The sequence below is a fragment of the Nelumbo lutea genome, chromosome 5 (assembly GCF_056320005.1).
Source record: "Nelumbo lutea isolate HS-2025 chromosome 5, American lotus-T2T, whole genome shotgun sequence".
NCBI lineage: Eukaryota > Viridiplantae > Streptophyta > Magnoliopsida > Proteales > Nelumbonaceae > Nelumbo > Nelumbo lutea.
Window position 1 is genome coordinate 24623434 of NC_142688.1, and position 72089 is coordinate 24695522.

General features: G+C 41.5%; 1 protein-coding gene, 2 long non-coding RNA genes and 1 pseudogene across 3 annotated transcripts; 2 read left to right on the plus strand and 2 right to left on the minus strand.

Moving 5' to 3' along the window:
* The first annotated feature begins 2296 nt into the window (after positions 1-2296).
* LOC148851071 (uncharacterized) lies at positions 2297-7741 on the plus strand. Its single transcript, XR_016099609.1, has 2 exons — positions 2297-2976; positions 7447-7741. It is a non-coding gene; the product is annotated as an uncharacterized LOC148851071 (long non-coding RNA).
* A 16069-nt stretch (positions 7742-23810) lies between these two features.
* Positions 23811-25195, plus strand: LOC148851072 (dof zinc finger protein DOF3.4 pseudogene; annotated as a pseudogene).
* A 5664-nt stretch (positions 25196-30859) lies between these two features.
* Positions 30860-31931, minus strand: LOC148851073 (uncharacterized). Its single transcript, XR_016098618.1, has 2 exons — positions 31670-31931; positions 30860-31525 (listed from the first exon to the last, which is right to left on the minus strand). It is a non-coding gene; the product is annotated as an uncharacterized LOC148851073 (long non-coding RNA).
* A 1818-nt stretch (positions 31932-33749) lies between these two features.
* Positions 33750-54205, minus strand: LOC148851074 (lysine histidine transporter-like 8). Its single transcript, XM_088942407.1, has 5 exons — positions 52993-54205; positions 37291-37424; positions 35250-35677; positions 35008-35139; positions 33750-34420 (listed from the first exon to the last, which is right to left on the minus strand). The coding sequence occupies exons 1-5, from the start codon at positions 53373-53375 to the stop codon at positions 33935-33937; spliced, it is 1563 nt and encodes a 520-aa protein (XP_088798533.1). The 5' UTR covers positions 53376-54205; the 3' UTR covers positions 33750-33934.
* Between the last annotated feature and the right edge of the window lie 17884 nt (positions 54206-72089).

Here is a 72089-nt window from a genome sequence, read left to right on the forward strand (position 1 = left end):
TTTTTTTTTTTTTTTTATTGTTCTACATATTTGCTAGTCAGCAGAATCCAGCCACTTACTGATATTCAATGCTTGCCTTACAGGTCAAACTGAAAGTATTAGATTGAGTTCAAGCAATTGAACTTTAATTTGAATGTGACAAAAGGATAACTATTAGAAGTTCTCATTGAAGATTCAAATACCGCAAACTAAAAATCAGAACGCAACTTCACTATTATTTTCTCCTTCACTATTCTTAGTGGCTAATGGTATGTAGAGTGGGTCATACTCATGTCAGCTGTCAACAAGGAAAGAAGTTTTGTTGTCTTTATGGTGATTCCCATACAAGTGTTTCTGTCTTCTCAGAGTACTATAGCACCATATATACTATGCTACTGATTGTTCGGCGTCATTGACAAGACCATGGTGATTCTGATTTCCAACAGCAGGGTTGGGCTCTGGTTGTGTGGGACCAATAAAGCTACAAAAGGTGGTCTTTCTTCACCGTCAAATTTAGCTTAGGTGACCCACAAATATCATTTCGAATTGTTTGATCAACTTCACTATTCTAATTTGTAGATCTTCCTGACGACTGACGAGACTCATGCAACAAATACGATATGGGCCCGATCCTGTGATTTTGATGGTGGGATCAATTTTTGGTGCCATCAATGGACTCAATCTAAACTTCATTAACAATAAATCCATTAATATATAAAAAAGATTAATATTTTTTTTCATTTTTCCTCAATTTTCAGAAGTTGATACTCAAAAGATACATTGACGTTTTAAAATGGACTTAAAGCATATATTTTATGACTCTTTTATCTTTTATTTATTTTTTTTAATTTTTAAAAACGTACCAAAGATAAAATAAAACCAGTTCGTCTGTATATGATTTCTAATTTCCATCCTTTAAAAGTCTTTTTGTTCTTACTGTTAGGTTGTGAGTAATAAAAGCGTAATTTGAACAAAAAAGAAAAAAGAAAAAACGATGAAGAGAATAATTCTTATATATGGATGTATTATACTGTTATTCGTTTAAGCTGGGTTTCATGGTTCACTTGGATTGAACAGTTGAAGAGAATATCTCTTCTGGAAAAAACATGCAACCTGATATAAAACCTCTGGTTTCAGATTATTGATTATTTTGCCAGTCTTATCATGAATAGCTGTGTTTTGTGCTATTCATCTGGGTGATGAGCATATCATGGTTCAAACAGTCATTTATTCAATGTTAGGTTAAATTTAAGTGTATATACTGTTATTGTTCGTTTAAATAAACCTTCAGTGGTAAAAATATTGGAGTAAATTTTTTAATCTATCCTTATGGTTTAACTGATTGACTAAGTGTATTTTTACTGTTTAAAAATTGATTAATATTATTCTTATTATTTATCGTGCAATTGACTAACGTTACCTTTATGGTCTAGTTAATTGATTAAATGCACATTAAGTCAAAACAGAATAATTCTTCAAACCATATTATTCGTACCATTGTGTCATCATGATTATAGTTGCACCAACTGGGTTTTAATCACAGAAAAGTACGGATAAATTACCTATAAACATTTAAAATGTGAAATACCCTCATTTTATACATCAATGCTCGCTCATGAATGAATTAATATCAATTTCGAGTCGACAGTAATTTGGGGCCTAAGAATTCTGGCCCTGCAATGAATTTTCATTCTCCCGTTTTAATCGGTAAACATGATAAAATAAAATCATGTTTACTGAATTTTAATTTGTAAGAAGCCTAACCTGGTGTGATTTTTTGGTTGTAGGCAACTGCAGTTTCATATTTTTAAAACAAAAGTATTGTCTATTAAAAGGACAAAATAAGATTTTTTCAATTTATTTTAAGTTCACAGGTGACGTTTGACTAATGGAGAATATGTTTAAATCGGTATTTTTAAATTTACTTTAAAAATTTTAAAAATAAATTCAAGAAACATGAAAGGGTTCGGAATTAATCCAAAGCCGGCCAATTGATCTGAATCCAATCCAGGTCTCAAATTTTAACAATCGAATCAAATCCGAAAGTGACCGGAAGCAATTTGAATCCGCTCCTGTTACAGCCGTAAACAGGGGTTGAAGCTCTAAATCCGGGGCCTAACCATATTAACCGGTCTAGAGCGGTAGACCACAGTAGTTCGTATGTTCTGAACTACTGTGGTGCAGATCAGAGGGGGAAGTTGAGAAACAGAGAAAGCGACGTAAGAGACGTGAGACGTTTGGATTTTGGTTAGGGGTTGGAGCCGCGCGTGGCAGGCGAATCCCACTATATAAATGTATGAAGGTAGAGGACGAGGTCGAGGACCCGTGAAAATCCAACACGAGTCGATTTGCAGTAGTTTTATTCAAGTCAAGCCCCACCCCCAGAGCTGCGGCGCTTGCCCGGCTGATCACTCATCAGGACAAGTCAGGTCTGATCAGGTCGGCATGACAGAAGCTTCTCTCTCTCTCTCTCGTGCTAGTCTGCTTGATGGGGGGTTGAGACTTGCGAAAGAGAGAGAGGAGGGTGGGGAGTTTCTGTTATTTCCAAATACATGTTTGCTTGCAGGAGAGCTACCGAGCAGAGAGTACGAGACATGCTAAAATTGCTTCCACTCTTTTGGACACCCACCTATTCTCTGTCCCTCCGTGGTCACAAAATGCTGTTAGTATCCCACCAGATATCACGGCGACCGAGAAATCCGGCAACAACACCAACAACGTACGATGAGAGAGAGAGAGAGGAGAGCCCGAGGAATCTGATGCAGACTGAAGGTGAAGTTTGCCACTTGGCCGGAGACCCAATTATTGCTGCACACGCTGCCCGACATCAATGATATTGTCGGTTCTCCTTTCGCTACGTTACAGTCATTGTCATTCTCATCACTCGTCGTCTCTTATTTTGACGGTTAGCCGACCCCCGCTGCTGCTGCTCAACTGGCTCCGTCCTGTCGGTTAGCTTCCTCCGTAGCCGTCGTCTTTGCCCAAAACTCGTCACAGGTGAGGTGAAAATTGAATTTTTTTACACGACGTACTTTCGATAGGCACTCTCCCTCTCTGAAAAGCTTTTAAATGTAATTTTTTATTTTTTAATAAAAATATAATAATTTTATAAATTCCTTTCGAAAGCTCAAATCAATCGGGCGGCCCGAATTTGGACCGGCCCGGCATGGCACGGTACGACCGTACGTGCCGCTCGCGGCCTATGTCTGCATGGCCGGCGGACCCGTATCGGGCTACACTTGCCCGATGAACTAGCCTTTGGGGTTGGAACCCAACGACTAATTTCAGCCTTTTTTATTTTTTTTTTATTTTTTTTACAAAAATACCCTTATATAGAAGGAGTATTTATGCATTTTGGCTTTGGGCAGGGAAAAGAGAATGAGACAAATGATCCCCAATAACTATATAACATATTAGTTTGGAGGGATATTTTGGATAAAGTGATAAATAACTTTATAATAAAGTATCATGAAATAATAAAAATTCTACTGTTGTAAAAATGTAATGCTTCGACAACAAGTTCATTTATTAAATTTAAATTTTATTTACAAGACCTGTTCATGGGCCGAATAGTTTGATGGGCCAGCGTGGCCCAATTTGATCTAATTCGAGTTTGGACAAGATATCAAAACCATAGGCTCAGGCTTAGGCCTAAAAGATTGGGCCCGACCTTTTTCAAGCCAAGCTCATGCTTTCTCCAAAAAGTTTGATCCAAACTCGAACCCCACTTGATAATATATTTATATAATAAATATATATTTTATATAATAAAATATATATAATATATTTTTTCCTTTATTATTTTTATCTTTTTTTCAAGTAACAATGAGATCTTTTATTATTTTTTAGGTTTTAAGATCTTTTAATATAAATAAAACAGTTTTTATTAAATAAAAATAAATAAATCTTTTTCTAATTTTCTGATCAGGCTTAAGCTCAAACCTGAGCTTTAAATTTTACATAAGGGTTAGGCCGAGCTCAGAACTGAGTATATTCTATTAATATTGAGACAAACCTTACCCCCAACCCAGATCATGAACTTGTCTATTACTCACCTTGAATGATCGGGTAATCACCTTGCCCGAGCTACTTGGTCAGCAGTAGTCACAAAGGACAACTCAGCTTACGAGTTAACGTGTATGGGTAAGAAAGTAAACTCCATCGACACGGGCCGCACTAGAGGACATTTGAGCTCCACCACGTGTACATTGAGACAATCACTTTACAACCCACTTATCACACCTGCCCATCCTATCAACAAGTGGGCCTCAAACTTTCCCCATGCGTGAATAATGTGGCGTATGAATCATCTGAACGTGTCATTCTCCCCATATAGAAGCCTCCCCAACTTATATAAAAATTAATTTACCCTGTTATCAAAAATCATTGATTTGGTTAGTAAATCATTGATTAGGGAGGTCGAACCGTCCAATGGTTTTTAGTTATTTTTTATTATTTATTTTTTTATTTTTTGTTAGAACGAACTGTCCATTCGGTTCAAATGATCGTGCCGTTTGACCCAAAAACCAGACCCTTGATTGGTTCGTTGTCTGTTTCGATATGAAAAACCTTGGTTAGCTTTTTTTGGTTGGTTTTGTTCTTGCTTCTTAATTATAAGAATCCTCATTGCAAAGTTCATAAATTTTAAGTCTTCTTTGTTTTTCAAATAAAGGGTCTTTTCGTCCATTTGTCTATATGTTACCAAATGGAAATACATTGTTTTTCCGACTTGTTGGCCCAATAAATTTTTTCAATGCACGAGGGAGATGGGCTGTGGGGCGCCTTTGAGGGGCTTTCATGGTGTTAGGTTCTATTGCCTTTTTATTTATTTTTTATCAATAATTATATTGCCTTTTTATTAGAGGTTTCAATCGGCCCAGCACATTGTATGGGCTGATGGGTCGTGCTGGGAGTTTTATGTGGATGGGCTGTGCTCGGCTCATCTAGAGAACTAATCATTGGAGACCCCCAATAGCTAGTTTCAACTTTTTTTGGGGGTTTACAAAAATACCCCCAATAGCTATAAACAACTATATAAGGGGGGCATTTATGTATTTTGGCTTTAAGGAGAGATAAAATAACAATAATGCCCCCAATAATTATATAACAGCTAGTTTAGGGGGTTATTTAGGTAAAATAATAAATGACTTTACAATGACCAAAATATCTCTCCTAATAACTAAAAAAATCTAGTTTTTACGGTATTTTGGGGAATTTAATTATTTTCAATTCTTATAAATAGCATTATCCTCCACCAGTCTCTTCACACCAATTCTCATACTCTCTTGGTCTCTTAGTCTCATACATCTCTCACATATACTCTCATACTCTCTCTACTCTTTAATTTTCAACTTGATTCAAGTTTCAATAAAAAGAAGTTTTGCTCGGGTATCTCAAGTTAGTAAGTTGGGAGACTTGGAGGCTTCAATCGTTGAAATCAAGTTGAAATTACAAAATGGAAACTCGGGTAAGTGTAATTAAATAAATTTTTATTTTTTTATAATTAAAAAAAAAGGCCAACTCCTCTTCTCGATCTCAACACCAATTCCCCAACATAGTCAATGTCGACGATGTTGATGTTCAGTCGTAATATGATAGTATTAGTGTCGATATGGATGCTGTTGCTAATATTACTGACGTTCCCACCCCTAGTACTGCTACTTGAGGTAGGCGAAAGAAAAAGGAGAACACTAGGTTGATTAGCCCGGTATGGACAATATTTAAAATAGAGGAGGTTGAGGGGAAGGGAAAAAAGTCATTTGTCAAAAATGTAAAAATGGCTTTAGCTATAGTAGTAGTGGTGGTACTGGCCACTTGGGCAGACATTTGAAACACCATTTGATGAAAGAAGAAGAATGGAAAGAAACATCACAAAGACAAATAGGAAGTGATATTTTTGGTACTTCTAAATATTCCCAAGAAAAAATAAGGCAAGATTTAGCAAAATATATTGTGCATACTGAACATTCATTTTTATTAGATGAAAATACTAAACTTGAAAAATTTTTTACATAGATCTTTAAATCCAAATTTTAAAAAAGTTTCTAAAATACTATTAGAATAGATGCTTAAATTTTTTTTATTCATATAAGCAAAATTTAAATTTTATTTCATTAAATATTAATTCTAAAATTACAATTGCTTCTGATGTTTGGACATCTAGATTTAACATAAGTTATATTTGTGTTACCGGTCATTTTATTGACGAAAAATAACTTTTACATAAAAGAATTTTAAGTTTTACTAGGCTTGAAAGGTCACATATTGGCCCAATTATTGCTACAAGTATTTTAAATACTTTACATATTTATGGAATTGAAAATAAACTTTTTTCTCTTAGTTTTGATAATGCTAGTAATAATGATGTGCATGTCACATTTTAAATTTATGTATTCAAGATGCTTTAAATATTATTTCTCATCATATTTCTAAAATTATAAATTGTATAATATATATTAAAAGTTCTAAAGCAAGAAAACAAGAATTTAAATATTTATGTCAAAATTGTAGTTTAAAATATAAACATTCTGCGTTAGATTTCAACATAGATGGAATTCTACCTATTCAATGTTATAAAGTTGTATTGCATACAAACAAATTCTTAATAATTTTTATAATGCAAAAATGACATGATCCTATACTTGAGGAAGATTGGGAAATGGCGATTTGTATAAAAGATTTTTACAAATTTTCTTATGATACAACTAATGAACTTTTAGGTGTTTATTACTCAACTAGTTGTCTTTTAGTTAATCAATTATTTATAATTAGTGAATATTTTGAAAAATATTGGAAAAATTCCCAATTTCAAAGTATTATTGAAATAACAAAAAATAAATTTAAAAAATATTGGGAGAAAATTTCTCCCCTTTATTGCTTAGTTGTAATATTAGATCCTAGGATTAGGAAAGATGGTTTAGAAATTTTACTTGATTCATATTGCGAAAATATGAATATTGAAGTTGGAAATAAAATAGAACTTAATAATTTATTATTTGAAATGTATAGTTTATATGAATCTCTCAAGTGGGTGGGCATAAGAAATCTTGTACAGGTGCAAGTTCTACTTCTGAAATAGTTAGTTCCATTTCCAATAGTGGAGACAAAATTTGGTTTCTACTACATAAGAGGCAGAAATCTATTACCAGTTCATCAGCATGTTCATTTACTAAACTTAATTTTTATTTACGAGCAAGTGTTTTTACTTTAAGGTTATGTTTGGTTTGAAGGAAAAGGTTGGGGAAGGAAGGGGAAGATAGGAAAATTTATACAAGGCTTGTAAAGGTTTCCCTACCTTTCCCTTCCTTTCCTTACCTTTTCCTTTAAATTAAACATAGCCTAATTGATTACTATGGCAATGAGGGATGGGATAATTTTGATATTTTAGCTTGGTGGAAAGGACATGAAAAAACTATCCAGTCCTTGCCGCCATGACACGTGATCTACTAATCCCGTTGTTGCGTACAGTTCCATCGGAGTCTTGTTTTAATGTAGGTATAAGGGTGCTGAACAACAAAAGAAGTTGTATGAATGATGAAAGTCTAGAGACGTGCATCTTCTTTAAAGATGGTTGAATGCTGAAAATGGATTACAAGACAAGGGAAGATATGACATTACACCTAATGTTTCACTTGAAGCAAATGATGACAATCAAGGAGATGATTATATGAAGATGTGGGTGGAAGTTGAACTTGAATAAATATGATAAATTCAATATTTTTTTATTCTTTTGTATACTCAATATTTCATCATTTCAATTATTGTATTTTTTTCAATTTTATTTATATTAGTTCTTATTTTTTCAACAATGTAGTTTGTTATTTTCAATTTATAATTGTTTTATATTTTTTATATTTTATTCCATTTTCTATATTTCATTCATTGATTGTCCATTGACCACTGTGATGGAGGGTGATTTGACCCGACCTCCTAAGAAGGCGACACGTGGATGTGACTCAACATAAGCAACAACTCAGCATGACAGCCTGGCTACAACTGAGTAACGAGCTCATTAAAGTCCTCATAGGACAGCTTGCTACATTACAGCTCACCACAGAATGGGTTCGCTATAGTGCAAGCTCAAGGACCCCAGTATGTGGAAAGAGAAGACTCCAAGCCAAGTCTATCCCAGCTTGCGAGCTTAGAGAATTAGCTCGCTCCAATACTTAGGTAAGAAAACTGCCCCAAAAGCAACCTCAGGCGGAATAACCTCTGGATACATTCAGGAGCTCTCTACAAGGCAGCTCGCTATTAGGTAGCTCGCTACAAAGCAGCTCGTTGTTAAGCGACGCAATGTTCTCAGGAAGCTTCTTATCTAACGAGACAGTACCCTCAAACTACATCACGTCTCCTGACTGACAATGCAGTCCTTGCCAGCCTAGTAGACTGCACCCACGTCTCTCGACAGATGGTGGTGTGTCTGTCCTTTCCGGGTTGTGTCTCTCATCCGATTGGGTAGTACTCTGCAACAGTTACCTGTGCAGCCTTGGCAAATAACAGGTGTGACAGAGGGCCAGTGGCGGTTACACCCGATTTGACAAGAACATCTGCATTTAAAGGCCCCAGGGTCGAAGGGACGAAAATATCTTGAATTTTACTGATCTAGCGCTATCTGCACTCTTTGCATCCCTTACAACTCTCCCAAGTAATCTAACTTAAGCATCGGAGTATTCCCACCGAGCGAGCTCCCTAGGAATCCTTCACCTTCCTCTTCTCAGGTACCGTCTGTCGCCAGTTAGGAGCCAAGCGTCCGCCAACTAGGAGTGCCCGGATTGCGCTACATCATTTTGCGCCGTCTGTGGGAATGCTTCAAAAATCCTTCCTCTAATCTCTGCAACTTTCTCTAAGAACTCAACTTTCATGGCTTCCTCTAGTAATGCCGGACGTGGTGCCGACCAGAACGCTTTAGGGGAGCAACTCCAGCTCCCCACTGTCAGCATTGGACAGTTCAACGTCCCCCTCTCTGTGGACGGAGTTCCCAGCCTGAATGTGCCTCTAACAGTGGCACCTGTGAACACTCCACTCCCTTCCATGGTTAGAGCAACCTTCACTGAACCTTTCGTTGTTCCCCCAGTGATCAATGAAAACCAGTTCGACGACCTGGTGCAGTGCATGCGAGCCATGCAAGATCAAATGCAACAATTCCAGCAGTTTCAACTTCACCAGCAGCAAGTGTTGCATCAAGTTTCTCAATACCAGTACCAACAGCAATTCCCTTCACTGCCTCAGGCCCAGTAGCCGCTTCCCCCACGACATCCGGCCATGAAGCAAGCCAAGCCCTCCTGTCGAATTGAACGTCCTCTCCGAGGAGAGGCCTTTCAAACCCAGAATCCTTCCAAAAGCCAAGCCTCGTCCCACGGCAGGAAGGAGAGACCAATCACCTCCGCTTCGCAGCTTGCAGGCAGGTCAGGGACCTCCCTGCCGGTCAGGCCCACATCGCCTCAACACTCTCAATTCGAGCTCCCACTCGTTGAAAACCAGTTTGAGGTCTTAGCCACAGATTACAGGCAGGGCCCTTCGGTTCACACCCCTCATTAGCAGTCCGAGCTCATCGAACTCGGTAATACTGAATCAAGCAGCACCAACGCCGAGCCGACGAAGTAGCAGTGGAGGCACCGATGAGCTCACCAAACTGTTACCCGCGTCCTGCCCGAGCTCAAGGGTAAGGAGGAGGTAAGCTCAAATGAAGTAAAAGCTACTCCTCTCCTTTCAGTTCCTTCCCCTCTGAATCAACCATGTTGATGCCTTCCAGTTCCAGATGCACCTAGCAAGGGCCAGTGAATCCTGTATGTGCATGGCTTTCCCCACCACCTTTAAAGAGGTGGCCCATACATGGTACCGAAACCTTGTGCCCGAATCGATAAGAATTTGAGTGCAGTTCGTGCAAGTCTTCACCTCCCACTTTGTCACCAACAAGAGGTGCCCAAGAACTCAAGAAAGCCTCCTTGGCATAGTCCAGAAGGAAGGGGAGTCCATTTGGAGTTATATCAAGTGGTTCAAAGACGCTTGTTTGCAAATACCTGATCTGAACCCCGTAGTTTGTCTCACCGCGGCCAAGCGAGGCATTACCCATAAAGAATTCAAGTGGCATGTGGTTGTTAATCACCCCAAAATTGTGACCGAGTTCCTCAAGCTCGCAGATTAGTTTATAGGGACAAAGGAGAAAATCAACCAAAAGAACGCAAGTGCACTCGAGAAGAGAAAAAGTGAAGGCGAGTCCTTGATTCAAGGGGACGGTAAGAAGAAAAAAGACCCAACTCGGGGGGCAAGGCTGAGTTAGCCTTTCCGAGCTCCAACAGCCAAAAGAACGGACTACACGCCCCGTATGTGAAGTGGCCACCTTGGCTGAAGGCAGATCCTAGTGTAAGAAATAAAATTTGTATGGTAGTTTCCATAAAGACCACAGTCATAGCATAAAAAATTCTAAAAACCTCCACAACGAGATAGAGGAGCTCATCCGCCGCAGATACTTGAGAAATTTTGTACAAATAATAATAATAATAAAGCAGATCAGTAGGGGGAGCAGAGTAGAGATGCTCCCGAATCCAGTAGGTGGGCAGAGCAACCGCAGAGGCAGCCCCCGGAAGAGAGACCAGTTCGGAGGACTATCCACGTGATTGTCGGAGGTTCGATTGTCGCGGGTTATACCACAGCTGCAGCTCAGACATTAGCTCGCGAGGCTGCCAGGGAAGAACAGAATCCCCCGAAGCGGCCAAGGATGAAAGATTTGATCTTCTTCACAGAGGACGATGCGCGCGGGCTCCACTACCCCCATGATGATGCGCTCGTCATAAAGATAAAGATTAATGACTTTGAAGTCAGGCGTGTCCTTGTCGACTCCGGCAGCTCGGCAGATATCCTCTTCAAAGCAGCATTCGACCAGCTCCAGCTCCAAGAATGCAACCTGAAGCCCGCGAATACTCCCTTGGTAGGCTTCATCGGAGAGGAAGTCAGGCCCTTGGGAAGGATTACAGTACCTGTGGAAGTCGACACCTGGCCTAGCATTGTGAGGCTCAACCACGACTTCTTAGTGGTCGCAATCCCCTCCCCGTACAATGCCATCGTAGGTTGGCTAATCACCCATGCCCTATGTGCAGTAGTCTCCAATGAAGTTCCCCACGGACTTTGGAATCGGGATAGTGCGAGGTGACTAGCTTGATTCTCGTAAGTGCTACATCGCCGCCCTCAAAGGGAAAGTCAAGGTGGCCGACGACCTCGAGCTGGAGCGACCTACAGAGCAGTGCAAGGAGTGAGCTGCACCCACATAAGAGACTATCTCCATCCCGGCGTCGACGGAGGACCCCAATAAGTGTGTCTTCGGTTTTTGAAATTTTGCGTAAATTTAACATGTAAATGAAACCTAATAAGTGTGTCTTCAGTGTCACCTCGGGTAAATTCCTGGGTACATCGTTAACCGGCGCGACATTGAGGCCAACCCAGATAAAATAAAGGCCATCCTAGACATGAGACCACCCCGGAAACTGAAGGAGGTTCAGAGGCTGAATGATCGAATAGCTGCTCTGAGCCGCTTCATGTCTAAATCGGCAGATCGCTGCTTGACTTTCTGGCAATTAAAAGCAAAGATTTTGAATGGACCGAAGAGTGCCAGCTCGTGTTCGACGAGCTCAAAAGGTACATCGCTAATATACCGGTCTTAACCCAGCACGAGGAGGGCGATGTTTTAGAGCTGTACCTCTCGGCAAGTGACGAGGTGGTCAGCTCGGTACTGATAAAAGAGGTAGACCGGGTCCAACGACCTATCTACTATGTTAGTAAAGTGTTGCAGGGATCAGAGACGAGATATCCAGAGATAGAAAAGTTGGCTTATGCACTAGTTATTGCAACCGGAAGCTTTGTCCATACTTCCAAGCTCACACTTTCATCGTCCTCGCCAATAAACCTCTGAGGCAAGTTGTACTCAAGCCCGAGGTTTCCAATAGACTGACGAAGTGGGCCGTTGAGCTCAGTGAGTATGGCCTCCAATACAAGCTACGAACTGCTATCAAGGCCCAAGCCTTGGCAGACTTCGTTACGGAATGCACTTTCAGCTCCGAAGTTCCCAGGCCGATCGAGCATGAGACCCTCAGCTTAGGCGAGCCCAAAGTTCCCATGTTGGTTGAGCTCGAGCACCGTGAGGTAGCAACCGGTGTGGCATCTCTCTTAGTTAGGCCAAGCGCGAATTGGGATGAGGAGCCCTGAATCCTTCACGTAGATCGGTCTTCAAACCAACAGGGCAACGGAGCCGGAATCATTTTGTACGGCCCAAGCGTCACAAAACTGAAGTATGCACTACGCTTCGAGTTCGCGTCATCCAACAATGAAGCAGAGTACAAGGCGTTAATATCCGAGCTGCCTCTCGCCAAGGAAGTGAAAGCCAAGCATATCGTCATCTGCAGTGATTCTCAGATTGTGGTCAATCAAGTCACAGGTGAATATGAAGCTCGCGAACCAACCACAATCGCCTACTTAGCCAAAGTAAGAGAGGCTCTGCTCAACTTCCAGTCACACTTTATCAGGCAAATCCCGAGATCGAAGAACGCTGAGGCTGACGCCCTGTCCCGGTTAGCCAACACCACTAGTGATAATACCATGAGAATCGTGTATATAGAGAACCTACCTCGGCCTAGCATTCTCGGGGGGCAGAGGAGGTCACTCCTGTCGTTCAAGCAGAGCCGAGCTGGATTGATCCACTCGCGAGATTCCTACTACACGTGACCCTTCCTACGGATCGCAATGCCGCCAGAAAGGTAGAGCGTCAAGTGGCCCAATATGTCATAATAGATGAATGGCTATACCGAAGATCTTACACGCTCCCCTACCTACGCTGCTTGTGACCTTCCGAAGCCGAGCTCGTGCTCCGTGACACTCATAAAGGCTTGTGCGGCGAACACTTGGGGGGCAGGGCCTTCGCCCAAAAAATGCTACGATAGGGCTACTACTTGCTAACAATGAAAGCAGATGCGATCGAGCTCGTCAGAAAGTGTGACAAGTGCCAGAAGCATGCCAATATCCACTATCAACCTGCCGCCTACCTGAAGTATCTCATTAGCCTATGGCCTTTTGCACAGTGGGGGATCAATATACTCTGACTGTTTCCACCACCGACAGGTGAGAGGAGGTTCTTAGTGGTAGCAGTTGATTATTTCACTAAGTGGGTAGAAGCTGAACCTCTCATAACAATCACAACTCAAAACGTACAGAACTTCTTTTGAAAAAGAATAGTGTGCCATTTCGGGTTACCTTGGGTACTGATCTCTAACAATGGTAAGCAGTTCGAGAACATTAAAATCCAGAACTAGTGCCAAGACATGGGAATTCGACAGAACTTTACCTTAGTCGCACATCCTCAAGCAAACGGCAAAGCGGAAGTCACGAACAGAGCTAACCTCCGTGAATTGAAGGCACGCCTGGATCGAGCTAAAGGACTATGGGCAGACGAGCTACCTAGTGTTCTATGGGCTTATCGGACCACAGTGAAAACCGCTACAGGCGAGACTCCCTTCAACCTCACCTATGGCACTGAAGCAGTCATCCCAGCCGAGATCGAGGTTCCCTTGCTACGACTAGAAGCGTATGATGACAAGGAAAATGAAGATGATCTGCGGACCAACCTCAACCTACTTGACGAAGTACGGGACCTCGCAAATATTAAGACTGCGACCTACCAGCAAGAGTAGCTCGGTACTATAACGCCAGGGTCAAGAAGCGAAACCTCCGCGTTGGTGACTTGGTCCTTCATAAAGTTATGGTACCTGAGCCTGGTGTTGGTAAGCTCGGGCCAAATTGGGAAGGACCCTACCAAGTAAAGTTGGTGCTCGAGGAAGGAACATACGAGCTCGAAACCCTAGAAGGGAAACAAGTACCCCAAGCATGGAATATTGTCAACTTAAGGCAATATTACCTATAAACTACTAAGTAGACCACGAGTCACTCCCAGAACCTAAGGGCCAAAATGCCAAGCTAACGAAGACCTCGGCGCGATAAGACCTAGTCGCCTCCATGGCATGGCCAAACTCTAAAAGTAGACTATAAGTCACTCACTCAACCAAAGGGCCAAAATGCCAAACTAACGAAGGCCTCGGTGCGATTAGACCTAGTCACCTCCATGGCATAGGCGAACTCCAAGAGTGGGCTATAAGTCACTCCCTCAGCCTAAGGGCTAAAACGCTGAGCTAACTAAGTCCTCGACACTATGTAAGACCTAACCGTTTCATCGGCAAAGGCTAAGTATTAATACTGAAGGCAAAGGCAGCTCGGGCGGGAACCCTATGAAGCGTAGCTCACCTTGGTATACTAGTTGAACCCGATAAGGGACAACCTACGTCGACTTAACCCAGGTGCATACAGCTCGGGCTTACTATGATAACCACCTTGGGCTATACCATAAAACTACCCCAAGTACCAAGGAACAGTTCGGGGTAACAAATACTGAAAGACCCTACTTCGGGTATGTAGCTCTAACAACTTGAGTGATAAAGTCGCTTCGGCAGAAAGTAAAGGGCACACAACACTTAGCAGGAAAAAACAAAAACTACTAGTTCTTATAAACAAAAAACCAGGCCTAACACCCCGCGGGAAGTTCATCAAAAACAAAGAAAAAATAGGGCATAATAGCTCGAGAGAGTTCATCAAAAGAAGAAATATTTAAAACCGGGTTTAGACACCCGAGAACAGCCACTTCAGAATTCATTCAAAGAAAAGAAAAACAAGAGCAACCGGCCTCAAGGTTCTGCCGCCTCCACATCCTTGTTGTCCTCCGGAGAGTCAGGATCCTCCTCCTCCGCCAAGTCCATCGTCTCTGGATCCAGACCCTTCATCGTTATGCCCTCAAAGTTGAGCCCAGAGAACTTCTTTCGAACCAGCCAACGGCAGAGTTTGAATCCAGAACAGTAGGAGCTCGAGCTGTACTCCACCTGGAGGTCGTGGTACTCCTGGGAGTCCTTGAAGTTCCACATCGCCTTACCTCGCTTAGCCTCCACCATGGCGTCGAAGTTCCGAGTCCGATCTTGAAGGGTGGACTCCAGGTCCTGGACCTGCTGGCGAAGAAGCTCCCTCTCCATTGTCACCCTCGATGACTCCTCCTAGTAGCGAGCGCTCTCCTCAGACAGTCGGACAATCTGTGCTTCCTGGTCATGGATGAGCAGCTCATGGGCCTCGCTCCCCTTTCAAGCTTAAAGGACATCACCTCGGGCCCAGTCAAGCTCACCTTGGAGCTTCTACACGGTTGACCTCTGAGCGAGAGCGTCACCAGATTGAATGTTGGTTTGGAGGGCCAATGCGTGAATGGCAGAGTTCACTTGCCAACAAAAGGCCGAGGTCAAAAAAAAAGAAAAAAGAAGGAGAAGAAGGGAAAAGAAGAAAAAAGCAGCCACTTTACCACCATGCAGTGAGTTGAGGCCAGCCTAGCGAGTTGCTTAGGGTCCATCCTTCCCCAGCTGGCGACCTCCTCATGGGTGACCGCCTTCCGACTCCTTCGTGAAGCCACGGTGAAGTCGGTGACGCTTTCCCACTCTCCAGTAGGGAATCGCGGGAAGGCGAAGGGGTGGTACTGCTCAGACGGAGGGTATTGCCCTTGCGTTAGGACCTCGTGTTCTTCTGCGCCACCTTCCGTGACTACTCTCTCAAATAGGACTGGTGGGACCTCAGGCGGTGGTGGAACAAAGGCTGGATCAGTTGCCTCGAACTCAGCACTCCCGGAAGTGGAAGCACGGTCAGGGCGCGACCTGTTCGCCCTGCGCTTTTGGTTGCTTGACAGAAAGCGGCACGCATATACACTAGACATGTTGGCTAGCAAAAATCACAAGGCATTAGTCCAGCAAAAAAAATCACAAGGCATTGCGCGACCTAAAAGGCAACCTACTGGGCTCAGGTCGGCCTGCGCGAGCTTGTCCTCAGCCAAGTAGTCCGACAATGGAAGTCTACCACTGCCCAGGATTGCAGCATTTCCCGAAGTTTTGGATCCAAGTTAACCCCCGAATCCTGGATGGCGGCCCTCTAGTGGGTTGGGAAGGGCCACCCTTCAAGGTTGCGAACTACAAAATAATCCCGCTTCCATGTCGGGATCCTGTTCGGCAGCTCGTATAGGAGCTCGAAGCCAGGACGGGGAGAAAAGTAATAGGAACGCCTTTCTGGAGGTGCTCCAGGGGAAGCATTCTTGATAGAAAGGATAGCGGAGAAGATGTTGAGGTCAAGAGGAAGACAATATTCATAAAACAAAGAAATTGTCCCAACTACATTTCGGATTGAGTTGGGTGAAGCTGGTCTATGGTAACATTAAAATGGTTTAAAACCTCCACTATCAAAGGATGCAGAGGAAGATGAAGGCCGACGATGAGCTATTTCTGGAAGATCACGATCTCATCGTGACCGTGTTCCCAAGGATAGTCACCGGATGGGAGACTATAGATGAGGTTTTTTGGGAAGGTTGAATTGAAGGACCAAGGTCCTGAGTCTCTCCATCAACATGGAGGAAGGACCAAAGCTGTCTGGCTCCCTACCCCGGGAGGTAGAAGCCATTTCGCCGGAGGCCTTCTGAGCCTCCGAAGCCTACCCCCAAGCTTCCCCTAAGCTCGAAGGGGCGTCATCTTGGTTACCGCCCTGGGGAAAGACATTGTAGGGGTACCCAGACATAGCTGACAAAGCGATAAGACTCACCGGGAAAAAGTTGAACCGAAAAGACGGTGTGAACAGGAGAAGAGCTCGAGCAGCTAGGTGAAGGCGTGACCTTAGAATCCGAAGGCAAGGCAAGTTGGCGTAAAGGAAATGAGGCCTGGGGCCCTCCTATTTATAGCCACTGTGCCCACAAATCGATGGCTCAGATTAAGGCAAATCTGACGGTTCGCAGTCAAACTGACTGCACGTCTTCTTAAACCAAAATGTGACTGGCTGCACGACTTCCGAAAGTGAGAGCCATTTTGGCGTGCTTTTTGGCATTCGAAAGGTCTAGAAATCGCCTGACATCCGCGTGTATATTTAATGCGATCGATCAATCAAGTTTGAATTTTGGGTCAAATCCACCCGTCACACTCCATGAACTCCTCGCGCTAGGGTAGAACCCTTAGCCCAAGAAGTGGGGGCCAATTGATGGAGGGTCATTTGACCCGACCTCCTAAGAAGGCGACATGTGGATGTGACTCAACGTAAGCAACAGTTCAGCATGACAGCCTGGCTACAACTGAGTAATGAGCTCGTTAAAGTCCTTGCAGGACAGCTCGCTACATTACAGCTCTCCACGGAATGGACCCCGGTATGTGGAAAGGGAATACTCCAAGCCAAGTCTATCCCAGCTCACGAGCTGAGAGGATTAGCTCGCTCCAATACTTAGGCAAGAAGATTGCCTCAAAGGCAACCTCAGGCAGAATCACCTCGGGATACATCCAGGAGCTCGCAACAAGGTTGCTCGCTATGAGGTAGCTCGCTGTTAAGCGACGCGGCGCTCTCAGGAAGCTTCTTATCTGACGAGACCGTATCCGTCAAACTGCATCACATCTCCTGACTGACAGCGCAATCCTTGTCAGTCCAGCAGGCTGCACCCACATCTCTCAACAGGTGGTGGCATGTCAGTCCTTTCTAGGTCGTGTCTCTCATCCGATTTGGTAGTACTTTGCAACAGTTACCTGCGCAGCTCTGGCAAATAACAGCTGCGATAGAGAGCCAGCGGCGGTTACACCCGATTTGACAAGAACGTCTGCATTTAAAGGCCCCAGGGTCGAGGGGCGAATGTATCTTGAATTTTACTGGTCTAGCGTTGTCTGCACTCTTAGCTCTCTTTGCATCCCTTACAGCTCTCCCAAGTATTCTAACTTAAGCATCGGAGTATTCCCACTGGGCGAGCTCCCCGGGAATCCTTCACCTTCCTCTTCTCAGGTACCGTCTGTCGCCAGATAGGAGCCAAGCGTTCGCTAGCTAGGAGTGCCTGAATTGCGCTGCATCACACTGTATTGTTGAAATTCAAGAAATAAAATTCCTATTTTTTTCAATTTGTTGTCCATTTTTTAATTTCTTTGTTAGATTTTTTATTTTTCCAATTTATTCCCAAAGCTCAAAGGAATTATTGAATTAAGGAAAGTAAAGTATTTTAACAAAAAAAATCAAAATATAAAAAAAAAAACAATTTAACCTAATTCGACCCAAACCCAAGGCCTGACCCGTAGCCCAACCTGACACAGGCCAGGCCCACTACATGGACCTTAGCCCACCCAGCCCAGGCCCATGGCACGACCCAGCCCAGCATGTAGAATACACATATACACAATTAAAAAGTAAATTAAGCAAATTTAACTTTTTCTAAAACTAATAAACTTAACTTTTATCAGCTACACCAAAATCAAAGCAAAAATCTGTTTTATATAATAATATAGATTAATGTTACAATAATTAAAATAGAAATTCAACTAAAACACTCTATCCTTTCATTTACAATGTCTTAATGTCTTTACTCTTGAACTAGTTTCAAAGTCAAAGTTTTATATGTCTTTTGAATGTTTGAAGAAAGTCTATCAACGAATATGATCAAAGTGCCACCAACCTGCAGGGCCATTTGAACTGACAAGCTGAATGAACACGACGATAATCGATGAAAGCTAGCAGCTAGTATATTAAATGGACGGTCCTGATCAATAGATCATTGCAACTACATATGCTGCTACCCAATTCTATGTTCAGAATTTTGACATTGCTAACCGATCACATGCGATTGCTTATTTATATTAGGGTATATTACAAAGACCCCCTGTACTTTGTTTTGCAACAAAGACTCCTCCTGTACTATGACAGTGAGACAAAGACTTCCCTTGATGGTTAAGTCAGATGACGTTAAATTAATAAATTATCTCACTAATTTTTTTTTCTTTTTTTATTTTTTTTGCTCTTAAAACATATTTAACCTTCTTTTTTTTGCCCTTTTGCCATTCAACTAACTAGTCTGGCATTTCCATTCAGAAATAAAATTGAACAAATAAACGAAATGAATATTATCCATTAAAGAAACACTAACAACAAAGATCAAGCATGCCAAAGCAAAAAAAGTTGAAAAAAAGTCATTACCACTTGGCTTCTTACTCATCCAAAATTCTCATGAATCCTGCAAAAAAGCAAGTAAAGGCATAACTCAATCGAAAGTTTACATATCAAATTATCAAGTTTCTCCTTCAAACTTCAAACATTCCACTAGAGATTCAGGAACTCAGTGTAGAATAACTTTTCAAAACTAAATTGCCCAAAAACACCTAAAAACTGAAATCAAAACAACAGCACAATCCAGATTCGCCTTCAACATTCTAGAACACAGTGTAAGAAATGTAAGAAAGTGGGTTTAGCGGTACCCTTTTGATTATGTCTTCAAGACTTCAACTAGAGACAAAGAGAGATGGAGGTGAAAAAAGGTAATATAAAGAAACAACAAGTTGGAAAAGGTAAATGTAAATGATGTGAGGGGCCAAATTCATAATGCCCTGTACTTGGGTGATGTCAAGGAGCGTGTCAAGATTTTGGAGAATGCTGGCCATTTGCCCCTTGCATATGTTACTGTTGTTGTCCATGGTCTCCAGGATGTTGTTGATAGATAATGTTCCAACCTTGCCAATGGGGAGAGTACTATCGCTTGTGATGTCTCCATCACCTATTCTCTGTGGAGGAGATTGGCCCTTATTGACGGTTAAGAAAGGTATCTTTGAGGGTGGGCTGGATAATGCAGGGAGGGGTGCAAAGGAAGATGATGAAGAGGCTACTAATGGTGATTGGGGTGAGGACTTGGATATTATTGATGCAAATGGCATGCAGAATGGTGACATTGTTGTGGTGGTAGATGATGGAGATGGGGAAGAGAGATCAGGGGAGAGAAAGAGAGAGAGAGAGGAGAGAGAGGGAGAGAGAAATGTGAAGGAATCTGAGGTAGAGGGGATTATCACCGTTGTTGTTCGTGTATCGTGAGGTCGGGGAAGATGAACAATATTTTTCTCCCTTGTCTAAATAGTTATTACAAGGGTAATATGGGAATTAAAAATATTATAAAGGCCTTTTTGAACGGAAGACTAAAAAAGGGGGTCTTTGTCTTACGATCATAGTACGGGGGGGTCTTTGTTCCAAAACAAAGTATAGGGGGGTCTTTGTCACAGACTCCATAGTACGGAAGGGTCTTTATAATTTACCTTTTATATTATAAAATGTAATCTCTTTGAAAAATTATCAAACAAAAAATAGATAGCTTTTGAACGTAGAGGGTACGTACATTTTTTAGTTATAAAACATATATTCTTTTGGGCAGGGAGAGAAAGATTGGTGTGAACATTAAAAAAATTATCATGGGATCCGCTATATCATAGGGATGTGAATAAATTGGACCCGAAACAAATTCATCTCAACCAAATCCTGATTTGAACTAACTTAGGCCTTGTTTGGTTCATGGGAATAAGGGTCTGGAATCGGAATTAGAATGGGCTATTTGATTGGGTAGAATTAGAATTTCATTCCCATTCTTACTGGAATGACATTCTCCCATTTAAGAAAATGGCTATTTTCTGCCCACACCTTGGAAATGAAATACCATTCATGCTGAACCACAGACTATGGGAATTGACCATTCCAATTCTGACTGTGAACCAAACAAACCCTTCAAATATCAAATCCAACCCACCCCATCCTATTTATATTACAGTACAAATATACTCAACCAAGTTTATATTTACAAATATTTTAATATTGTAATGTCAATCAATCAGATTTAATGATGGTGCACCCTTAGGGGTGTCAATTGGAATGGATTTGGCCCATTCCAGTCCAATGTGAGTCCATTACAAATGGACCATGTCTAATCCAGTCAAATGAATATTTTGGACCGGTCCAATTCAATGTCTAGATTGTCTAATATGTTCAAATTTATTTTAATTTAGATTAATTCTAACCCAAATTCGGTCCATTGACACCAAGACCTGTTCATGGACCAAGCTTTTGCTCTTCATCAACCGAATTTTTTTAGACCCAAGCCCGAGCCCGACCCATCTAATAGGCCTACAACTTGGGCCCGAGCCCAAAGCCCAACCTAACAACTTGTACAGACTACAAACCACAGAGTAACAAAGGTTGAAATGCATGACTTGTACAAAGTTGAGAAATGTTGGACTCACCGTTGGAGAGAGAGACGACTGAGTTCACTGGTGGCGTCGGTGCCCGAGTTCGTCAATGCTTGAGCTCGTCGGTTCTTGAGAATGTGCGACAGTGCGAGTGAGAATGAGAACTGAGAGAGAGAGAGAGAGAGAGAGAGAGAGAGAGACGACCGGTGCCTGAGCTCGCCTTTGAGACTGAGAACAATGGTTGCCTACCTGGGTTCGTGCCAATTATTGAGAGTGAGAGTGAGGAGAGAAGATAGAAGATGAAAAGAGGGAACGGGAAAGGGTTAGTCAGCTAGGGATTTAGGGTTTAGAAGAAATTATAAAATGTTGGGTTGAACTGGGCTTTTAGGCCCGAGGTCAAGCCCACGGGCTAAAATCCATGTGCAAGCCCATCTGGGGCGGGTCAGACTGGGTCGGCTCATTGGGCTACCCGGCCCATGAACAAGTCTATTGACACCTATGTTCTTATCTTCTATCAATGGACAAGATATTGGCTCAATCCAACCCATTCCAATATAAATTCAGCATGGATGGACCAAGTCCAATCCAGTCCAATAAATACTTTAGACCATTAAGTCTGGACTGGTCCAATTCAATGTCTTGTTGATTCGTCCAATCCATTCAAATTGATTTTGGTTTGGATGGGGTCCAATCCAAAACAAGTTCATTGACAACCCCACCCACCTCAATCCAAGCCTGACTTGAAACCCAATTAACATTGACCAACCCTAACCCAATAGAATCAGGTAAGTGTAGGTTTAATCCAACCCATTGACATCCCTGGCCATATGAATCCTGTTTTGCATGTTAAAACATTCTAGTTATAATGCTCAATTTGAGAATAGTGTAAATACAAATATGTTCAATGCAAAACCTTGTATAAAGTATCTTTATTCTCACAATACATATTTGTATTTATACGCTTCCCTGATCATCCACATGATTCACGAAACCTTTTAACACGTTTTTTTTTATGCTGGGAAAATTTAATCAAACCCACAAAAAGCATTTTAATTTTAAAGTGATACATCGTGTAAGCATGTTAGTATTTGTTATAGGGTTCAAATATGATATGGAAAAAATATGATACAGGAAAACGACTGATCAATAAACTGAAATTATAAACGTGATTGCAAATAAAGTGTTATTTAGATGAATTTTGATTGGTCAAAAGTTTTTCCATATCATATATTTTCTGCATATGATTTTTCCTTAGATTCGATTATAAAATGGAAAAAATATGACTAACAATTGAATCATCAGTTGGCATATATGTATGGACTATGGACCAGTAGAGGGAGTCAACTTTCGCTGTTGAGAGTGCCAACAGCCTATCCTGTGGTGAGAGATTTTAGGCTGGACATGTTCATCAATTCACGCCCATGTTTATGTTTATGGTTAAAAGTAAATAAGGAGCAATTATTATTTTACACCATTATATGGTAATGTGGCATTCCAAAAAAATGTTCTTAATTAACAGCATAGGCTGTTAGCCCCCAACAGCGAAAGTTTTTCCCAGTAGAAAATCCTTCTCTTCATTGGCCTGGAGAGGATTGAAATTTAGGAGTGTGAATGGACCACTTTAGGGTTGGACTTAATGGTGCAAAGTATTAATTTATTGGATTGGACCTGATCTATCTGCAATGGATTTAGGATATCGGATGCGGAATGGAATAAAAGGAAGCGTAAAAAAATGGTGTATTTGAAAGTGTTTTAAGTCTAAATAATGCAAACCTAGAGTGTAAAGGTGGTGCGTGGGAGAATGAGAGACGCCATTTTTTTAACATCATGGTTTACACTCAAATATTTTTCATTGTTTAGGATGGGTGAAGGTGGGACGGCCAGTGGTTATTGGGCTTTAAATAGCTTGCGTGGTGTCTGCTACATGATTGTTTATACTAGAAATGGGTGTTGCCTCTGGTTGATGGAACAATGTAGGCAAGGAAAGTCGGCAAAATGGATCCGTAACCTCGGGAAAAGGATTGGCTTTGAGGGCTAGGCACGGGGGTTCCGATCCCAAATTCATCGGCTGTCGGCGGATTGCTCGAGTTGCTCTCGCGGCGAGAACGGGTCCAAATATCACATTTCACTACGTTCTTCATCGATGCAAGAGCCGAGATATCCGTTGCCGAGAGTAAGAATTTCACTGGTGCTACCTCAATTTCAAATAGGTATAATAAATTTAAGGAGTGTTTTAAGAACTCCTGAATTTATGTTTTTCTCTATATTCAATTAAGGATAAATCTATGATATTGGAAGGGCTTTATTTATTTATTTATTTATTTTGAGTTTAACTATGATACCATTCAATCGATAATAATGGTTTGAATTTATGTTTTCATTGAAGAATCATTGGTTCAGGTTTCAGGAAGCAAAGCTTATTTTCAATATATTTTGTTCATGTATTATAGATCATTTTATTAATAATATTAAAAGCTCATATGAATCTAAAAATGAATAAATCAAATTTGGATCTACCTTATATGATTTAATGCATTGCGACCGCACTGATTGTACTTATCGCCTAAGTTGAAGCAGTTGGATTGATTATCATACTCTAAAATGTTTTATTATTTGATTAATTCTCATGCACTAAAATGCAAAGCAATAATAGCTCATTCAATTTAACCTCTTCATAATTATCAAATCAAACAAATGCTTGCTAAAATTTTCCTTCTCATTTACACCCGTTTTTTTTCCTTTTGTGTCCCTGTTATAATCGGATTCGGAGAGATCCGATCCAGGAGAAGTCGAGCCTAGCCGAGTAAGATCAATCTCAGCGAATAAATGCCCGTTAAAGGTCATATGTCACACAGGCAGAACCCACGGCTGTAAAGCTGTTCTCAGTTTCGAGTCCCCCAATGCGTACGTTTCCTCCTATATATCATGTATCAGAAAATCAGAAAATGTTCACCAACAGAATTTCTCCTCTCTCTCTCTCTCTCTCTCTCTCTCTCTCTCCACACACATACATAAAAGCCCCACTCGTCTCAACTTCCCAAACCCCCTTCCGAGTTCCGAGCTCCAAGTTCCAACCTCGCTCTCTTTCTCTTCTCTATCTAGCTTCTCTAGCTCGAGCCAGCAGGCCCAGCACATATACATACAAAGGGAGCTAAAACCCATCTCACATTCTCTCTCCATCACACAGGCACAGTCCCTTCGACAACAGAGGAAGCAAAAGAAATGCCGTCTGAATCCGCTGATCGACGACTGGCAAAAGCACAACACATGGGCGCTCCAGCTCCACCGCCTGAGCAGGAGCATCTCCCCTGCCCACGCTGCGACTCCACTAACACAAAGTTCTGCTACTACAACAACTACAACCTGTCGCAGCCCCGTCACTTCTGCAAATCTTGCCGTCGATACTGGACCCAGGGCGGCACCCTTCGTAACATCCCCATCGGTGGTGGCAGCCGCAAGAACGCCAAACGCTCTCGCACCATCTCCTCCTCTTCCTCTTCCCAGGACCCCATTCCTGCCACTCCAGCTTCCGTCTCCCTCGCCCCTGATCCCGACTTTTCCTTGCTTACGCGCGGTGATCTTAATCTAGACGTTAACGTCTCGGGGAGCTTTACTTCGTTGTTGAACACGCAGGGCCCAGGATTCTTGGCACTTGGTGGGTTCGGGTTCGGCCTCAGCTCTGGTTTCGAGGACCTGGGTTTTGGGCTCGGCCGAGGCACCTGGCCCTTGTTGGAGGCTGTCGATATTGGTTGTGGCGCTAGCGCTGGCGGTGGTGGTCTTACCAACTGGCCGGTTGCAACCGGTGAAAGCGGCATCGTTGAAGGAGATTGCTTTACTTGGCCAGACCTCGCCATTTCTATGCCAGGAAAAGGCCTGAAGTGATTACTCTTCTTTGGTTTTGACTTGAGGTGTTATTTTCTTTTTTTGGGTCTTTGCTTGGTGGGTATAGATCGAGTATAGGCTACAAGATATGGATTGTAGACAGAGGAATCAGAAATAAGTGTACGTATTAGGATCATGATTTATTTTTTCCTTTTTTTCCCTCTTCTGTTTGTTCTTCTCCTTTTTCTATGAAAGTTCTGTAAATGCTTGTGTGGTCTGCATTGAACACATTGATGAAAGAAGATGAGAAGAGGAGCTTGTTTTTAGGTTTTTTTTTCTTTTTTTACGTACTCTTATTGCCAATTTGGAGTCTCTCTTATCTCTATTGAGGCTTCATTCAATTCCCAATTTTAATCTTGTTAACTTTGTCTAATTTTGATTACAAATCAACTAATGGTTCAAAAAGGTGCATGTAAATAATCCAACAGAGTAGGGAAATGAACATGAATTGAAAAGGTCCAAAATGAGAAATGGTCACTCCTGTAGAGAGAGAGATGGAAATGTATGTACGGTTGATCATGCAGCGTGCACTCTAATCTGCTGACTGCTGGTGCTGCTTCTCACCTGCCTTTGATGTCTTTGTCTGGATCGTTTTGGGTTCCGGTGCATTTGTTGTCACGGTACACGTGCTCCCTTCCTACTATGTCCTTCCATCCGACTCGACGTTTTTGGCAGAAGGCACAGCCAGCCCCAGCCAGGGGGGACTGATGAGATTAGAGCATGAGCATTGTTGCTTTGTTGCTTGGTCGCATGGGGCTGGGGCCTGAGCATGGATGGGCGAGAGAGTAAACCAAGCTCAGCTAAGCGGTTACATTGATAGTTTTGGATATGATCACATGGGTTGGTCAGAGGCTTAGGGCAGAACTTTAAACCTTACAGGAGATGGGACCCACCAAAGAAATAAATCTCAGACAGATTATTATTAATACATATTCTTCTTCCAAAGAAGAAGCTTCAAAACTCTTTTGGAACAATCTTTAACGGGATGGTTATAGATTTTATTTTTTATAAAACTTAATTCCGACTAATCTTTTCATGTATTTAGGCTGGAACGGGAAGACAGACGACCCAAGTGGGGCCAATTTAGAGTGGCGTTTATCACCCATATACATAGTTACATACACACAGACACGGCCGTATCTGACTACATGATCGTCTAGTCTGAAAGGGGTGTTTTGTGCGCTTCTGCTTGTTGCTAACAAGAATATCGGACCATTTGGCCTGATAGAGGAGGTCCCGTCCTAGATATATCTCCAATTTTCAGGAGAATGCATCCTTGCTTTAGCCACCTACCTGTTCTACAATAATTTCTCTACAGGTTGAAATTTCAAGTTTTAAAAGTGGCCTATTTTGGGGGTCTTTGCCTGCCAATGGGTGGTTCCAATGAGTTGAGTCTCCACTCTCCTACAAGTCGGGCCATCCACGTTAAGACTGGACTCGATATTCAATGCAGATCCATTTTTACGTAATCCTTTAATGTTTATTGTTGTGCTTTCCCCACCATTAATCGATCGTCCACTGCGCAATTAAACACGCCATCAGTAGTACATCTGGTGTAGACAGACCCTTTGATGTAACTTCGTTGGCATAAACGGAACCCATAACTGTCTTTCATCAAATTGAATTATATTGTAAGTTTAGACTTGGGTAATTGGGTTAATCTTAATTGCTCTGTGAGCTAATTGCCGGAACATCTAAAGACGCCCACACCAGACCAGCCTGTGAGCTAATTATTGCACTGTGACCCTTATATGCATCAGGTCACCACCACCATATGAAGGGGAGTTTGTTGGGGGTTGGGTAGGGATGTTGAATTGGGTTTTTCCATTTTCACTGAAATAGGGCATAGGGGGTTGGGTTGAGATGAATATTATTAGGTGACACCGGCCGGGCTGAGTTTCCAAATTGGGGGGAGAGGATGGATTCAAATTTGATGAAATTACGACAACGACTTGACGTGACCAATACTATCAATTATCCAACAAATGGGTCCCTTGTGGATGAAGGGTGATGAATGATCATCATCATCACTTGCTACACATGCACCCACTAATGATGCTATTGTCGCTACATAAGATGACGCATTGACTAGAAATTCACATTACATTACATATTCGGGGTAGTCCCGTTTTGCACCAAACAAAGAAACAAAATAAAAATAGCAAGGTCAGTTGTTCAGATTGGTCCTTCATTCATCTCATTGATTTACTGCTTTAAGTCAATTTAAGAGAGCTTTGAATTCCCTGAAAGCAACCTTAAACAGCACATGTAAGTATGCCCTGTCAGGCCGTCCCACGTTGATCGTCCGATACAGGGAAGGAGAGAGTAATTTTAAGAATGAAGGGAAGCAGTGGAGTGGGGTGGGGTGAGTCATGAGTGATGGTTATGGGACCCATAAGAAATAAAAGGGTGGAAGCGTCAGTTATAGAGAGTTAGGGTACGAGGTTGAGGTTGCAGGAGGGGAGGGGCCCAAGTTCGGTTACGGTAGGGCCAAGAGGCCGTTTTAAAAAGCATATGGGGGGGTGGCCGGTGGGGTTAGACGTTAACGACTCGGTGGAGTATAGGCTGGACTGTGGCCCCCACAGACATGGAATAAAATACTGAACAGGTGCTCTGTGACCTTTTGTTACTCACTCCCACATAGTTCATAAATATATGTCTGTTGCTTTTGCTTATCACGATTCTACCTACACTGCGGTCTGCGTGCGGTTGTGAGCTGTGGCCGCTGGCCTGGATGCCTGGATGCCTGGATAGGGGTGGGAGGTGGAGGTGGGGTGTCCGTGTATCGTCAATTACTTGCTTTTCACTTTTGAGTCCCAGGTTCAGGACTCAGGACACGGGGATGGAGGCGACGATTTTGAATTTCAGGCGCCATGCTTCATTCATCATTCTTCAGGCCGAGTCTGTTAGGCTGTTAGGCTGCTAAGAAAGTTCAAAATTTTGATATGATATCATATTGTATTAGTGGCTTAATGCTATTCTTCTACAGGGGTTATATTGGAGTTTGACCCGGTTTAGGGGATAGATCAGCCTTAAATTGATCCCTCTGAACCGATTTCAATGAATAAGAAAAGAAGAAGAAGAATAAAACGGATTCCGATACAGGCCGCCGATAGGCTGGGTGTTATATTGGACTAGGTCCACAAAATCCATTCCCAACCGATGGGATTGGGTGTTCAATCTGGGTCGAATTGGATACGCCCAGGACCAGGCCTCATCACCAATTTAAGCCCAGACTTGACTTTGACTGGGCTTGCTGTTGGGAGTTGGGATCAAGCCGTCCATATAGAGATAATTAAATACGTTGGATATATAATATAGCTGGAATGGGTCAAGCTTCGAGGAGCCATGGCCAACCCAAATCTCCCAATTCTGAACAAACATAGACCATGCATGAACGTCACCCAAGTCCAAACCCAAATGAATAAATGTTAATTGAAAGGTGAATATGGAAGAGTTTGAAGAAATCCCAGCAGTCAGGGCTCATGGGTTGCACATGCACCCCTTGTTTTGAAACAAAATGCAAACCCAACAGTAATGTTGTAAAGACTAAAGAACTCGTGCTAAAATAGGTTAGCACCTTTAGACCTTAGCTCGAGCTTTGCACCCTAAATTAAATACATTTTAGTACAAAATTACAAAGAATAAGGCCTAGCGGCTACCACTTAATTCAATCTTTATGGGAGGGAGGCTTGTGGCCAACTAATAATCAATCGTAGACACATTAGAACTACACACATAGAGAAGAAGCCTTAGCAACTCTACCAGTACACCGGTTTGCTTATCCAAGGACCGGACCGAGACCAAGAGCGAGAGAGCTTTGGGTTTGGGACAACATTAAACGGCGGCAAATGCCCTCTGACACTCTCAACTGCTTTTACTTTTTTTCTTTAGAAAAACCAGTTGAATAATAAATGAATTAGAGAGACAGACAAAAGCACACGTGGTATGATTGCATGCTTCTTTCTGCTAAAGACCCATCCATGAATGCAGTGCAGGCAGTTCCAATGGGCTTCGATATTGCCTCGATCATTGTCCATGGGGATGGATCATCAGTTGAGAAATGAGTGCCTGTCGATTTGTCTTGTCTTCTTTTTCTTTGCTTATTTTTAATATATGTACCACCTTCAACTCAAATATTTAATTAGTACATGACGAATAATAGTGCAAAATTTTCCTCTATCTTAGCAGTTTGCACATGCTTTCCATTGTACAAACCCCTTCTATGATTTTTATTTTAATTTTTTTAGGAGATGTTCTTTTTTTTTTTTAGATTTTGAGAGGGGAGAAACTTGGTCAATGAGATTTGATTCTTATTAATAAAAAATTATATATTTTTTTTTCATTTAATGTGGGGATCAGTGAAAATTCATTTTTCTGGATATCATTTATCCGGATGAGTGATACATATCTTCTACGTGGATAAATAATTTTCCCACATAGGGGGAAGTTTCCAACACTTGAATGGGATAAAAATGTCCTACGTGGATAAATAACTTTCCCACCTAAGGGAAAGTTTCTAACACTTGAATGGAACAAAAATGTCCTTTTTTAATAATGGATTTTTATGGTTCAAATGGTCATTGACTTATTTACTTGGGAAATAAAAGAACTTAATTAAATACACTTATCTGGATAAATGTTTTTTAAGAAAAACTTACCGAAATAATTGCATTTATCCAAATAAATAACTTACTGAAAAGCAAGTGAGGCCTTAATTTCAAAATCATACATTGCCAAAATAGACTAATTTCGAAAACTAGGAAAACGAGCTATCAAAATTTGAAGGAAAATTTATCATTTTAAAAATGAAAATGGACAGCAAACAGAGAGGTTTTCCTTTAATTTTTTACAGCCCTGATAAGTATTAATACTAGTTAGATTATGCTATTTCAACCAACCTGAGATCATCATTTTGATCATGGATTCAGTGTAAACCGTATACTGGAGGCAGGAGATCAGCTTGATTGGGTACCTTTAATGAGAGTATTAAGGAACAATTTAGTATTACCACGCCCAAATCAGTTGGGAAGCCCATTCAGATCGACATTGGAAATTAGGAAGCCTTGTCTTTCTATTCGAACGAGCATTTGATTGATCCTATGCTACTAATTGGGTTGAGTGGTTGACAATAACGTCATCCCCTTGAAATTGGATCCATTCCTCACAAATTTTTTTTCACTAATGCTCACAGCCACTTGCAGCTGTGCATTGGGAATATCTCTCTATGAATAATATATACAAATATGAAAATGTTTCCAATGCATATTTGTAAAAGGCTGTGAGCACCGTTTTGCGAAGATTGAATCCAATATACATTCCATAATGTGTTTAAGCTGGGCAATAATGTGATCCAACTTTTCAATTCTAATCAATACAATATTTCTTTCCTTTGAATGCTTACTATCTAAGCAGTTTACCCCGAATCCATCGGTTTAGGCCTTGTACTGTAGGGCTGCAACTTGGGCTGGGTTGGGCCCAACGCCCAATCCAACCTAAAGTTGGGTCAGGCTGGGATTGGGTCAAGGGATTTTATATTTGTTTAGGTTAGGGTTGGGGCTGACTAGGTTGGTTGGGGGGTTCAAAACCTCAAGTTGGGCTTGGGTTGGCCTCAACCCAACCCAACATAGTCTGAGTCGTGCCTTAATTTGCTTTGTGTGGTTGTTTGAGTCTTTGAGATGGCTCATTTGGAGAATAAAATAACATGTTTGATGCTGTGTTTTAAAATGGATTCAAAAATAATTTTTTTCCATCCAGTTGACGAGTCAGTGGTTCAACCATTTAGGTCAAATGGTCAATTTATGACATTTTAATTAAATAATAAATAAATATAAAAAATTATGCATCTGTATTAATATATAATTTTCATATTTTTTATGAAAATTATATAATATATAAATATAATCTTCATATTAAACAAAAAATGAGTATGATAAATATAAATTATTTGTATTGGTGACAGAAATGGCTAAAAATACAAAACAAACAAACCCACCCCGAACCCTAACTTAGTGATGAATCAATCAGTCTAACTGGCTGATTCAACCAAGGATTGAAAACACCATTGATGCCGCGATTGCTGCAGTGTGCTCGTTCCTCTGATCAATAATTGTACTGATACCTTCCAAGCATAACAGAGAGCCTATGTGATTCATTGAAGCGCCTAGGAAGTCAAAGAAAACAGTAAAGGCAAGTCTCCAAATAAAAGTGACCCATGATTGATTCAATGCACTGTTAACGTCCACCAGTGCATTCAGACCTATTAAAACTCTCGGGTTTTTTATATGTAAGCGAGCTGGTCTCACATTCAGACCAATTAAATCCGTCATGAAAGAATTAACCTGCAAATATATATAGAAAATACAAATCCACTGATAATCAAGAAAAATATAATGAGGAATCAAATCCCGAAAAGACTCAAATTTGTCAAAGAGAATTTCTTTTTTCGAGATACAAGAACCATGATCTTCCCAAGAGCTTACACCAATTTTTCTTACACAAATATCCCATTTCAACAATAAAATTTGATTCCCTTGCCACCCCACAATCGAAAATCATGGGGAGTTTATGATCTACCCTCTGAAGTAGAGCCTCTCCTGTAGGAAGAAGCAAGGATCATTGACCTGATTGTCACAGTGAATAGCACAATATTATGCTCAATCCAGCTTGGGGATACAACAATCTGTTTGTTATAGCAGGAATAATGAGAAAAACCAAGTATAATCAAGCTACATACCCACCTGGAAACATGGGAACCTCAGCTTTCATGCATAACAACAGTGGATGATAACACTTCACTGGCAAGAAAGGCACGCATTAATGATGCATTCCATCTCTTGCACACCAGCCCAGGGACAGAAAGCTGCTCCAGTGTGCAAGAGATGGAATATATCATAAACCCATGTGAACATAGCTGACAAACCAAGAAAACAGATGACAAACAGAGAAGGTATCTTTGAAGTTCTCTCAGGCAGAAGACTGAGAGCAATACTTGCTCTGTGTGTTTGAAAATCCATGGAGTTTGAACAATTTATAGAGGTGATGGGCTTGACTTGAAGATCCAAAAGTCCTTTTCCAAAGGTGAGAAATGGTGCCTCATCTGAAAGTTCGAATTGACTGTTGGTTCTTTATGTTAAGGCATTAGTCTTACTCTTGAACGGAATTAGAATATATATAAAGGTAGGATTAATGTCTTAATCATGTTATTCTTATGCCTCTGATTGATTTAAGGAACCACGGAATAAGAGTGTAGAACAGTAGAAGTGCGTGGACCAAGCTAAAATGCTCTATGACGTGGAAGTCACCCATGAAACCTGCAACCGACATCTAATGTAAAGTAGATCCATTAATTGATGTTGGGTCTCTGTAATTTTCTTTTTTCTTATTGAAATTCCTTAAGAACTTTCCCTCATTCACAATCAAACCAAACACACCCTTAATTATCCTCTGCTGATGTGATGCTGTGTCATGCAGAGATGCATTTGATGTAGGCATGAAAAAGAGACTTTTTCCATTAGGATGACCTTACAGCTTTTCAAAATGTTTTTTTTTTTTTTTCTTTAACCTCAAATCTCGATCTCTTTCTTGTGCCTTTGGTAAAGCAAAAGCTGGTCTTGTCTGTTGTCCTTGAATTATTCCCGTGGCTGGCCTGCCCCTCTATGTCTGTGTGAAACTTTGAAGCTCTCTCCTAGCAGTTTTTGATCCATAGACCGGCTTCACTACTCACTAGTTCTACCCAAAATATAATAGACGGAGCTGACAACTAGCCACTGCAGAAAGATTTTTCCTTTTGTATGTGGTCCCAATAAAATATGCTTGGAAACAGTGATAGAGAGAGAAGATGAATTGTGTTGTTGGTTCTCAGTCCTCAGTGTTTGGGCCATAATTTTAATTGAATAAAAAGAAAAACAAGCCCAAGAAGCTTACGCACGCATGTTTACAGGACTATATATGTTTCTGGTCATCCTGCAACATGCACGTTACGCACTTTTAACAATGTCTACAAAGCTTACACTAGTCGACAGAATGGCATAAAAAGAAAGATTCAGCTCTCATTTACATACACTCCTGGCTCAGCCGCTAAGGTTCACTACAATTCCATTGGGTTAAGTAAATGTTTGTTGAATAAATAGGTCAGAAATCAGAATTCAAGGTGGAGTTTCTCTCTTTGAAAGCTTTAAGCCTGGAGCTTACACCTATTTCCCAGTTGGACTTGTTTACACCCCTTGATTCAGTAGTTATTTTACAAATTGAAAGAATAGGGAGAAGAAAATTTTGAACTTGGATGGAGACGAGATAGACGTGTATTTTCACATGCAAATTAAATAGAACTAGGTAAAACAAACCATTCAGACTGCATTTTTCCTTCAAAGTTCATACTGTAGGTTCACACAAGTGGGGTCACTCACCCACCTTAGCAAGTTTGTGGTCATTACGAGGCTTGCTGTAACCAGAAAGTATATCTCACTTTCTCAGAAATCCTAAAATAATTCCTTAAAGGCTAGCAAGGTAAATTTACTTGATAATCTGAGACCCCAATTCATCCATATTCATCACCAGATATTGTTAAATTTCTTTTAAGACTCCATTTGATGCTTGGGGAAATTAAGGAAAACAAATGATTTCTAATGATAGCCATGGAAAATGATCAGATTTCGGAAAGTGAGTACTAGCTTTAGGAAAATGGCACTCCTGCTAGTTTTCTCCAAGTCATTTTCAAATCAGAAGTTGCCTAAAGCACCGGGGAAATTAAGAATATGATTGGTGTTCTTGTTAAATATCATTTTCCTTCATTTTACATGCAACCAAATGCAGCCTAAATCCAAAAGCAAATTTCATGCCTGCTGTAAACTACCAGAAAGACCATTAGCAGAGTACATTACAAAAGCATTTAATGAGCCCTGAACTGGATTCATTTGAATTTCACATTCATCAAACCAGTAATAGAAAAAACAAAAGATTGTAATTACATACACTGAGGCCCACTATCACAAGTTTACAATGCCTCAATTCGGTTTAAAGAACTTGAACTTAAGCCCATTGTTCACGATACTCCAAACACCCCCAATACTTAAAGCTAAGCTGAAAGCAACTCCTAGCCACCCAAGTGTCCAATTGAAGTACCAATTAAAGCTGAACTTTTGGGGCTTCTTTATGAGAACCCACATGAAGCAAGGGTAAGCAAAGGTGACAGGGAGAGTAAGTCCTCCCAACAGACCAGCAAGGCTGGAAAGGAAAGGGAGTGCCACTCCAATGAAAAAAGAGATGAATCCATAGAAAACTCGGAAACCTGATCGCACCCAAATTGAGCAAGGGCGGTTGATACGGCCTGTGTACCCTGCTTCGAAACTGTCAAAAACAGGCATGGAGTATATCTGGAAGCTACTCAGGCAATTGAACACAACTAAGAGGAAAGTTGTTGCAAGAAGTCCTCGTGGAATGTCATGATTATGAAATGCATACAAGGCACCCAGAATCCCTCCTGATGGCATCTATAACAATAATCAGACGGAGGATTGAAATTCAGTACCAACCACAGACACACAGACATAACCATAAGCAGCATCAAAATACTTGTATGTGCATCATGTAAATACTTGCACATGAAAAGACATGGATATCTGCCTTCCTAAATCCTAAGGGATTTTTTTAAAAGTCATATTAAATTGCCAAAAAAACTTACCAACAGTATACAAGCACAGCTTTCACTCTTTATTTGTACTCACAAATGAATTATCTAATACACTATCTTTTTAGCAAAAAAAGTATTTAATATATATCTGTCTATTTAGATATCTGGTTTTATTTCTTAATAATTAATGGTCTCTCTGTTTGCGTCTCTCCTAAGCTATATGACAGTATACCCAATATATTTGGGTTGTCCTGTTTAACACCCTCACAATGAAGCTGTGGCTCCCCACCGTGTTTGTCTGAACAGTCACATAGGCTGGATACACTATAAGCAGACATGGCTGTCTGCATGCATTCTAACAAAGTTTTGAGTTGGAAAGGCGATAGAGTTTGTGGTTTATGTTAGCAAAGTTAATGTAAGAATAAAGATTGTTAGTATTGTACTTACAAGGTTCCCATATGCCCAAAAACCTCCAATTGCAACGGGAAACAAGCACATCGCAATGAAAAAATAGGCAACCTTAGCTCCCCTCCACATTGGCACATGAGCTGGGTGTTTAAATGTTGATGGTATTGTCGCCTGAAACATCCAATTAAACTCCTTGAAGTCAAGATAACTGAATGAATTTAGAAAGAATAAGTAATATGACACAAGAATGTAGGTAACAGTTCAGTTCATCTAACAAATACCTGAATCTCCAATGCAAGATTGTGACCCCTGAAAGCAAAAGCTATGATTCCAAGTGCATTCATGATTGAAAAGACTGAGGCAGAAAATGAAGGAGATGCAAGGGGCTGATATGAGATTGAGGATGGCCTTGGTTGACTAACAGAGAGGACCCACACCATGGTGGAGTAAGTGATGGCTGTTACAGCCCCTATGAGAGAAAGCCCAGCAATTGAGTTGAGATTTGGAAGCTGAGACAAAACAATGCATAAAGAAGTGAATACCAGGTACCACTCTACGGTTGTTAAAGGATTTGATGAACAGAGGGGTCCACAGACTATCTGGAAGAATAGCTTCATGGTCTCCCCTCCTGTGAGAATCAAAGCTGTTGCAGTCCCTGCCGATAGGTAAACTGTTGGAAAAAGAGCAAGCCACACACCTAACCTTTCCCCTGCAGAAGACAGAGAGAAATGTGGCATAGTAAGAAGCAAAATAAATTACACTAATTCATCTAGGTTTTGATACTGCTGTCATTACCAGTAATAGGAGTGCTTTAGAGATATGGATTACAATCTATTAACTGTAATGTGAATGACATTTAATATTGAATATATCATCATTACAATGATAACACTACCACTTTCTAAACATTAAACATTTTAATGCTTTTGCAATAAAATTCATAATGAGATGGCACATCAAATACACAATCTCATATTTGATAATAAACTGTTGAAAAAACAATAAAAAACAGAAAAAAAATACAGAAGGTTTTCAGCCTTGTAATGATGTTTCATTTTCTTTAGTAAGGAAAGGTATTTTATTAATCAGAAACAGAACTGAGCACAAGTACAATAGAGATTAGCCAGCACAAGATTGTATACAGAAATTTCCAGCTAAACCAAAAACAGGATAAATGCCCAAACAAAAAGAATACCCTAGAAAGGGTGGAAGAGTAGGGCACATCCCAGAAAGGTTTCAGCACCAAGGTCCAGGTAAAAGTCTAAAGCAGAATCCTCCTATGAAACTCCTCTTGGGTAACTTTGTTGTCAAAGATCCTAGCATTGCAGTCCTTCCACAAAGTCCAAGTAATTGCCAAAGGAATGGCATACCATGCCAGATTTCTTATGCTCTTGAGGCCTTTCACAGGTCAGCAAGATAGGGTCTTTTCAAAGCACATTTCTTAAGGGAGAAGTATTTTTAAAGAAACAAAAATTATGCAATATCACATACAACAGGAAACAGTGAAGGATGAGAGATGTAGAAACTCAATCTATAATACAGTAAAAAAAATGAAGACAATAGTGAAGCAAGTCTCTGTGGTTCAAGTATTAAACATCATGCTACATCTAAGGGCAAGATCAAAATTCTTCACTATGTAAATTAGTTGTAATTCTAATTAGAATGACATGAGTATAAATGGCCCTGTAATAATGAATTACCAAAAATAAAAGGTTGCTCTGACCATTATTTGTGGTCAAAGTGTGAAATTCAAAATTGTGAACAGTCTGAAGTGGAAAAAAATGTTAATAGTTAACAAGAGTACATGACACCTATTATAACAACATCAGATTCCTTTTTGTTTAACCATCTAACAAATTAACTTTAAAAAAGAACCTTAGAGGTACACTTTTTTTAAACTTTGTTTAATTAAATAAGTAAATTCATCTGGTTGAGATCACTCAGACACTAATAATGGAAATTCCAGGAATATCATGCCAGTTGCCCATATTCCAACTATTTGACGATTCAATCCAAGATTTAATATTTCATTGTACTAGATTTCAGCATAGGTAGGAACCAGAATTTTGACTAAAATTCCACTGACTTTTCAAGATTCCATTCAGAAACTACAAGGGAAACTCTCTTTTTTTGTAATGAGTAAACATATGTAAGAGGAAAAGAAATTCTGCCCGACTCTATCCTCCATATTAACAAAACCAATTGACTATTAGGTCCCATCCATTGCATGTATAACATATTTTTCTATATGTTGACTGTTGCATTAAGTCTATCACACAGGTACTTCAGCTTCCTAATAAAAAATTGCTTGTTAGCTCTTACCAAATGCTGCTTGTGCAAGCTCTACATATCTGTTGTACCTCTTCCCAGGAACTGCCTCGTGCAGCTGGACTAGAATCCACAGAGTGTAAAGTTGCCAGAAGTAGGCTATGGTCAGGGATATTATCCCCCAACTCCTGTAATGCAACAAAAAACTTGCAATAACATGCTTAAAAAGTTGAATGTGTTATGATGCCATGTATCTCAATTTAAAAACATCAACTTCAGAACCATTTTCTAAACCCTAACAATAAGGAACCCAAAAAAAGGCAAGCAAAACCTGGGAGACTAAAGACCAATGATGAAGAAGATCAATGACAACTGTCTAATTGGCAGACAATAGCACTAAACAACCAATTAGAGTGAGGAGCAGGGAATGATTAAGGATGATAATGCTTTATGTGTTTTATTCTTGTTCTTATGTTGAGGAAACATTGTTTAATAAAATCTTTCATTCAATCACACCTACGGCCATTGCTTGTAAAATGGTAAATCTCAAGCTGACAGTGACAAATGTGAAAATGTGGTTCAAGTCATAGCAACTACTGTGCAGATTGCCAAAGATGCTCTCATTCAATCAATACCCTATCCCTATGCCTGCAATCAATGAAACTTCTGTAATAGCTTAATTGTTTAACCTCCAAGATAACAAGAATGTATCATGTATCCATTATCATTGTCTGTGGATTTCTTTCAATAAAAAAAAATAAGAAAAGAGACCAATCTATAAGATCTATCTTTAGAATCCCAGTAGTAGTATAGTAGCAGAAGCAAAAAGATTGGGGAGGCACTATAAGATACTTCTTTGGGGGCCAGGAGATTCTAAAAGGGACGACCTTATCAAATGGAAAGTTGTATGTAAAAGTTTATTTTTCTTCTGTAACCAAATATCTAATAACCATCTAAGGGTTTTGGTGGCATTTTTCTTAGTTGGACTGAATAGCTGGACCTTGGAAGGGTAAGAGGATTGGATTAATTTGTTGTCATTCATGAAGAGATGTTCCTAATACACAGCTGCAACATGCTGTGCGGAGAAAATCCCACTTTTCAACTAGGGTATTATGTAATTACTTACATCAGATTTTCACACTAATGATTGCAGCCTGGGATTGCTAAAAAGGGGAAAACTTTGGCTGTTGGGAGCGTTTGTGGACATGACACATTACCATATATTTGGGGTAAAAGAGTTTTTTTCTCAATATTCTTTTGGCTAGAAATACAAGCATGGGACTAAGTGGGTCGGCGTATCATGTGGAAGAAGCTCCCCAACAACCCTCAAGTGCCAAAGTTTTGTCGGTAATAAGATAAGCAAGCAGCCTACTGTCTATAATTTTGTTTCCAGGCTTATAGAGCCCTTGCTACATGAATGAGATAAACAATGTCTTAATTGCCTCTGGGTGTGAAAAAATTTATGATACCAGAAAGACATGGTATTGTAAGAGCTTAGACCAATCAAAGCACCATGAATTTTGATTAATACCAGCTAAATGGACAACCATAGCGAAAAGTGTGGATGTAGTGCAAAATTTTTTTTGGACTAAAAGTACCTTCTATTTCTTTCTTTGAGAAAGGGTATAAAAGCCATTTTATTATAGCTTTAATGGCTACTAAAATGCCCATATTTGTATATTTAGTCCATCTCTAATTGCTAGGTTTGGAAATGTAGCTTCAATTATTACTTTCCACCTCAATTTAATCCCCTCTCATTAAGTCTTATACTTATGATATTAAATCTCATTTTCTCTTATTAAATCTTATATTTAAGTTGTTTTCACTAATAAATGCTACTAATTAGATCTATATCAATATTTTTAACTATATTTTAAAATTGACTCAAAAACAAAACCATTCTTTATCCAAGTGGTGGTTAAGCAATTCAACCATTCGGATCAAATTGATTAACCTGTGAAGTCATAATTAGGTAATAAAATTTTTAAAATAGAAATAATATAGAAAATTACAAAACCGTAGAAAAAATTTAGACACATTTATGATATTTTATTAATCAAATTAAAAAAATAAGTGTAATAAACAATAATTATTCTTATTGATAGTGAAAATGAAATACATAATTTAGAACTAACAAAAAATAGAATATAAAAATCAATAATAAATAGTTTAACTTTTGGGTTAAATGTGTTAACCTTTAATGTCATAAATAAATAATAAAAAATAATAAAATATGAAAATGAAAAAATACATAAATTTTGCAAAAAAAAAAAAACATTCAGGCACATGTATAATATCATATATTTATGATATTAAATAAAAAGTATTAGAATTATTTTTACAGACAAAATATATATAGAAAAAACTGGACACATTTATAATTCTATTTTTACACTACTATTAAAAATATGAATAACATTGTGGAACTTTCTTTTGACTAAAATACTCATTTTTTAATTTACTCCCTATTTAATTGTAAGGTTTAAATTGTAAATTGAACTACTATTTTTCACCTCATTCAATTTCTCTATTTAAATCTTACATTTTTGTGAGAAATGAATAAAAGAAAAAAGATACACCAAAAAGATAAAACATTACAAAGAGAAGAGTCTAGCCAAGTAGGTAGGCCTATTGATAATACTTGAAACTTCACAACTCGATCCAATTATCACATATTTGGATGAGATGTTTATGTAATCAAATTTGGATTTTGCAATATTTGTTTGATTAATAATAAAAAGCAAAAAAGCAAAAAATACATAATTTTTATAGAAAATTTTGGATATATTATTACTATCATTATCATCACCTAAAATTACCACATAAAAAACAAGTTCACACTTACTAGTAGATTAAATGGAACCAACTAATGTTGGCTCAATTGGTAGGATCTTTGACTCATTAGAGTAGAGACCTAGAAGACCTGGGATCAAATCCCCTGCCACCGTGTCACAAGTGACTGCTTCACCAAGCCTTCAAGTGCCTTCGCCATGCCCACATCTCGCCATTAGAGTGCCATCAAGTGTGTCTTGGGTGGGGCTACTTATGTATTTTGTATTGGGGGATACCAGTGGCATAATTGTAAATACAAGTATGATAGTTCAATATTTTGATGTAACCTTCTTCTAGAGCACCAAAAGCTTAAGCTACTCTTTGAGGGGAGGTAGGTAGTTGAGTGGTGCCAATACCGTGTAAAGGTTAAGCACGAGGTCCCCTCGATACAAACTTGTGTGCTTGTGCTTACCACCCTTTAATGCAATACAAATCATCTTTTGACTAATTCATGTGCCATCTTGTTGCCTTGTTTTTTGTTGTTGCTTATCTCATAGTTTTACTCGACCCACAACAAGTGCCGCACAGGGCCTCACCATCTAGCCCTGTAACAGTTGGTATCATAGCAGGAGCTCCACTACACATTGGACCCTATCAATCGACTCACATCCAGCACAAACAATGAAAGGCAACCGCGACGCCACCAATGACATACTACATGGACTGTCTCAAGCCCATGACACTGACAAGGCACCAACCGGCAAACCTTCCAAAAGCCAAGCCCCAAAGGGCCGCACAACCAAAGCAGGCAAGCAGGACAAGTCCGTTGATCAATTAGCAAGTATGGACATGTGTGTCTTGCGTTGCGAGGCAACCGTGGGTGAGACCCGAGATCGGGTTAATGAACTCCAACTAAACATGGAGACCGTTGAGCATGCCGTGGTAGAGCTAGAAACCCATGTCAATGGAGCCCTCAAAGAGGTCCATGACACCTTGCAACGTTCCCAAGCCAGCTCCTCCCAAAGCAACCTCCAAAGCATGATTGACAACTTTCAAGCACAATTGGATGAGATGAGGGGTGAGATATCCCTCATAAAAAGGGCCATGGCCAATTCAACTAGTACCTCATCTGCTCCAACCACACACATAAAGATACAACAACCGACGCCCTACTCAGGTGTGCGGGATGCCTGGGAGCTAGACAACTTCTTGTGAAAACTTGAGCAATATTTCTCTGCGACTAGCATACATGATGATCAAATTCAGGTACACATAGCCATCTTGTGTTCAAATGATATTGCAATGTTATGGTGGCGTAGGTGTTGTCAAGACATGGAACGGGGCACACGTACCCTCGACACCTGAGCCGATTTCAGAAGAGAGATCAAGCGACAATTCTACCCTGATAACGTTGAGTACCTTGTGCAAGGAAGATGAAGAACTTGAAGCAAGATGACTCATTGCATGATTATGTTCAAGAATTCTCAGCCTTGACACTTGAGATCACTGACATGTCTGATAAGGACCTCTTGTTCAACTTCATGGATGGTCTCAAGCCATGGGCCGAGCTTGAGCTACAACGAAGAGGGGTGAAGGACCTAGCAACAGCAATGGCAGTGACCGAGCAACTTGTAAACCTAAAGAAGCCGGATGAAGTAGACCACCAGCCTCCTAGCCCACGTACCGAAAGCTTAAGTGGGGGAGACACGCAGTCCACGTTCCCTCGAGAGAAACAACCATCCACTAGCAAGCCAGTTAATCAACAGCAAGGGAAGAAGCCACAAGGATCTTCTAACTCCCAAGGTTACTGTTGGATTTTAATCTCATAAGAGATTAAATCCAATGGGTTTGATTGGTCAATTACATGAGAAATTGCACCTGCACACTTGATTGAAAAATTAGCTTTTCTCTTACAAAACCCATCTTTGAACTTGTCCCACATTGAAAAATTATAAGCTTTGTTTTTAGTATTTTAATAGGAGTTGATTTACACTCCTTAGAATTAGTAGAGGAGAGTATGGGGGTTTGATACCGCGCAACATGTGGATGCATTCGTGGAAGAATTACCGCCGCCAGCAGCAGCAGTGAGGGGGGGCCCACACAACAGCTTATCTTGCCACGTCAGCTCTTCTTGCCAGCTCGCCAATAGTTTACTTATTCCAGTTCTGTTCTTACTTATCTATTAGAGATAGGAACTGAGTTTCTGTTAGAAGTAGGAGTTCTGTTCTTAATTATCTAGTTTTGTTCTTACTTATCTATTAGAGATAGGAACTGAGTTCTGTTAGAAGTCTGTTAGAAATAGGAGTTTGATTTAAAGTTGGATTGTCCTAGCTTAGTCGAATGGAGTAAGGAGTCTCCTCTTGTAATCTCCTATTTAAGGAGCTGTGATTTGGGAATAAAGTATTCAGTTTCCAGTCAAGAGAAGAGTGAGGAGAGTTCGGGTGGTCTCTTGGACAAATCACCCATTCAATTTTCCACAATAGGGTCTACACGCAAGGGAAGGCGCAAGGGGAAGCAAGAGGTTCTCCCCGTGGACCGACCCGTGACGAGATCCTACGCCCGGGCCCATAACATTTTGGTATCAGAGCCTACCGTCATGGGGGAACAGGAACCGCTGTCTTCCAAGGTCCATGAACTGGAACATAGGCTCGCAGAAACCAGCATGGAGGTTCGTGAAGTCAAGTATGATGTCCGGGAGCTGCAACGCCTGCTAGAAGCATTCATCTCCAACAAGGACAGAAGTTCTAAGGGAACCGCCACCACAAACAGCCGTCGTCCGGACTGGGCAGAGACGTCCAGTGAACAACAGATCGCTGCCCCGACAGCCGCAGTTATTCCCAAGTATAGCCGGCTGGAATTCCCATCTTACAACGGCATCGGAGACCCGTTAGGATGGCTGTATCGCTGCGAACAGTTCTTCCGTAATCAGCGCACTGATGACAAAGATAAGGTCAGTCTGACCGCCTTCCACCTATCAGAAGAGGCGCAGCTCTAGTTCTACCGACTGGAGCAAGAAGAATCCGGGCTTAGTTGGGGACAGTTTAAATCATATTGTCTCCTCAGGTTTGGACCACCTTTGACAAGCAACCCGTTGGGCGAGTTAATCAACCTCAAGCAAACTGAAACCGTGGCAGAATACCAACGCCAGTTCCAAACTCTTCTCGCTAGAGCAACCTCGGTTCGCGCAGATCAGCAAGTCGATATGTTCACCGCGGGGCCAGCAGAACCCTTAAGAGTGGACGTGGAGATGCAACACCTTCCCAACCTGGTCACAGCCATGAACCTAGCACGCGCCTTCGAACGCAAACTACAACTCAGCCACGGAACCTTCAATATGGGGCGGCCTCCATCAGCATGGGCATCCCCGGAACCACTCAGAATGGCTCCGTATTCAGCAGCCAACCAAGAACGGAATCCACAAACGAGCACCAATTCCAGATCAGCATCCAGTGTCGGGAGCAGTGTCGTTACACCCCCTATTAAGCACTTGTCCAGGGCTGAGATGGCAGAACGCAGGGCGAGGGGGCAATGTTTTAATTGCGATGAACTCTACTCAACAGGGCACAAGTGCAAGAGACTTTTCTGCCTCCTGGTGAAACAAGAGGAAGACGAGGATGAACCCCCTTCATTGGAACCCAATCCAGGAGGGCAAAGTCATTCCACCTATCCGGGATTCCTTTGATGGTGTTTCTCGACACCCATCCTAAATTCGAGCTTGAGGACAAGCTCGTAGTCCAAGAGGGGAGTAATGTTGTCGATGCATTCGTGGGAAGAATTACCGCCGCCAGCAGCAGCAATGAGGGGGGCCCACACAACAGCTTATCTTGCCACGTCAGCTCTTCTTGCTAGCTCGCCAATAGTTTACTTATTCCAGTTTTGTTCTTACTTATCTAGTTCTGTTCTTACTTATCTATTAGATATAGGAACTGAGTTCTATTAGAAGTCTGTTAGAAGTAGGAGTTCTGTTCTTACTTATCTATTAGAGATAGGAACTGAGTTCTGTTAGAAGTTTGTTAGAAGTAGGAGTTTGATTTAAAGTTGGATTGCCCTATCTTAGTCGAATGGAGTAAGGAGTCTCCTCTTGTAATCTCCTATTTAAGGAGCTGTGATTTGGGAATAAAGTATTCAGTTTCCAGTCAAGAGAAGAGTGAGAAGAGTTTGGGTGGCCTCTTGGACAAATCACCCATTCGATTTTCCACAATAGGGTCTGCACGCAAGGGAAGGCACAAGGGGAAGCAAGAGGTTCTCCCAGTGGACCGACCCGTGACGAGATCCTATGCCCTGGTCCATAACACTACGCGCGCACACACGTGTGCATGTGTGTGCGGCGCAGTGAGGAGCACTTTGCTCGCACTTCGCGCGCACCCGTGTGGCTCGTGAAGGACGGCTTTGGTTTTGGTGTGATGCTGACCGTTGATCACCATTGATGAGATCAACAGTCACGATTCGATCGGGTGTGATCAAGAGGCACAATTCAAAGTTAACAGTCATTAACTGTTAACTACTTTTTAAACAATCACAATGTTTGAAATTGTGACTATTCAAGGTGCCTTCTCTGAACCAGCACCTACCTTTTCTTCATACCTCTTCATAAACTATTTAAGGAGCATGAATCAAACTTCAAAAACACACATTTTCGAAATCCACTTTCTCTCAGTTCGGTCTGCTACAGTCTCACAAAAGGTTTCTCCGAAGATTCTTCAACACTGCTGGATGCAGATTCTCGCCCAAGGCTTTGTTGTATCCTGGGAACGGATTTGCCTGTAACCCAACAGCAAACTCAGTGAAACTGAGTGGGGGCAAATAATGTTCTAAAGACAGTGTCTTCAGACGCACCTCAGAGCTTCTCCTCCAAAGTTACAGTGACCCCATTTTCTAACAATTTTAGAATGTTATTCTGCAATGGAGGCGGAAGCAAACATGACTTCGATCAAGATGATGAACCAAGATCTTGTTCGACTAGACCAGTTCGATGGAGCAAACTTCAGCCGATGGCAAGACAAGATGATCTTCTTTATGACCACACTAAAACTATACTATCTGCTAGACCCGAATCTGCAATCACTTCCTGAACCCACTGACAAAGACTCAGAAAAACTAAAGAAGGAAAGAGCAAAACGAGAAGAGGACTCACTTCTGTGCCGAGGACACATACTGAATGCCTTATCAGACCGGCTCTACAACTTCTACAAGAAACTTACATCTCCAAAAGAAATCTGGAAGGCCCTGGAATTCAAATACAAGGTGCAAGAAGCAAGTACAAATAAGTATCTTATTGCAGAATACTTTGATTTCACCATGAACAACCATAAACCCATACTGGAGCAAGTTCATGAACTACAGGTGATAGTCAACAAAATTCGATCCCTTTACATCATCCTTCTTGAATCTTTCCAAGTGGGAGCAATCATTGCCAAACTTCCACCATTTTCGAAGGATTACAGGAAGAAGCTTATGCACAAGGCTAAAGAACTTACCTTGGAGCAAATTCAGCAAAACCTTTGTATTAAAGAAGAGTCCCAGATTAGAGACAGTAGGGATAAGACCCTGGTCGGTATGCTGAACTCTAAGGTCAATTTTGTGGAAAACGGATCAAAGAAGACTAACTCTGGATTACAAGTAAAAAAGAAGGATGGGAACTTCAAGAAGAGCAACAATAAGAAAGGATCCTGCTATGTTTGTGGAAATAAGGGGTCGGCATTGGAAAGGCGGAAGCAAGTCTGCAAACATGGTAGAAGACAATCTAGTGGCCATGATTACTGAAGTCAACATGGCAGAATCGCCTTTTGGAAAGTGGTTTGATTCAAGTGACACAGTCCATGTTTGCAAGGACAAGTCCTTGTTCAAGACATATGAAGAAGTGACTGATAGCTAGGAGGTAAAGATGGGAAACCAAACATGTGCCAAAGTTGTTGGAAGAGGTAGCGTAGAATTGAATTTCACCTCCAGAAAGACACTGACTCTCCTGAATGTTCTCCATGTTCCCAACATTATAAAGAACTTGGTCTCAGTAAATCTTGTTTATAAGTTTGAATCTGACAAACTAATCCTATCCAAGAATGGGATGTTTGTTGGAAAGGGATATGGTTGTAATGGTATGTTCAAATTAAGTATTAATGAAGGAAAAATTTCTACTTATATTGTTGATTCTTTCTCTTTATGGCATGATAGATTAGCACACTTGAATTTTAAATCCATAAAGAACATGAGAAAACTTGGTATAATTGCTTATAATAATGAATCAACTGAAAAATGTGAGATATATGTAAAATCTAAAATGGCTAAGAAACATTTCCCCAGTGTTGAGAGAAATTCTCAACTTCTATAACTAATTCATTCTGACATCTGTGAACTCAATGGTGTATTAACTACAGGAGGTAAGAGATACTTCATAACATTTATAGATGACTTTTCTAGGTATACCTATGTCTACCTTATGAGAATCTAAGGATGAAACCTTTGACATGTTTAAACTATATAAGACTGAAGTTGAAAATCAACTAGAAAAAAAAATTAAAATCCTTAGAAGTGATAGGGGTGCTGAATACTTTAAAAATGAGTTTAATTCTTTCTATGAAGAATTTGGAATAATACATCAGTGTTTTGCTCCTTATACCCTTCAACAGAATGGCCTGACCGAAAAAAAAAAAATAGAAAACTTACAGAAATGATAAATTGCATGTTGTTAAAAGCTAATGCACCCTTAAACCTATGGGGAGAAGCACTCCTAACAGCCTGTCATTTACATAATAGAATTGTTTATAGAGTTAATAACAAATGCCCATATGAATTATGGATAGGAAGAAAGCCTAATTTAGCATATCTAAAAGTGTAGGGGTGTTTAGCATATTATAGAGTTCCAGATCCTAAAAGAACCAAGTTAGGACTCAGAGCTAAGAGAAGTATGTTTGTTGGATATGCAGAACATAGCAAGGCCTATAGGCTTCTAGACTTAGAGTCCAACATAATAATTGAAACTAGAGATGTTGAATTATTTGAAAATAAATTATGTTCTGAATCTACAGAAAATGAATCCACAGAAAATGACAGAGAACCTGAAAGAGAAACTCAAATCTCAATACATGTTGATAATAATGAGACTGAAAGAAGAAATGATACAATTGTAACACCTACAATAGAACCTAGAAGAAGTCAAAGACAAAGAACAGAGAAACACTTAGGTTCAAATTTTATCTCTACTCAGTCAATTGTATTTTTGGTTGAGGCTGATAGAGAGAATATTTTAAATAAGATACCTATTGTCCTAAACATTGAAAATGATCCAAAAACCTACAGTGAGGCCATGACCTCTAGAGATACTGCCTTTTGGAAGGAAGCTATAAATGATGAAATGGATTCAATAATGTCAAATAACACATGGTACTAGTAGATCGGCCTCTATGATCAAAACCAATAAAATGTAAATGGGTGTTTAGAATAAAATACAACACTGGTGGAACTGTACAAACTTTTAAGGCTAGATTTGTAGCCAAAGGATTTAGTCAAAAGGAAGGGATTGATTACTTTGACACCTATGCACCAGTGGCTAGAACAACTTCTATTAGAACACTCATAGCATTAGCATCCATTTATCACTTATCTGTTCACCAAATGGATGTTAAAACTGCTTTCTTAAATGGTGATTAAATGAAGAGGTTTATATGGAACAACCAGAAGGATTTGTTCTTCCTAGAAATGAGAAGAAATTCTGTAAACTGGTTAAATCACTATATGGATTAAAACAAGCACCTAAATAGTGGCATGAAAAATTTGATTCTTGCATTCTAGCTTTTGGTTTTAAACATAATAGTGCTGATAGATGCATCTACTCAAAATTCACTGAAAATTATGGATATGTCTTTATGTTGATGATATGCTTATTGTGGGTACAAACATGGTTGTCATAAATGAAACTAAAAACTACTTATCCTCTGTCTTCAAGATGAAAGATTTAGGAGAAGTAGATATCATCTTGGGAATAAAAGTTAAAAAGCATAGTAGGGGCTATGCATTAAACCAATCACATTATATTGAGAAAGTACTTGAGAAATTTAAGCATTTAGGGTTTAAAGAATATAGCACACCATATGATTATAGTATAAAGCTAGTAGAAAATACTGGTAGAGCAATTACACGACTTGAGTATGCTAGTGCAATAGGAAGCTTGATGTATGCTATGCTTTGTACCAGACTTGATATTGCATTTGTAGTAAGTAAACTCAGTCGATTTACAAGTAATCTCGATGCAGAGCACTGAAAGCAATTTGGAGAGTTCTTGGGTATCTCAAGAGAACCTTGGAACTTGGCTTGTTTTACTGTGATTATCCAGTTGTACTAGAATGGTACATTGATGCAAGTTGGATTGCCGGTAATGGAGATAACAAGTCCACATTTGGATGGATTTTCGTCCTTGGTGGGGGTGCGATCTCTTGGGCATCCAAGAGACAAACTTGTATATCTCACTCGACCATGGAATCCGAATTCATAGCCTTAGCGGCTACTGGAAAAGAGGCTGAATGGATTAGGAATTTATTATTGGATATAAAACTTTGGCATAGTCCTATGCCTTCAATTTCCATTTACTGTGATAGTGAGGCAACTCTGTCAAGAGCTTACAGTGGTACCTACAATGGTAAGTCCAGACATATAAGTTTGAAACATGAATTTATTAGGCAACTAATTCAAGATGGAGTCATCACTATAACCTATGTGAGGTCAAGTAAAAACTTGGTTGATCCTCTTACCAAGGGATTGGCCAGAGAATTGGTAAGAATGACAACCAAAGATATGGGATTAAAACCTTTACTTAGTCACCTGTATGGTAACCAAACCTGAACTAAAAAACCATCAGTATTGGGTTTAATGGGTAACAACAGGTTACAACAATGTGACTGTTAGCACTAACATTGAGAAATTTCCCATCACAACATAAACAATGTTGTCCGTTATGATGAGAGGTTGAGTTAAACTCTTAATGAAGTTATGAAATGTGTCAAATAACGGAACACATAGTGGAACTTCACCTATGTGAACATAGAAGTGGTGTCGCTTCTCATGAGAGTTTGGGTTTGCTCTCGGGATTGTTCATGAAACCAGGAAAGAAGCACATGGCCATAACAGTGCTGAGCAAAACTTGAAACTCTTGCAGAGACTGGACATTTTTGTGTGTATAGTTATCTCCAGTCTGTCTTAAGAGTAATTGGTTTAAGATCTTACCATCAATAACTTTGATCTGAGATATATCTATACTAACAAAAGGTTTAAGTTGATAAACACCTTTTGTATGCATAACTGTGTGCGGCGCAATGAGGCGCTTTAGAGGCGCACTTTGCTCACACTTCATGCACACCCACGTGGCTCGCGAAGGACAGCTTTGGTTTTGGTGCAATGCTGACCGCTGATCACCGCTGATGAGATCAATGGTCACGATTCGATCGGGTGTGATCAAGAGGCACAATTCAAAGTTAACAGTCATTAACTTTTTACTACTTTTTAAAGTCACAATGTTTGAAATTGTGACTGTTCAAGGTGCCTTCTCTGAACCAGCACCTACCTTTTCTTCATACCTCTTCATAAACTATTTAAGGAGCATGAATCAGACTTCAAAAACACACATTTTCAAAATCCACTTTCTCTCTCTCTCAGTCCGGTCTGCTACAGTCTCACAGAAGGTTTCTCTGGAGATTCTTCAACTTTGCTGGCTGTAGATTCTCGCCAAGGCTATGTTGTATCTTGGGAACGGATTTGCCTGTAACCCAACAGCAAACTCAATGAAACTGAGTGGGGGCAAATAATGTTCTAAAGACAGTGTCTTTAGACGCGCCTCAGAGCTTCTCCTCCAAAGTTACAGTGACCCCATTTTCCAACATTCAGTTCAGGAGACCTGCCACACCTCCTTCCCCATGTTTCATCTACAATGAGATGCATTTGACCAATCAATGTCCATTGCAGAAGAAGATCAATGCCCTCATCACCAAGCTTAGTGTTGATGAAGCGAGTGATGAGGAGAGACTCACACAGGTGCCTAGAGTTGGTAACCTCAAACTCATATATGCCATGGTCAAGAAAGAGGCCACGACTAAACAGTCCAACAAATCCCACAAGGGGCTAAAACACATAGACATCACCCTTGGCGGGAGGCCAACTCAAGCCTTGGTAGACACCGGGGCAACACACAATTTAATCTCCCGGGCAAAAGCTGAATGCCTTGGCTTAACCAAACAAATGGGTTGGGTCAAGGCTATCAACTCGGGGGCCAAAGCAATTGAAGGTATGGCTCATGGAGTAGAACTCAAAGTGGGACCATGGAGGGGCAACATCAACCTATTTGTGGTTCCCTTGGATGATTTCCAAGTTGTTCTCAGAGTAGAGTTCCTGACACAGGCGGAAGCAGCCCTCATGCCTCACATCAACAGATTACTCATCTTAGACGAGCGCTCCCCTTGCATGATCTCGGTGACAACAGAACTTCGGGTACATGAGAAGCAACTTTCAACCATTCAACTGTGCCCAAGAAGCAGAGGTCCATAAAGTCAGCACCATGTCAGCAGTAGAGAAGGTCCCCTCTTTGACACATCACATCAGCACCATAATGGGTAAGGAAGCCATCATGAAGAAGCAGTCTCCGCCCAAGTCGTTCCAGCACCAGCCTCAACAACAATGTCAGCATCCGCACCAGCCTCGGCATCAACACTAGCATCAGCACAACCATCATCCAATGCCGAAGGTGCCCAGGAGACCAAAGGCCATCTCTAGCCACAACCATTTCAAACACGCCCACTATAGGGGAGAGCAAGTGCCATCCTCCCACATAGGTACCCTTCCCACAATAGCCATCACTCCATCCCTCCTAGGAACCTTGCGAGGAGCCACCACCAGGGGACAAATCATTTTGGGAATTTAAGTCCTGAACCTAGCCCCAACTTTCCCTTCAACCAAGCCAGACCCTCCTCTACCTGGCCCCAACACAATGAACACTTTCAAGACTACCCATCAAGACCATGCTTGGGCCCTAGGAGAGATAGTGTTCGCGGAGTAGCTGAAGAATCCTTCCTCACCAACAGCTAGATCAAAGCATCAAGTAAGAGTTGGTTTTCAAGGACAAAGGCCAAATTGAGTGGGGGAGACTGTCACAAGTGACCGCTTCACCGCACCTTCAAGTGTCTTCACCGTGCCCACATCTCACCATCAGAGTGCCATCAAGTGTGTCTTGGATGGGGCTACTTTTGTATTTTGTATTGGGGGGATGCCAATGGCATAATTGTAAATACAAGTATGATAATTCAATATTTTGATGTAACCTTCTTCTAGAGCACCAAAAGCATAAGCTACTCTTTGAGGGGTGCCAATACCATGTAAAGGTTAAGCACAAAGTCCGTTCGACACAAACTTGTATGTTTGTGCTTGCCACCGTTTAATGCAATACAAATCATCTTTTGACTAATTCGTGTGTTATTTTGTTGTCTTTTCTTTTGTTGTTGCTTATCTCATAGGCTTACAATGAGTGCTGCACGGGGCCTCACCATCTAGCCCCGTGACAACCGGTCGGAGGGTTTAAGGAAGGGGGATGTGTTACCCCGTAGTGTAGTCCCATGAAACAACAGAAATTACTGCCACTGTATTAAATGGATCGATGATTGTACTATTTGGATCGGATGTTTTTTTACTTTTTTTTTTTTAATCCACCAACATTTCTTAGCCAAACTGGACCCGGAATCCTACATAGCTGACGGTTCAACGGTCTGAATCAACGACGGTTGAAAAAACTGGTTTATAACAAGATTTTCATGGAGAGGCAGAAGCAGGCCACATCATACGGTAACAAATTAACAATGCTAGGTATGGGCAATGGCAAAGCTGGGAAACAAGGACGAAACGTTCCGCCGGGCAGCTCCCCTCCCCCTCACTCAAGGAATTAGACATGCACACGTAATTATTGAAGTTATTGGAAATGAGACCGGTGAAAAATCAAGATAGTGACATGACATGTGACATGCCCATTTCCTTACTTTTTCTTTTTAAGAACAAAAAAACAATCCCAATAAAATGAAGAGAAAACACCAAACATCAGCTTATGCTACTAGGAAGCGTTTCCTAGCCGCTAGATTGTTATCAGGCGGCATCCATGATCATGCCATGCCAATCTAACGGAAACAATTCGCGTCCAGATTAAAAATCCCTCCCTACAAGTTCCAACATGATCCCTGTGTGGGATCCACCATGCATGTGATTTGTTGGCACAGATCATCCGGTACCATTCCTTTTTTTTTTTTTGTATCAATACCATACCTTTCCAAGCATCATAAACAGGAATTCATGGAAGAAGCGATCGACAAAAAGCACAAAAATCTCATCTCGAGGAATGGACGACGAGGACCACAGGAACACTCGACACTCAACCCTAGAGAAAAGAAAAAAATATAAAAAAATAAAAAAGGAAAGAAATCGCATGCACTTGCACTTTTCTCTCTTTTGTTCCCCCTTATCCTCCGTGCCAGTGCAAGACCCGAGACCCAGACCATTCACAGAGTATGGTGAGACGGAGAGACAGAGGATACCAATGCAAACATGCGATATCAGACCAGACATTTGAACACAAGAAACACATCCCGTCTTTCTCACTTCTCAGTTTCAAAATCAAAATAGCCAAGAAATGTAAAACCAGACCAAATTTGTTGGTGCAGTAGAAAACAACCAAAGAATACTAGAACAGAGGCAGAAACTCAGAAAGAAAACCGGACCTACAGTTTTGAATCAGTGCATAATCTCCAAGCCTAAGGGACTATTTCATAATAGGAGCGGTCTATTCGGCTGTCAAGTTGTTCAGTACCACTACCCCATCCCTGTGTCTGAATATCAAATGCTACAACTATGAGCAAAGCAAAGCTACTGACCTACTGTTGGATGAAAAAACCGAAAAACACAAAAGTAAAGAAAGAAAATAAATAAGTAGAGGAAGAAGAAGGTAGGAAGGGGGTAAGGTACCAGCCGAGGAAAGCAAAGGCGACAGGTAAAACAAGAGCCTGAAACCCAACACCGGCGTTAAGGTTGTGAAAAGCGGCGTAATGAGCATTTCCGTTGCGAGACTCTGTGATGGGGAGCCATGCGTCCTGTGGATTGAGCTTGGTGAGGTGGCCCACCTCTTCCAGGTACCCTTTCATGTTTACGAGCACCCTCTTCATCGGCGTCCCAAGCGGGCTCAAGAACCTCGGCGATATCAACGACGTTGGGGTCCACGCCGTCGACAACTTTCCCTCCTTGGAGGCCGGCCTGGGGGATCTCTGCCCCGACGGGGTGAGTATCTCCGGCGTCGATACCCGAGGAGTTGCTGGTATCGACACCAGCTCCATATCTGCTCTGTCCTCCATTGCTGTTGTTTCTGCTACTTTTTCTTCACTGCTTAATCACTCACGTCAAAAGAGTATGTCGCTCTTACACAGTCCCGGGATTATGTGATGGTTTTTGTGGAAGAAGAAGAAGAAGGAGAAGAGTACGTGGAAATAAATTAGTGATGGAGTCCCGTTTGTTTCTGTCTGTCTCTGTCCAGATGGGTCAGTTTTAAACCAGTGATGTTTGTGTGTTTCTGTGTATGTATAATGTAAGTGGGCAGAGCGAGCAAGCGAGCGAGAGAGATGAATAATGGATTGTGGAAAGTGAAGAATATGGGGATAAAAAGAAATAGAACAAAGACATGAATAGAAACTCAAATAAAAAAAGAAAAAAGAGGACGAGAGTGATGGATCACTGTGGTCGGTAAGGACAAGGGCGACTGTGTAAGTTCAAAAACAGTAAATATGAAATGGAGTCGTCGTTCACACTTGGAACCACTCACCCTGCAGCATTGTTTTCCCATAAGACCCTTCTCTTCTTCTAGCAGTAGCTAGCACTGTAACAGAAGGAAAGATGTTGAAATATACATACGCGCCAAGATTCCAATAAATAATAATAATTGTTGCTGCTAAGGAAGGGGCCGAGGGCAACAAATTAAATCCGCTTCTTTGGATGTGTCCAACTTCAGACCAGGAGGATACGTTAGAGGTTTCAGTTATTATCCTGCGGGTGAAGACTTGGATGATCAAATTAGTCAAGTAAATGAGAGGGGTCGGACGAGATCAGATACGAGAATTCAGACAAAGTCACTCGAGAGCTAATAAGAGTGGACATGATGACTTTACCTAGAGAAACACCCCCATACACATCCATCAAACTTTGTTGTGAGGTGTTTATATAATTTACTAAAGCTTTGGGGAAAATGAAGCAATACTGGCTTAGGCTTCCAATGGTTATAGTTACATTGGAGTAGGAGTAGGAGTAGTACCACACTCGCACATACACACGAGACACGACACACACCCCTCTCGCCTCTACCCTGTCTTCTGTTGACATGACTCCGTAACTGCTGTACTTATTTGCGCGGAACTTCTCGTGCGCTTTCATTCCGTCTACTGCTCTCATTTCATTACTTAATTTTTATTCTTTGTATTTATATAAAATACCAAAAAGACTACCTGATACTTTTTCCCCTTTGCTTTAACTAGACTGTGTGTACAGAGTCCAAAGCATCACATTCTCGCTGATACATGATGGTTTTGATACGGCTATTATTGATTTGATTACCGTTATTATTATGTCTATAATCAAGGTTTAAGGTTGTTATGTGATGATTACAGCCATGATCTAGTTTATTTTCTATGAAATTTAATGGATGAATCCTTTTACCATGCTCAAGTATTCAATTTCCTTTTCCCCTACCAACCTTTGTTGCGGTAACTCGTTCAATCAGGATCGTTGAACCAATTAACCTGTGACATGTCATCCTACATGTATAATTATATAATAATATCAATTACATACATATATTCAAAATAAACAATTATATTCTATATTTGACATGTATATTTTTTTATTTTAGTTTTAATTTTTAACTAAATTTTAATATTTGATGCCAAAAAACTCTTATTTATTTATTTTGCAAAAAACAATGAACCCCCCCCCAAAAAAAAAGATTAAACCAATTTGACCGCTGAATTAGGGATGGCAATTTTCTCGATCCCTATGAGGATCCGCCCCGAATGGGACAGGGATGGGGATGATTCTTCCCCGCGGGAATGGGGATGAGAAAATTTCCATCTCCATTAGCAGGGATGGGGAGAGCACTCCCCGCACCGCAAGGACCCCAATCCCCGCCCTGTGGGATCCCCACTAATATATATGTATATATGTATGCATATGTTAGCGGGACAAGGACGGGGATGGAGAGAGGCTCCCCGTCCTCACCCCAATTTGTTGCCATTCATTTGTTGAACTGACCTCCAACAATTTCTATATACATTGAAATGTATATGAACAAAAAAAAATAAAAAAAGTACATACAAGCCCAACGCAGATTTTTTATTTTCAGTACAGAACTATAAACATTCAAAATGTCAACAACCCACACACTATACATCAATGCCCGCCTATAAATTAGCATCAATTCCAAGTTGGCACCTACCTCAACAACACTTTGGACCTATAAATTCTAACCCTAGGCTGAACCGTCATTCTCCCTAAAAATATTCAATTTTATGATATGATGACTAGTTTCTCAATTGACTGGCAATATATGAAATTCAAAAAGATTCTCATAAAAAAGGTAAATGGTTTATGAAATTCACTAACTCTACCTCTATTGTGAGGGGCAGAGCCAGGGGGTGGCAGAGGGGGGGCCATCCCCCCCACCCCCACACCCCCATGCCTTAAAAATCCCTACAATACCCATTTTAACTTTACCTATATTTTTGTCCCCCTACCTATATTTACTAACATTTGCCCCCACTATCCATGTTTATTACATTTTGGCTCCCCTCGAAAGAAAATCCTAGCTCCACCCCTGCTTATTGTTTACATATAGTCTTAAAACACCCCTAAGATTTTTGCCATTTGACATCATTTTTAAGCACTAATGGAAAAAAAAATGAAATGTTGAATTTGCCATCCATTATTCTTCAAATTTTCAAAATAAAACTCAATTGACAAAAAATTTCAGGAAGACGAAGAAGCGGATCGCAACTCAAACGGTGATGTTTCGGAGATGGTAATAAAACTACTAAAGCTAGAAGAGAGCACAGTTAACAGAACAATGTACAATTTCGTTTTCGGGTTGGGTAATCAAAAGACAACACAGAGTAGAGGTGAGCATTTGATTTATTTGATTAAAAACTGAACCGAACAAACTGAATTTTTAAAAACTGATATACCTATTTGGGAAACTGAACCGAAACCAAACTTTGCCAAAAATGAACAAACCAAACCAATTTTTTTTTTTCGGTTACTTTGGTTGATTCAGTTAAAACCGAGTCTGCTTGCTACTTTCAATCTTTCCTATGCATTTATGCAAGTGCATCTAAAATTTACACTACAAAGTTTAAACAAGCACTTAAAAACAGAAAAATCCAGTGGCTAAAAAATTTCACGATCCATATTCAGTGGCTAACAAAATTACAGGGAAGAATTGAAGAATAAAAGGGAAAAGAAAAAAAAAAAGAAAAAAAAATTACCTGTACACAGAGATTCTAGTGGCTAAGAAAAAAACACAAGGAGGGAACTAAGAAGAGCCGAAAAGCTGAAGATTGAAGAAGAGTTGCAGGATTCTATCACTTTCCACCAAAAAGGTTAATTTGTTGGAGGATGCAGCCTGGAGTAGTGGAACTGGAATTCGTAGTTTGCTGCTACCTTGCTCGCTCACTGCTGCAAGCCTGCAACTGAGGTCTGAGGTTGCTAACGACACGGTATATATTGGAATAGAATGGAAGCTCTCAACAATTAGGGATTCAGGGTTTCAGTCATTAGAGTTTAGAGGAAGAGGAAGGTCCATGGTCAAAGAATAATGGGGTTTTGGCCTTGAGGCTAATGACTTTTTGGCTTTTCATTGTATGTGCACATTTATCAATTTATCTCCTAAAAGTTTTTGGGTTTTGGCAAGGCTAATGACTTTTGGTCTTTTCATTATATCTGCATGTTTACCCCTAAAAGTTTGATTTATTTCGGTTAACCAAATTACTAAATGTCACAATCAAAATCAAACCAAAAACACCGAAACCAAAATTTTGGTTCAATTATTCAGTTTCAACCGAATTATACTCCCGAATTATACTCACAGGGTTTCTCATTTCCAGAATCATATCAAGTAATGAAGTAAACAATCACAAGCCTTTTTTTTTTTTAATTTTCTTTTCGGTTTAAGCGTTAAATCTTTTTTTGTAGAACCCTTTTTATTCTTATATAATTTCTGGCATAGAACGCCAATATATATATTTTATACATTCTTTTCAAATTGTTCAAAATTTTTTCCACCTACGACCTCTCTAATCTCCATTATTCGACACTAGAGTAGTAGAAAACCATTAAACAATAGCAAAGCTGTATATGAAGCCCCTGACCTTCCGCAGAATCTATCCACATATTTCTTTAGCTTCCCTCCATTTCCCCATCAATCAAGAGCCTGTAGAAAAGTCCAAAGATCAACCGATGGAAACCTCAAATTCTCAAAATCTTTTAAACGTATCTAAATTTCAATCACTCCCTATGACCCATGGTTTTCGAACTGCTGTTGATCCGGACAGTCGGACCATTCAGCCTGTGAATCGTTCAGGCAGTCGGTTCTGTTTTACCCCAAATTTGGTTCTTAGTAAAAAATATTGAAAAAGTCAATAACCTGTTGACCCGGGCAGCCGAACCATCAATCCGTTCAATAAATTTTGGTTGTTTTTGTTTTTAATTTTTTTGTCAGAACAGACTGTTCATTCGAACCAGACGGTCGGACCATCGACCCAAAAAACCAGTGACCAGAATGGTTCCCTGGTCATTTTTTAAAATCATGCTAGGATTGTTTAACTTTCAAGGATTTAGCTAACCCTAACAGTTCTCGATCACACAAAGACGTGAACATTTCACCTCTGTTGAAATTGATAATAATAACTACAACCCATCCAAGCAAGAAAAGAAGAATAGAAATTGAAATTACAAATCTATCTAAGCAAGCAAGGATCTCTCGCTCTTCAAACATATGTTTGGTTTGAAGGAAAAGGTAGGGAAAAGAAGGAAAACCTATACGAGTCTAGTAAAGGTTTCCCTATATTCCCTTTCCTTTCCTTATGTTTTCTTCAAACCACAGTCTAAGTTCAAAACAGTCTCCAATATAACCAGAAGATGAAAAATAGTCAAGTATTTTGATTTGTATACAGTTAGGTGCGTTGTTTTGGTTCCTTATGGTTTGTGGTAGCTCATCAGTATCAATAGTATCAATGAGTGTGTTCTCACCAAATAAGCCACGAGGGCCCTGCTGTTTTTGTTGTTTCTTGGCTGGAAATTTGAGATATCAAAATTTCATGAGGAAAAATGTAACAGAGGGCCTAGTTTTTGGGCTTCGGCGGTCGGAGTTGGAGGTAGAAAGGGTTCGTTGGGTATTCTAGGGCATGAAGCCCTTGGACTGTATGCCCATTCTAGCAGAGAAATCATTTGAAAGCAGTTGTATCATTATTTGAACTTCAGATTAACACTGAGATAATGTGACGTTATATGTGACACCATAACTATAAAAGAGTATTTTAGAAGTTTTTAAAAATATATCAATAATGTGACATTATATGTGAGCGAAGTGTAATGGAAAATTAATGGCAATGGAGGTTTTAAACAACTATAAAAAAACTTAAGGGTACTTTAAGATAATATGTAAACATTTAAAGTAGAGTTGGTCAATTTTCTAAACCATAGAAGTACTTTAAGAAATTTTCTCTAAAACATCTCACAAATTTGTATATATCAACCTCAAACATTGAAAAGGGAAATGACAATAATACTAATCACAACCTAAGGAGGTGTTTGACAACATAGTTGGTTTTGTTTTTGAAAACAAAAACAACTGATACATCAATGAAAACAATATAATTTTGCTGATGTGATAATTGTTTTTGTTTTCTGAAATAAAACCAACCAGATTGTGGAACACCCCCTAAGTCATGGGCTAGAGTTCTTTGACCAATGCAAGCCATTCCTATTTCTTTAGCTTTGGAATTTGGATTTTTTCTTGAGAAGTTTGGAATTTGTAATTGCTCAAAACTTTTTTTTTTTGCAATACTAGTGGGGGTGCACGTGTATGTTCCTATTGTCAGAATTAGGGTGTTCACAGTCCGGTTTGGTGCGATTTAGAGAAGATCTCAAACCAAACCGGTAAATTACATTTTGAGAAATTTTTAAACCGAACCAAACCGTTTTATTGTGGTTCCTATTACGGTTTGGGGACTTTGGGCCATTCTATGTTTTTTTGGGCTTAACCCAATTAAAAAGCCCAAATAACTCCCCTAAAAATTAAAACTTAAAAACTTTTATTTATTATTTTGTTATAAAATAAAGAATTCATTATATATTTATAATTTTACGTATTCCATTTATATCATATATATATATATATATATATATTTACGGTTTAGTTCGATTTATAAAATTCAATAAACCAAACCAAAATTGTAAATCATAATTTAGAAAATTCTCAAACCGAACCAAACCAAACTACAAATTCAGTTTGATTCGGTTCAATTTTGTGATTTAAACCGTATAATGAACACCCCTATTCAAAATAACATATTTGAATTGAAGTGATTTAAAAAAAAAAGAATTGATTTTCAAGTACCAAAAATATAATACACAAAAGCAACCCGGCAACGATAATAATGACTAAATTCACTATGAATTTATAATCCAACTTTAGCGTTATAATCATTATTTGAACAATAATCAATCAAAGCTACTAAGCTAGAAGGTGAATATGATGAAAATGACTCGGCAGCACCACCTAACAATTGAGCATGAAAAAATAACACAAATGGAAAATGTAAGTTCAAATATCTTCGATCATTCTCTAATTTAAAGTCCTCTTCATTACCAAAAAAAAAAAAGAAAAAACTCCTCTTCTTGTTTTTCTTGTTATTTAATAGCAGTGTTCCTTCCATCTGAAAGCAATCCTTATAAACTGGCCCAAAGCGACCATGTCAAAATAGAAATAGTAGTCTTCCCCAAGCTGTTTAAAAGTGAAGAGCCGAACCACTATCTCAATTGCAAGTTATAAGGTTGTATAATCACCTTTCTCTTCATATAAACTGCTATACACCCAAAACAATTTAACCAAAAAAAAAATTAAACATAAAAGAGAAACCAAAAGAGAGTGCAAGTTAAATCAATTTAGAATTTTAGACAAAATAAAAGAAAATAAACTAACTACTTTGTTGAGTGAAGTCTTATATTGGATTCTAAATTGATTGTGTATCCAAAGAAAACGAAATAGCATTCAAATGCTATAACATACTACGTCCCTGTTTGGGTTCAAATTTGGAAGATTTTTAAAAATATGATCACATTTTTAATAAAAATGAGGAAATACATCCATTCAGCTTATCAATTAAGTTTATCTTTGAAGGAGAAATTTTGAACTTATCATGATGATTTGATTCCATTTAATATCATGAAAACAATACAGAGTAATATGAGAGTTGTTCAGCCACATTAATATATTTGATAAAAAATTAACCAACATCATGACTACCTTAATAGGGTAACCATTATGTGGAGAATTTGGATGTCCATGTATTCATCTTTTTAGGGCACTTGTCTCTCTTGTATATAAGGGTAAAATAGAAACCTATGAATTTGCTAGATTGGCTGTCAACCCATTCAAAGTTGTATTATTAATAGGGGTAGATTTGTAAATAAAAATTGGGGTGTTCTACCAAGAGAATTTATCATTTTCATTTTTTTAGTTTTTATTTAAATAAATATAATGGGGTATATGTTAGTTTGGCTGTTCAACGAAGAGCCGTTGATCATTCTATTTTAAATTTTTTTAAAACAATGGGGTATATATTAGTTTGGCTTTTTGTATTATTAATAAGGGTAAAATTGGATATAAAAATCAGGGTATTAGTTTGGCTGTTTTGTATTATTAATAGGGATAAACTTGAAAATAAAAATCAGGATCATTCTCATTTTTAATAATGGGTCAATAGATAATAGAAACATCTTATGAATTGAAATTGCATGGTTGTGGATGGTCCAAGTTGTTCTTGATTTTGAAAGCAAATTAAGGAAAAAGAATGAAAATCGTGATTCCACTAGGGCCCGGTGAACATTCAAATGATCATTTAGCTCACATGTTATGTGTCCAGGCCAATAGTCCACATATGTGCACCCCAAGCTTGAAATTGTACATTGGGCTTAACACTTGTTGGAACACTTGAAATCAAGGTTCTAAAAATCAACCTGGATATGGAATCGCTTTGACCATCGGTTTCTAGGTTGATTCAACTGTCCGGGTCAATCAGTCCAAACGTTTCAGCTATATATCTCATGATCTCATCCTACCCTTTGGACTGTAATATTAGGGTATGATGGGATGTAAATGTTATGGCAAAGGGGCATGAGAAAGAGAGTGAAAGGAGGGTTTGTGATGTTTGTCGGCTTAGAGAAGGGAAAAGAAAAGAAGGTTGAGAAGAAGAAGAGGAGGAGGAAGTAGAGGTGTGGGTGACATGTAGCGGCAACGACGACAGCGACATATTTCTCTCATATCTCTTTCTCGTAGATCTGTAATTTGAGACCTCTCTTACAAATCTCATCTCTGAACATAAAATTTCTCAGATCTCTAAATCTCTCTCATTTCTCACTCTCTCTAGATCTCAGATCAAAGATCGATCTTGTTTCTCTATGCTTTTTTTGTTATTTTATTTTTTTTTGAAAATTTTAAATTAAACATATTGTACTGCGAACTGTTGCCCATGTCAAATGGTTCAATGGTCAAATTGTTTGGGTCAACGGTTTATTGACCAATTCAATGATTATTAATAAAATAACGGTTGAACATTAAAATGGAACCGATGCCTTGACCAATTTTCAAGCCGAATGGTTTGACCGTCTAGATCAATGGTGGTTTGAAAACCCAGCTTGAAATAAGTACATATTTTCAGGTGTTGGAACCGCACAATAGTCCACTAATGTTTTGGTTAGAATAATTATGTTAGATTCTTGGGCACATTACCAATAATATTCCATCAAATCTTGCTCGACACTAAAAACAAATTGCACTAAGGTAGTCTTTCCACTCCCATGCATATCCAAGGTTTTAAAAACTGACTCGGAAATGGAACTGTTCTAGCTACCAGTTTCTGGGTCAATGGCTCAACCGTCTAGGTCGAACGGTTCAGACGGTTTGCATATTAGGGCAAATGCTTATATGAGATTTTTCCTAATATGCAAATCTCATGTAAGAAAGAAGATGTCGGTTGAGAAAAGCCATGTTTGGCTGAGAAATAAAAAAAGAAAGAAGAAGGAAAGAGAGGAGGGAAGGAGAAAAGGAGGGAAGAAGGAGGAGGAGGAAGAGGATTCGATGCTCACCGGCGATGATAGCGGCGGCGGCAATAGATGCAGATCTGAGATCTGAGTTCTTGGATCTCAGATCTCAGATTTGAGTTCTCTGAAGTCTAAACACCTGTAGTTCTTCTTCTTCTTCTTCTTCTTCTTCTTCTCAGATTGCATATTTGAGTTCGTGTGGATCTCGGATATGAGTTCTGCAACATTATATAGTGAACCGCTGGCTGGGTCAAATGAGTCGACGGTTCGACTGCCTGGGTCAGTGGTTTTCTAATGAAGTCAATGGTTTTGACCCAAGAATGGTTTAAGGGTGAAATAGAACCGGTTGCTTGGACAATTTTCGTTGTGAAGTCCGAGTCAACAACGGTTCAAAAACATTGTCCATATCAACTATTGACAGTATGAAGACACAAATTATCTTTTCTATGTTTCTATCTCCTCTCTCTTGCAAATCAAAATTCAGTTAAACAATTACTTAATTGTAATCTTGCTCTAGCTCCTTTCGGGTTCTCAAACACTTTCGGTCAAAGTGAGAGCAACCTTTTATGATGTGAGTTTCTTTAATTTTTTCCAAGGTGTCAAAGTGAGATGTGAGTTTTTTTTTTAATTTTCCAAGGTGTTCATTATCCTTAATTTCATCCCAAGTTTAAATTCCATTGCTGTTGGGTGAAATACACCTATATGATAGGTGTGTATTTCATCCATTTCGAGTCATTTGCAAGTGAACCAATGCTACTCACCAACCATATTCCTTTTCCTCTTCCTTTTCTCTCTATTTTTGCAATTAAGTCCGTGAATCAACATGATCCATTGCTTCTCATTTTATAGCTACACAGTTAGTAGAAACTAAGTAACTAAGTAAGTGAGATAAAATTTGTATTTGTTGAATTTTATTTTGAAAATTTTAAGAATAATGGAGAACATAATTAATCACAAAAGGGTAATATTGGATTTAAAAAAATAATTATACATTAGATGACGTTGTATGTGAACGGATTGTGATAGAAGGGACACCATACAAAGGAAAGGATTTATAGTCAATTATCAAAAAGCTTGGGGATATTTGTGGCAATTTATTAGAATCCATTTCTTAACTTAGACTTAGTTTTAAAGGAGTACAGATACAAATATGTAGAGTGCAAATACATACAAAATAATATAAAATACAAGGTTTTGTTCTCTATATATTTGTATTCTTTCCAAACTGAGCCTTTAAGTTGTGTTTGCTTGCAATGCAAATAAATTTGCACTGATGCAAAAACATGGCAGTGCAAATGATTTGAGTCTAAATCTTATATTTTTATCTATTTCTGTTTTAAAATTTAGCTTATTTTGTTTGATTGCAATATAAATAAAGTAAATTAAGACACGAAGCCAAATAAAGTAAAATCCAAAACAAAATTAAACAAAAATTTGTAATTTTTTCATTTGCACTCTCATGCATTAGTAGTAATGCAAATTAAATTGCACTCAAGGTTCTGAATATTGATATGCCCGATATGCCAGTAAGGTGTATTGATATTTGATAAAGGAAAATTTGGCCCGACCTCTTTATTATGAGACACGTGGCAGAAACGACAGCTCGGCAAAAGGGGTCAAGCCTAGGCAGCAAGGGCACACTCCGCCGAACTAACCCACCTTGTAACAGCTCGGGGTAGACTTCGCCCAACTGCGCCTTGTAACAACTCGGGATAGACTTCGCCGAACTACCATCTTGTAACAGCTCGGGGTAGACTTCGCCGAACTGCCACCTTGTAACAGCTCGGGGTAGACTTCGCCGAACTGACCACCTTGTAACAGCTCGGGGTAGACTTCGCCGAACTGACCGCCTTGTAACAGCTCGGGATAGACTTCGCCGAACTGCCACCTTGTAACAGCTCAGGGTAGACTTCGCCGAACTGCCACCTTGTAACAGCTCGGGGTAGACTTCGCCGAACTGCCACCTTGTAACAGCTCGGGACACACTTCGCCGAACTGACCCACCTTGTTACAGTTCAGGATACCTCCGAGCTCAAGACCACCTCGCTCAGCACTTCGCATCATCTTCTAGGCACCAAAGCCAAACAAGTCGTACCATGCCTGGCACCAGGGAATTTCGTGCCCGAGGGCGCCACGCCTGACTGACTTGGGATCTGACGTTTTGGCAGCAGCACTCTAAACGGCCACCTGCCACCGCCACTGATGCCGCCATCTCCAGTTAGACGGTTAGGCAGTGACGGTTCTGTCTCAGCAGAAGGGACGACAGCCGAGTTGACAAGCGCCAGAGTAATCATACCCGATCTGACAAGGGCCTTGGGACGAGTACGCGAAGCGACTATAAGAGCCCCCTACCCCCCGATAAGAGAGGTATGCAAAAACTTTGCGCTATCTGGTATTACCTTGCTTTTGAAAGATTCTAACTTGAGCTTCAGAGCCTCTACACCGGGTTCCCCCCGGAGCTTTCCCATCTCTCCCATTTCAGGATCCCTGCTACCTCGTTCGAAAGCAAGGCAGCGGACAGCTAAGACCAGCCGGATCGCGCTCCATCAATTGGCGTCGTCTGTGGGAAACGCTTCAAAAAGCCTCCCTCCAAACTTCGATACCCCCTTTCTTCTTTAAAAATCCCAATACTCATGGCCTCCTCTAGCAACACCGGACGCAGCACAGAGACAAACGCCACCGGGGAGCAACTTCAGGTCCCCGTAGTGTGCATTGGACAGTTCACCATCCCCCTTTCGGCGGATGGGATCCCCATCCTGAACACGCCACAAGCAGTGGCACCCGTAAACCCTCCTACCACAAACGTCCCCTTTCATCTCCCCATTGAGACAACTTTCACTGAACCAACTGCCGTCCCCCTGGCAGCTAGCCAAGACCGGTTGGAGGACCTGGTGCAGTGCATGTGGGCAATGCAAGCCCAAATGCAACAGTTCCAGCAACACCAGCTTCACCAGCACCAAGTGCTGCACAACATCTCCCAGTATCACTACCAACAGCAGTTCCCCCAACTGCCACTGAACCAACCACTACTTCCACCTCGCCACCCCGCTCCGAGGCCGGTTAAGGCCTCCCCGCAGGATGGGCGCCCCCGCCAAGCGAAGGCCTCCCGGCCCCAAAACCACCCCAACAGCCAGGCCTCGTCCCCAGGTCGAAGAGAGAGAAATGTCATCCCCGCCTCGCAACCCGCGGGTGGGTCGGGAACCTCGCCCGCGAGGTCGGCACCCCGGCGCTCCAAGCCCGAGCTCCCGCTCACCGAAAATCGATTCAGCGCCCTGGCGGCGGACTACCAGCACTCCGGGCCCATCGAGGTCGGTAACACGGAGGCCAGCAGCGCCAGCACAAGGCCCGCTCAACGGCGAAGGCGTCGGCGAAGCCGCCAGACCGCCACCCGCGCCTTGTCGGAAGTCAGAGGCAAAGCCACAGGCTCGGACGATGTAGGAGCTACCCCGGCTCTCTCCGTTCCTTCCCCCCTTGCATCGGAACTCCTGGCGGTCCCCTTACCCAGAGACTTCAAACTCCCACCTCTGGACAAGTACGACGGGTCCTTCGACCCCAACGACCACGTTGACGCCTTTCAGTCGCAAATGCACCTCGCTAGGGCTAGCGAATCGTGCATGTGCGTGGCCTTTACCACCACCCTCAGGGGGGTAGCCCGCACTTGGTACAGGAACCTGGCCCCCGGGTCGATAAAGTGCTGGGCCCAGTTCGTGCAAGTCTTCACCACGCACTTCGTCACCAGCCGACGGTGCCCTAGAACAGAGGAAAGCATCTTCGGAGTGGTCCAAAGAGAAGGAGAGTCTATTCGGGGCTACATCAAGCAGTTCAACGAGGCATGCTTGCAAATACCACGGTTGGACCCCACAGTGCAGCTTGCGGCGGCCAAAAGAGGGGTGACGCACAAAGAGTTCAAATGGCACATGGTGGCCAACCAGCCCGCGACTGTAGCCGAATTCCTCAAACTCGCGGATAAGTTCATGAGGACTGAGGAAGAGATCAACCAATGAACCGAAGGCGGGAACGAGAAAAGAAAGAGAGAAGGCGAGCTCTCCAACCCGGTGAGTAGAAAAAACCCGACCCGGGAGCCGAAGCCGAATCAGTCATTCCGGGGCCCCTTAGCAGTTCGGACGGACTACACGCCGTTGAACACGAGGCAGACAGTGATCTTAATGACGATCAAAGACGCTCCGTACGTTAAGTGGCCACCTCACCTGAAGGGAAATCCGAACGATAGAAACAAGAATTTGTATTGTAGTTTCCATAGAGACCATGGTCATAGCACCGAACAGTGTAATAACCTCCGCGACGAGATAGAGGGACTCATCCGTCGCGGTTACTTGAGAAATTTTGTACAGCACAACAATAACAATAAAGCAGGTCGGCAAGGGGAGCAAGAAAAGGATGCACCCGAGTCTAGCAACAGACCTGCCGAACCGTTGCAGAAGCAGCCTCCGAAAGAGAGGCCAGTTCGGGGAACCATCCATGTAATAGTGGGAGGATCCGTAGTAGCGGGGTGTACCTCGGCAGCAGCCCGGACTTTAGTTCGCGAAGTGGCCCTCGAAGAAAGGAACCCCCCAAAGAGGCCAAAGACCGAAGAGCCAATCTTTTTCACGGAGGACGACGCGCGAGGAGTCCACTACCCCCATGATGACGCGCTTGTCATTAAGCTAAGGATTAGCGATTTCGAGGTCAGGTGCGTGCTCGTAGATTCGGGCAGCTCAGCAGACATCCTCTTCAAATCGGCATTTGACCAGCTGCAGTTAAAGAGGAGCGAGCTGAAGCCCGCGAACACTCCCCTGGTAGGTTTCAGCGGAGAGGAAGTTAGGCCCCTCGGGAAAATAACTGTCCCTGTGGAAGTCGGCACATGGCCTTGTGCGGTCAGACTCAACCATGATTTCTTGGTACTCGTGACCCCCTCCCCATACAATGCCATAATAGGGCGGCCGATCACGCATGTCCTACGGGCGGCGGTCTCCACCTACTATTTTGCCATGAAGTTCCCTACGGACTTCGGTATAGGGGTAGCACGGGGCGACCAGCTCGAGTCCTGCAAGTGCTATGTTGCCGCCCTAAAGGGAAAAACCAAGACGGCCGACGACCTCGAGCTGGAGCGGCTGGTGGAGCAAGGTGAGGAGCGAGCTTCTCCCACGGAGGAAACAGTCGCAATCCAGGCTTCAGCTACAGACCCAGCTCGCACACTAAGCATCGGAGCTTCCATCGAAGATCCCCTACGAGCCGAACTGGTAAGTTTTTTACTCCAAAATTTAGATATTTTTGCCTGGTCTGCGGCCGACATGCCCGGCATTAGCCCCGGACTGATAACTCACAAGCTTAATACTGACCCTGTAGTCAGACCCGTTAGACAGAAGAAACGCAACTTAGCCCCAGAACGCTGGAGAGCGGTCGACGAGGAGGTTGAGAAGCTCCTCGCAGCAAACTTCATAAGGGAAGTCCACTACCCGAGCTGGGTGGCCAACCCGGTGTTGGTAAAAAAGGCAAACGGCAAGTGGCGCATGTGCGTCGACTATACCGACCTGAACCGAGCTTGCCCGAAAGACTGCTTCCCCCTCCCCAGAATTGACCGCCTAGTGGACGCGACCTCGGGAAACGAGTTGCTAAGCTTCCTGGACGCCTACTCGGGCTACAACCAAGTTAGGATGGACCCATCCGACGAGGAAAAAACCAGCTTCATTACCGAGTTCGGCCTATATTGCTACAAAGTCATGCCCTTCGGACTAAAAAACGCCGGGGCAACTTTCCAAAGACTTGTAAATAAGCTGTTTCGACCCCTGATTGGTACAAAGATAGAGTGCTATGTAGACGACATGGTTGTCAAAACTCAGTTCTCACAAGAGTTAATACAAGACTTAGATTATGTTTTCCAAATCCTGCGACACTTTAGCATGAAGTTGAATCCCAACAAGTGTGTTTTCGGCGTCACCACGGGCAAGTTCCTAGGCTACATTGTCAATCGGCGCGGTATTGAGGCCAACCCGGACAAAGTAAAAGCCGTTCTAGATATGAAACCACCTCGGAAAGTAAAAGAGGTCCAAAGGCTAAACGGCCGCATAGCCGCTCTAAGCCGCTTCTTATCCAAGTCAGCAGACCGCTGCCTACCCTTCTTCAAGGCAGTCAAAGGCAAAGGGTTCGAATGGACCCAGGATTGCCAGTTCGCGTTCGACGAACTAAAAGGTCACCTCGAAGCCGAGTTTGTACTCCGCGACACTCATGAAGGCCTGTGCGGCGGACACTTGGGGGGCAGAGCACTCGCCCAAAAGGCACTTCGACAAGGATACTACTGGCCAACGATGAAGGCAGAAGCTGTCGAGCTCGTCAGAAAATGCGACAAGTGTCAGAAGCACGCTAACATCCACCACCAACCTGCCTCCAACCTCAAATACCTCGCCAGCCCGTGGCCCTTTGCACAATGGGGCATCGACCTCCTTGGGCCATTCCCACCAGCAGCAAGCAGGCGAAAATTCTTAGTTGTTGCAGTAGATTATTTTACGAAGTGGATAGAAGCCAAACCTCTGGCAACTGTTACGGCCCGAAACATACAGAACTTCTTTTGGAAGAACATAGTATGTCGCTTCGGATTACCTCGGATTCTAATTTCCGACAACGGCAAACAGTTCGAGGATATCAAGTTCCAAGAGTGGTGCCAGGACATGGGGATTCGGCAAAATTTCACGTCAGTCGCGCACCCACAGGCAAACGGTCATACGGAAGTAATGAACAGAGCCATCCTGCGCGGACTGAAAGCACGTCTGGATCGAGCTAAGGGATTGTGGGCCGAAGAGCTACCAAGTGTCTTATGGGCTCACCGAACGACCGAAAAAGCATCCACGGGAGAAAACCCCCTTCAACCTCACCTACGGCACTGAAGTGGTGATCCCAGCGGAAATCGAAATACCAACGTTGCGATTAGAAACATATGACGATCGGACGAACGGAGACGAGTTACGCACCAACCTCGACCTACTGGACGAGGTAAGGGACCTTGCGCACATCCGAACAGCGGCATACCAGCAGCAGGTAGCCCGTTACTACAATAGCAGAGTAAAGCGACGAAGCTTCCGAGTTGGCGACCTGGTCCTCCGAAAAATTATGGTGCCCGAACCCGGCGTCGGCAAGCTTGGACCTAATTGGGAAGGTCCCTATAAAGTAAAAACAGCGCTCGGGGGCGCATATGAACTCGAAACCTTGGAAGGCAAACGAGTACCCCGAACGTGGAACATCGTGAACTTGAGGTGATACTACCTATAAACCACCTAGCGAAGTGGACGAAGTCAGGCCGTGCCACAAGGCAAACCGAGGAACTTCAGCACATTATCAGCTCGGCAAAAAATCAGTTCGCGGCATAAAAGACCACGGAAATCTAAAAACCCGGCAAAGAAACAGCTCGGGGAAGATGAGCAAGGGGAAAAAGACTCCATTGCAAGAAACAGTACATTGGCAAAAAAAAAAAAAAATTTACATGCCCGAAGCTACTTCTTCGCCATCGGAAGGCACTTCAACAACACCCAAAGGCCCTGCCTCTCCTTCAGAGTCCGGCTCGCCATCGGCAGCATTGGCCATCTCCTGAGTTATGCTCGAAGTGGTTATGGCACTTACATCGAGGTCGGGGTATGTATTCCGGATCATCCACCGGCTCAACTTGAACCCCCTCCTGTAAGAGTCCACCATCAGATCGTCAAAACGCGGGGAGGCGATATAGTCTTCAACTGCCTTCTTTTTGGCATCTTCAATGCCTTGGGAGAAAATCTGTGTTCTCTCCCTAATGTCCTCCTGAAGATACTCGACTTGATGTTGCAAATCCAACTTCAAGTCCGCCATGTGCTTGACAACTACCCCCATGGCCTCGGCGTCACGCTGAGACCTCGCCTGTCTGGCCGTTGCGACGCGAGCAGCCTTTTCAGCAGCGTAAGCAGCCTTCTCAGCAGCCCGGGTATTTGCCTTTGCAGCACGGAAGGCTTCTTCAGCCGCATGAGCAGCAGCCTCAGCAGCTCGCGCCTGTCGCGAGCTCCTCTCCACTTGGGCAGCCAAGGCATGAATTGAAGAATTCACCTACCAAAAGAAACAAGTGAGCAAATAACAGCAGAAGCAACAGAATAAAAAAGGAAGACGGAATCTCACTTACCACCATGGCATGTGTTACGGCACGGCAAGTGACCTGATTCAAGGGAAGATCGGTCCACGCCGCGACCTCCTCGGGGAAAGTAGCATCCCTACTCTTTTGAAGAGCGTAGTTCGGCATCAACACGCTCCTAAACTCCCCTTGAGCTCCCGAGCCTGAGGGCCCAGCCCGCGTATGAGCAGACCCGGAGTGAGGAGCACTTGAGTACGCAGGAGCGCCCGTATGAGTGGTTTCAGTGAAAGGCACCCCGGCAGTCTCGTGCACCGGTGGAGTCACTTTGGGCTCCCTGGGCAGATCCTCTGTCTTATGGTCTGGGGCTTGGGGCTCCTCATCCAGAGGCAGCTCGGTATGAGTTCGCTTGGCGACCCGCTTCCTCCTCTTCATACCTTGGAACAAACGCCCGCCGCGAGTTCTCTCCGCATCCATCACACCTGCAGAACGAGTTCAACATCAGAAAAAACAAAGGAACAGAGCAAGCAAGAAACCGCATAGCCAGAAACCTACCCGAACTCAGGCGGGCTGCAAAAAGCTTAGCCTCCGTTAAGTAGTGGTGGCACTTTAAGCCTTGTCGTGCCCACTGCCGGAGACCCTTCACCGTTTCTTTATCAAGAGTTACGCCCGAGTCGGGAGCGGCCTCACCCCACCCGGTCTGAAAGGGCCATCCTTGTGCACTTCGCACGCCGAAATAGTCACGCTTCCACGCCGGGACCTTGTTAGGGAGATCGTGCAGAAGCTTAAAACCCTGGCGAGGAGTAAGGTAATACGCCCGTCTCCCCCCAGGAAGAGGACCCGCCTGTCTCTTGAGCATCAAGATAGAGGAGAATATCTCTAAATCCAAGGGGAAATTCTGCTCGCAAAAAAGGGATATCGTCCCCACCAGGTTTCGAATAGAGTTCGGATGAAGCTGGCCAATGGTGACACCGAAGTGGTTTATGACTTCGACGAGGAGGGGATGGAAAGGAAGTCGCAACCCTACGGCGAGCTGCTCTCGAAAAATCACGATCTCGTCGGGACCGTGTTCCCAAGGAAAGCTACTCGAAGGAACGAAATATGTGTACCCCCCAGGAAGATTGTAGGACAGAAGTATGGATTGAAGCCCCTCAGGCGTCATGGTCGAAGGACCAAACCTGTCTAGCATCCGACCTCGGTGGGAGGTAGACGCCAAACAGCCCGAAGCAACTCGGCCCACTAGTTCATAGTCTTCAAGCTCCACCTCGGGGTCACTGAGGCAGTCTGGGGACACGGCTCGGTTGGTGGAACCTACGTCGGCCCTACTCGAAGAATCGTCTGAGCTATCAAAGCTAGACATTGGGGAAAAGATAGGTTCAAGAAAGTACTCACCGGAAAGTTTGAAGAACAAGCTAAAGAACCGTGAAGACTGTATAACCAGCCTTGACGCGAGCTGGAAGAGAGACGCGAGTTGGAAGGTTGGACGCGAACTCGATAGACAACCGCAGAAGTGACAAACCAACTGGGGTCCCCCACTATTTATAGATACAGTAACCAAGAATCGACCGTGCAGACTGAAGACGACCCGACGGCCCACGTTCTTACCAACCGCGCAACCCTTAAA

Excerpts from the sequence above, each read along its gene's own strand:
- LOC148851074 (XM_088942407.1), bottom strand. The coding sequence starts at position 53,375 with ATGGAGGACAGAGCAGATATGGAGCTGGTGTCGATACCAGCAACTCCT. Across the intron at positions 37,425-52,992 it reads GCCTTTGCTTTCCTCGGCTG|GAGTTGGGGGATAATATCCC; the intron begins GTACCTTACCCC and ends GTTGCATTACAG. Across the intron at positions 35,140-35,249 it reads ATCTTGCATTGGAGATTCAG|GCGACAATACCATCAACATT; the intron begins GTATTTGTTAGA and ends TGGATGTTTCAG.